Genomic DNA, 67202 nt, shown 5'->3' with positions numbered 1-67202 from the left:
TTGGGCCAAGGTTAAGGTGAGGGTTAGGTTTATGGGGAGGGTTAGGGTTAAAGTCAGGGTGAGTTTTAGGTTAGGGATAGGGTGAAGTTTAAGATAGGGTGAGGGTTAGGGTTATGGCTAAGGTTTGGGCTTGTTTTCAGGTTAGTGTTAAAGTTATGTTCAGGGTTAGGGTTACGTTCAGGGGTTGTGTTCAGTTTTAGGGTTAGGGTTAGATTTAAGGTTAGGGTTAATTTAGTGTTACGTTTAGGGTTAGGGTCACGGTTGTGTTAGGCTTTGTGGTTGGGGTGAGGGTTAGTTTTAGGGTTAGGGTTGGTTAGGGTTAGGATTATCGTTATGATAAGGCGTTAGGGGTTAGAGGTGTAGTTTAGGGTTAGGGTTTGGGTGAGGGTTCCGGTTAGGCCTTGCGGTTCTGGTCATGGTTAGGTTTGGTTTAGGCTTAGGGTTAGGTTCATGATTCGGTTTCGGGTTAGTGTTAGAGTTAGGGTGAGAGTTAGTGTTAAGGTTTTTGCTAGGCTTTGGTGTTAGGGTTAGGGTTTGTGTTAGGGTTAGGTTTATCATTAGGGCTCAGGGGTTTCAGGTTAATGTTAGGGTTAGGGTTAGGGATAGCATTAGGGTTAAGGTTGTGGGATACGGTTAGGATTTAGGGTGCGGGTTACGGTTAGTTTTACAGTTAAGGTGAGGGTTTAGGGTAATTGTTATGATTAGGGTTATAGTCAGAGTTAGGGTTTGGTTTAGGCTTAGGGTTAGGTTCATGATTCGGTTTCGGGTTAGTGTTAGAGTTAGGGTGAGAGTTAGGGTTAAGGTTTTTGCTAGGCTTTGGTGTTAGGGTTAGGGTTTGTGTTAGGGTTAGGTTTATCATTAGGGCTCAGGGGTTTCAGGTTAATGTTAGGGTTAGGGTTAGGGATAGCATTAGGGTTAGGGTTGTGGGATACGGTTAGGATTTAGGGTGCGGGTTACGGTTAGTTTTACAGTTAAGGTGAGGGTTTAGGGTAATTGTTATGATTAGGGTTATAGTCAGAGTTAGGGTTTGGTTTAGGATTAGGGTTAGGTGTAGGGTAAGAATTAGGTTTAGGTCCATGTTGTGGGTTAGACTTAGTGTTCTATTTAGGGTAAAGTTTAGGGGTAGGGTTAGGATTAGGTCTAGGGTTAGGATTAGGATTATTTTAGGGTTAGGTTCAGGGCTATTGTAAGTGTTCGGTTTAGGGTTACAGATGGACTAGTGTTATTCTTAGAGTTAGGTTTAAGGTTAGGGTTTGGGTTAGGTCTAGGTTTAGGGTTAAGGTTATGTTTAGTGTTTGGATGAAGTTCAGGATAGGGTGAGGGTTATTTTTATGGTGAGGGCTAGGGTTTGGGTTTGTGTTCAGGTTAGTGTTAAGGATAGGTTTAGGGTTCGGTTAGGGTTAGGCGTTATGTCTAGGGTCAGCGTTAGGTTAGGTTTAGGGTTAGTGTGAAGTTTAGGTTAAGGGTGAGGGTTATGGTAAGGGTTAGGATTATAGACGGTGTTAGACGTTAGGTTTAGGGTGTTAGGGTTAGGTTTATGGTTAGGGTAGATTTAAGTTTAGGTTTAATATTAGGGTTAGGGTTAGATTTGGGTTACTGTTCGTATTAGGGTTAGGGTTAGGGATAAGTTTGGGGATAGCGTTAGGTTTAGGGTTGGGGATACGGTTAAGGATTAGGGTGAGGGTTAGGGTTAGGTTTACAGTTAAGGCGAGGGTTTAGGGTAATTGTTATGGTTAGGGTTAGAGTTAGAGTTAGGCTTAGGGTTAGGGTGAAGTTTCAGTTAATAGTCAGGGTTAGGCTTAAGGTTAGAGTAGGGATAAGGTTAGTGTTTGGCTTAGGTATAGCGTTAGCGTATGGGTAGGGGTAAGGTTAGGGTTAAGGCTAGGTTTACGGTAAAGGGTAGGGCTAGCTTAGGGTTAGATTTAGAGTTAGAGTTAGTGCTAGGGTTTAGGATTATGGTTATGGTCAGGTTTAGAGTTATTGTTAGGGTTAGGGTAGAGTTAAGGTTAGGGTTAATTTAGGGTTAGAGAAAGGGTTAGGTTTAGGTCTGGGTTAGGTGTAGGATGCGGGGTAGGGTTAGGGTTAGGGGTTCATGGGAGGGTTAGTGTTAAGTTTACATTAAGCTGATGTTTTAGGGTGTTACTGTTAGGGCTAGGGTTAGCATTAGGTTTAGGGTCAGGGCTAGAGTTAGGGGATAGTTAAGGGTTAGCTTTACTTTCAGGGTTAGGGTTAGCCTTAGGTTTAGGGTGAAGTTTAGGTTAAGGATGAGGGTTAGGGTTAGGGTTAGGCATTTGGGTTAAGGTTAGGGTTAGGTTTAGGATTAGGTTTAGGGTTAGGGTTAGGTGTTTGGGTTAATGTTAGGGTCAGGTTTAGGGTTCGGCTTAGGGTTAGGGCTACAGCTGGGGTAAAGTTTAATTGAAGGGTGAGGGTTGAGCTTAGGGTTAGCGTTAGGGGTTAGGGTTAGAGCTTAGGTTAGGATTAAGTTTAGGGTTAAGGTTAGGTTTAGATTTAGGGTTAGGGTTAGTGTTAGGGTTAAGTCATGTTTAGGTTTAGGGCTAGGTGAAGGTTATAGATAGGGTTAGCTTAAGGGTTGAGGTTAGGTTTAGATGGTAAGATGAGGGTTAGTGCTAGGTTTCCATTTAAGCTGAGTGTGTAGGGTAAGTTTTAGGGTTAGGATTAGGGTTAGAGTTAGAGTTAGGGTCAGGGTTAGTTTTGAGTTTAGAGTTAGAGTTACGTTTATGGTACGGTCAGGGTTAGGGGAGATTTAGTGTGACGTTTAGTTTTAGGGTTAGGGTTACAGAGAAGTTTATGTTAAGCGAGAGGGTTGGGGTTAGGGGTTTGGGTTCAGGTCAGAGTCAGGGTTAGGGTTAGGCTTAGGGTTAGGGTTACATGTAGTGTTAGTGTTAGTTTTGCTTAGGGTTCGGGTTTGAATGAAGTTAGGGTACGCTTAGCGTTATGCTTAGGGTGAAATTCTGGTTAAGGGTGAGGGTTCGGCTCAGGGTTAGGGTTAGAGTTAGGGTCAGTGGTTAGGGTTAGGTTTAGGGTTAAGGTTAGTTTTAGGCTAAGGATTAGAGTTAGGGTTAAGGGTTACTGTTTCAGTTAGGTTTAGGTTAAGGTTATAATTAGGGTTAAGTTTAGGGTTAGGGTAAGAGTTAGAGTTACATTTAGAGTTAAGGTGAGGGTTTTGGGTAAGTGTCACCGTTAAGGTTAGGGTTAGGGCTAGGGTTAGGGTTAGAGTTAAGGTTAAGGGTTAGGGTTAGGTTTAAGTTTATGGTAGGCTTAAAGATAGGGTTAAGGTTAGGTTAGGGTTAGGGTCAGGGTTAGAATTAGAATTAGGTTTAGGGCGAGGATTAGGGTCAGAGTTATTGTAAGGGTTAGGTTTCGGGTTACAGTTGGGCCAAGGTTAAGGTGAGGGTTAGGTTTATGGGGAGGGTTAGGGTTAAAGTCAGGGTGAGTTTTAGGTTAGGGATAGGGTGAAGTTTAAGATAGGGTGAGGGTTAGGGTTATGGCTAAGGTTTGGGCTTGTTTTCAGGTTAGTGTTAAAGTTATGTTCAGGGTTAGGGTTACGTTCAGGGGTTGTGTTCAGTTTTAGGGTTAGGGTTAGATTTAAGGTTAGGGTTAATTTAGTGTTACGTTTAGGGTTAGGGTCACGGTTGTGTTAGGCTTTGTGGTTGGGGTGAGGGTTAGTTTTAGGGTTAGGGTTGGTTAGGGTTAGGATTATCGTTATGATAAGGCGTTAGGGGTTAGAGGTGTAGTTTAGGGTTAGGGTTTGGGTGAGGGTTCCGGTTAGGCCTTGCGGTTCTGGTCATGGTTAGGTTTGGTTTAGGCTTAGGGTTAGGTTCATGATTCGGTTTCGGGTTAGTGTTAGAGTTAGGGTGAGAGTTAGGGTTAAGGTTTTTGCTAGGCTTTGGTGTTAGGTTTAGGGTTTGTGTTAGGGTTAGGTTTATCATTAGGGCTCAGGGGTTTCAGGTTAATGTTAGGGTTAGGGTTAGGGATAGCATTAGGGTTAGGGTTGTGGGATACGGTTAGGATTTAGGGTGAGGGTTACGGTTAGTTTTACAGTTATGGTGAGGGTTTAGATTAATTGTTATGATTAGGGTTATAGTCAGAGTTAGGGTTTGGTTTAGGATTAGGGTTAGGTGTAGGGTAAGAATTAGGTTTAGGTCCATGTTGAGGGTTAGACTTAGTGTTCTATTTAGGGTAAAGTTTAGGGGTAGGGTTAGGATTAGGTCTAGGGTTAGGATTAGGATTATTTTAGGGTTAGGTTCAGGGCTATTGTAAGTGTTCAGTTTAGGGTTAAAGATGGACTAGCGTTATTCTTAGAGTTAGGTTTAAGGTTAGGGTTTGGGTTAGGTCTAGGTTTAGGGTTAAGGTTATGGTTAGTGTTTGGATGAAGTTCAGGATAGGGTGAGGGTTATTTTTATGGTGAGGGCTAGGGTTTGGGTTTGTGTTCAGGTTAGTGTTAAGGATAGGTTTAGGGTTCGGTTAGGGTTAGGCGTTATGTCTAGGGTCAGCGTTAGGTTAGGTTTAGGGTTAGTGTGAAGTTTAGGTTAAGGGTGAGGGTTATGATAAGGGTTAGGATTATAGACGGTGTTAGACGTTAGGTTTAGGGTGTTAGGGTTAGGTTTATGGTTAGGGTAGATTTAAGTTTAGGTTTAATATTAGGGTTAGGGTTAGATTTGGGTTACTGTTCGTATTAGGGTTAGGGTTAGGGATAAGTTTGGGGATAGCGTTAGGTTTAGGGTTGGGGATACGGTTAAGGATTAGGGTGAGGGTTAGGGTTAGGTTTACAGTTAAGGCGAGGGTTTAGGGTAATTGTTATGGTTAGGGTTAGAGTTAGAGTTAGGCTTAGGGTTAGGGTGAAGTTTCAGTTAATAGTCAGGGTTAGGCTTAAGGTTAGAGTAGGGATAAGGTTAGTGTTTGGCTTAGGTATAGCGTTAGGGTATGGGTAGGGGTAAGGTTAGGGTTAAGGCTAGGTTTACGGTAAAGGGTAGGGCTAGCTTAGGGTTAGATTTAGAGTTAGAGTTAGTCCTAGGGTTTAGGATTATGGTTATGGTCAGGTTTAGAGTTATTGTTAGGGTTAGGGTAGAGTTAAGGTTAGGGTTAATTTAGGGTTAGAGAAAGGGTTAGGTTTAGGTCTGGGTTAGGTGTAGGATGCGGGGTAGGGTTAGGGTTAGGGGTTCATGGGAGGGTTAGTGTTAAGTTTACATTAAGCTGATGTTTTAGGGTGTTACTGTTAGGGCTAGGGTTAGCATTAGGTTTAGGGTCAGGGCTAGAGTTAGGGCATAGTTAAGGGTTAGCTTTACTTTCAGGGTTAGGGTTAGCCTTAGGTTTAGGGTGAAGTTTAGGTTAAGGATGAGGGTTAGGGTTAGGGTTAGGCATTTGGGTTAAGGTTAGGGTTAGGTTTAGGATTAGGCTTAGGGTTAGGGTTAGGTGTTTGGGTTAATGTTAGGGTCAGGTTTAGGGTTCGGCTTAGGGTTAGGGCTACAGCTGGGGTAAAGTTTAATTGAAGGGTGAGGGTTGAGCTTAGGGTTAGCGTTAGGGGTTAGGGTTAGAGCTTAGGTTAGGATTAAGTTTAGGGTTAAGGTTAGGTTTAGATTTAGGGTTAGGGTTAGTGTTAGGGTTAAGTCATGTTTAGGTTTAGGGCTAGGTGAAGGTTATAGATAGGGTTAGGTTAAGGGTTGAGGTTAGGTTTAGATGGTAAGATGAGGGTTAGTGCTAGGTTTCCATTTAAGCTGAGTGTGTAGGGTAAGTTTTAGGGTTAGGATTAGGGTTAGAGTTAGAGTTAGGGTCAGGGTTAGTTTTGAGTTTAGAGTTAGGGTTACGTTTATGGTACGGTCAGGGTTAGGGGAGATTTAGTGTGACGTTTAGTTTTAGGGTTAGGGTTACAGAGAAGTTTATGTTAAGCGAGAGGGTTGGGGTTAGGGGTTTGGGTTCAGGTCAGAGTCAGGGTTAGGGTTAGGCTTAGGGTTAGGGTTACGTGTAGTGTTAGTGTTAGTTTTGCTTAGGGTTCGGGTTTGAATGAAGTTAGGGTACGCTTAGCGTTATGCTTAGGGTGAAATTCTGGTTAAGGGTGAGGGTTCGGCTCAGGGTTAGGGTTAGAGTTAGGGTCAGTGGTTAGGGTTAGGTTTAGGGTTAAGGTTAGTTTTAGGCTAAGGATTAGAGTTAGGGTTAAGGGTTACTGTTTCAGTTAGGTTTAGGTTAAGGTTATAATTAGGGTTAAGTTTAGGGTTAGGGTAAGAGTTAGAGTTACATTTAGAGTTAAGGTGAGGGTTTTGGGTAAGTGTCACCGTTAAGGTTAGGGTTAGGGCTAGGGTTAGGGTTAGAGTTAAGGTTAAGGGTTAGGGTTAGGTTTAAGTTTATGGTAGGCTTAAAGATAGGGTTAAGGTTAGGTTAGGGTTAGGGTCAGGGTTAGAATTAGAATTAGGTTTAGGGCGAGGATTAGGGTCAGAGTTATTGTAAGGGTTAGGTTTCGGGTTACAGTTGGGCCAAGGTTAAGGTGAGGGTTAGGTTTATGGGGAGGGTTAGGGTTAAAGTCAGGGTGAGTTTTAGGTTAGGGATAGGGTGAAGTTTAAGATAGGGTGAGGGTTAGGGTTATGGCTAAGGTTTGGGCTTGTTTTCAGGTTAGTGTTAAAGTTATGTTCAGGGTTAGGGTTACGTTCAGGGGTTGTGTTCAGTTTTAGGGTTAGGGTTAGATTTAAGGTTAGGGTTAATTTAGTGTTACGTTTAGGGTTAGGGTCACGGTTGTGTTAGGCTTTGTGGTTGGGGTGAGGGTTAGTTTTAGGGTTAGGGTTGGTTAGGGTTAGGATTATCGTTATGATAAGGCGTTAGGGGTTAGAGGTGTAGTTTAGGGTTAGGGTTTGGGTGAGGGTTCCGGTTAGGCCTTGCGGTTCTGGTCATGGTTAGGTTTGGTTTAGGCTTAGGGTTAGGTTCATGATTCGGTTTCGGGTTAGTGTTAGAGTTAGGGTGAGAGTTAGTGTTAAGGTTTTTGCTAGGCTTTGGTGTTAGGGTTAGGGTTTGTGTTAGGGTTAGGTTTATCATTAGGGCTCAGGGGTTTCAGGTTAATGTTAGGGTTAGGGTTAGGGATAGCATTAGGGTTAAGGTTGTGGGATACGGTTAGGATTTAGGGTGCGGGTTACGGTTAGTTTTACAGTTAAGGTGAGGGTTTAGGGTAATTGTTATGATTAGGGTTATAGTCAGAGTTAGGGTTTGGTTTAGGCTTAGGGTTAGGTTCATGATTCGGTTTCGGGTTAGTGTTAGAGTTAGGGTGAGAGTTAGGGTTAAGGTTTTTGCTAGGCTTTGGTGTTAGGGTTAGGGTTTGTGTTAGGGTTAGGTTTATCATTAGGGCTCAGGGGTTTCAGGTTAATGTTAGGGTTAGGGTTAGGGATAGCATTAGGGTTAGGGTTGTGGGATACGGTTAGGATTTAGGGTGCGGGTTACGGTTAGTTTTACAGTTAAGGTGAGGGTTTAGGGTAATTGTTATGATTAGGGTTATAGTCAGAGTTAGGGTTTGGTTTAGGATTAGGGTTAGGTGTAGGGTAAGAATTAGGTTTAGGTCCATGTTGTGGGTTAGACTTAGTGTTCTATTTAGGGTAAAGTTTAGGGGTAGGGTTAGGATTAGGTCTAGGGTTAGGATTAGGATTATTTTAGGGTTAGGTTCAGGGCTATTGTAAGTGTTCGGTTTAGGTTTACAGATGGACTAGTGTTATTCTTAGAGTTAGGTTTAAGGTTAGGGTTTGGGTTAGGTCTAGGTTTAGGGTTAAGGTTATGTTTAGTGTTTGGATGAAGTTCAGGATAGGGTGAGGGTTATTTTTATGGTGAGGGCTAGGGTTTGGGTTTGTGTTCAGGTTAGTGTTAAGGATAGGTTTAGGGTTCGGTTAGGGTTAGGCGTTATGTCTAGGGTCAGCGTTAGGTTAGGTTTAGGGTTAGTGTGAAGTTTAGGTTAAGGGTGAGGGTTATGGTAAGGGTTAGGATTATAGACGGTGTTAGACGTTAGGTTTAGGGTGTTAGGGTTAGGTTTATGGTTAGGGTAGATTTAAGTTTAGGTTTAATATTAGGGTTAGGGTTAGATTTGGGTTACTGTTCGTATTAGGGTTAGGGTTAGGGATAAGTTTGGGGATAGCGTTAGGTTTAGGGTTGGGGATACGGTTAAGGATTAGGGTGAGGGTTAGGGTTAGGTTTACAGTTAAGGCGAGGGTTTAGGGTAATTGTTATGGTTAGGGTTAGAGTTAGAGTTAGGCTTAGGGTTAGGGTGAAGTTTCAGTTAATAGTCAGGGTTAGGCTTAAGGTTAGAGTAGGGTTAAGGTTAGTGTTTGGCTTAGGTATAGCGTTAGCGTATGGGTAGGGGTAAGGTTAGGGTTAAGGCTAGGTTTACGGTAAAGGGTAGGGCTAGCTTAGGGTTAGATTTAGAGTTAGAGTTAGTGCTAGGGTTTAGGATTATGGTTATGGTCAGGTTTAGAGTTATTGTTAGGGTTAGGGTAGAGTTAAGGTTAGGGTTAATTTAGGGTTAGAGAAAGGGTTAGGTTTAGGTCTGGGTTAGGTGTAGGATGCGGGGTAGGGTTAGGGTTAGGGGTTCATGGGAGGGTTAGTGTTAAGTTTACATTAAGCTGATGTTTTAGGGTGTTACTGTTAGGGCTAGGGTTAGCATTAGGTTTAGGGTCAGGGCTAGAGTTAGGGGATAGTTAAGGGTTAGCTTTACTTTCAGGGTTAGGGTTAGCCTTAGGTTTAGGGTGAAGTTTAGGTTAAGGATGAGGGTTAGGGTTAGGGTTAGGCATTTGGGTTAAGGTTAGGGTTAGGTTTAGGATTAGGTTTAGGGTTAGGGTTAGGTGTTTGGGTTAATGTTAGGGTCAGGTTTAGGGTTCGGCTTAGGGTTAGGGCTACAGCTGGGGTAAAGTTTAATTGAAGGGTGAGGGTTGAGCTTAGGGTTAGCGTTAGGGGTTAGGGTTAGAGCTTAGGTTAGGATTAAGTTTAGGGTTAAGGTTAGGTTTAGATTTAGGGTTAGGGTTAGTGTTAGGGTTAAGTCATGTTTAGGTTTAGGGCTAGGTGAAGGTTATAGATAGGGTTAGCTTAAGGGTTGAGGTTAGGTTTAGATGGTAAGATGAGGGTTAGTGCTAGGTTTCCATTTAAGCTGAGTGTGTAGGGTAAGTTTTAGGGTTAGGATTAGGGTTAGAGTTAGAGTTAGGGTCAGGGTTAGTTTTGAGTTTAGAGTTAGAGTTACGTTTATGGTACGGTCAGGGTTAGGGGAGATTTAGTGTGACGTTTAGTTTTAGGGTTAGGGTTACAGAGAAGTTTATGTTAAGCGAGAGGGTTGGGGTTAGGGGTTTGGGTTCAGGTCAGAGTCAGGGTTAGGGTTAGGCTTAGGGTTAGGGTTACATGTAGTGTTAGTGTTAGTTTTGCTTAGGGTTCGGGTTTGAATGAAGTTAGGGTACGCTTAGCGTTATGCTTAGGGTGAAATTCTGGTTAAGGGTGAGGGTTCGGCTCAGGGTTAGGGTTAGAGTTAGGGTCAGTGGTTAGGGTTAGGTTTAGGGTTAAGGTTAGTTTTAGGCTAAGGATTAGAGTTAGGGTTAAGGGTTACTGTTTCAGTTAGGTTTAGGTTAAGGTTATAATTAGGGTTAAGTTTAGGGTTAGGGTAAGAGTTAGAGTTACATTTAGAGTTAAGGTGAGGGTTTTGGGTAAGTGTCACCGTTAAGGTTAGGGTTAGGGCTAGGGTTAGGGTTAGAGTTAAGGTTAAGGGTTAGGGTTAGGTTTAAGTTTATGGTAGGCTTAAAGATAGGGTTAAGGTTAGGTTAGGGTTAGGGTCAGGGTTAGAATTAGAATTAGGTTTAGGGCGAGGATTAGGGTCAGAGTTATTGTAAGGGTTAGGTTTCGGGTTACAGTTGGGCCAAGGTTAAGGTGAGGGTTAGGTTTATGGGGAGGGTTAGGGTTAAAGTCAGGGTGAGTTTTAGGTTAGGGATAGGGTGAAGTTTAAGATAGGGTGAGGGTTAGGGTTATGGCTAAGGTTTGGGCTTGTTTTCAGGTTAGTGTTAAAGTTATGTTCAGGGTTAGGGTTACGTTCAGGGGTTGTGTTCAGTTTTAGGGTTAGGGTTAGATTTAAGGTTAGGGTTAATTTAGTGTTACGTTTAGGGTTAGGGTCACGGTTGTGTTAGGCTTTGTGGTTGGGGTGAGGGTTAGTTTTAGGGTTAGGGTTGGTTAGGGTTAGGATTATCGTTATGATAAGGCGTTAGGGGTTAGAGGTGTAGTTTAGGGTTAGGGTTTGGGTGAGGGTTCCGGTTAGGCCTTGCGGTTCTGGTCATGGTTAGGTTTGGTTTAGGCTTAGGGTTAGGTTCATGATTCGGTTTCGGGTTAGTGTTAGAGTTAGGGTGAGAGTTAGGGTTAAGGTTTTTGCTAGGCTTTGGTGTTAGGTTTAGGGTTTGTGTTAGGGTTAGGTTTATCATTAGGGCTCAGGGGTTTCAGGTTAATGTTAGGGTTAGGGTTAGGGATAGCATTAGGGTTAGGGTTGTGGGATACGGTTAGGATTTAGGGTGAGGGTTACGGTTAGTTTTACAGTTATGGTGAGGGTTTAGATTAATTGTTATGATTAGGGTTATAGTCAGAGTTAGGGTTTGGTTTAGGATTAGGGTTAGGTGTAGGGTAAGAATTAGGTTTAGGTCCATGTTGAGGGTTAGACTTAGTGTTCTATTTAGGGTAAAGGTTAGGGGTAGGGTTAGGATTAGGTCTAGGGTTAGGATTAGGATTATTTTAGGGTTAGGTTCAGGGCTATTGTAAGTGTTCAGTTTAGGGTTAAAGATGGACTAGCGTTATTCTTAGAGTTAGGTTTAAGGTTAGGGTTTGGGTTAGGTCTAGGTTTAGGGTTAAGGTTATGGTTAGTGTTTGGATGAAGTTCAGGATAGGGTGAGGGTTATTTTTATGGTGAGGGCTAGGGTTTGGGTTTGTGTTCAGGTTAGTGTTAAGGATAGGTTTAGGGTTCGGTTAGGGTTAGGCGTTATGTCTAGGGTCAGCGTTAGGTTAGGTTTAGGGTTAGTGTGAAGTTTAGGTTAAGGGTGAGGGTTATGATAAGGGTTAGGATTATAGACGGTGTTAGACGTTAGGTTTAGGGTGTTAGGGTTAGGTTTATGGTTAGGGTAGATTTAAGTTTAGGTTTAATATTAGGGTTAGGGTTAGATTTGGGTTACTGTTCGTATTAGGGTTAGGGTTAGGGATAAGTTTGGGGATAGCGTTAGGTTTAGGGTTGGGGATACGGTTAAGGATTAGGGTGAGGGTTAGGGTTAGGTTTACAGTTAAGGCGAGGGTTTAGGGTAATTGTTATGGTTAGGGTTAGAGTTAGAGTTAGGCTTAGGGTTAGGGTGAAGTTTCAGTTAATAGTCAGGGTTAGGCTTAAGGTTAGAGTAGGGATAAGGTTAGTGTTTGGCTTAGGTATAGCGTTAGGGTATGGGTAGGGGTAAGGTTAGGGTTAAGGCTAGGTTTACGGTAAAGGGTAGGGCTAGCTTAGGGTTAGATTTAGAGTTAGAGTTAGTCCTAGGGTTTAGGATTATGGTTATGGTCAGGTTTAGAGTTATTGTTAGGGTTAGGGTAGAGTTAAGGTTAGGGTTAATTTAGGGTTAGAGAAAGGGTTAGGTTTAGGTCTGGGTTAGGTGTAGGATGCGGGGTAGGGTTAGGGTTAGGGGTTCATGGGAGGGTTAGTGTTAAGTTTACATTAAGCTGATGTTTTAGGGTGTTACTGTTAGGGCTAGGGTTAGCATTAGGTTTAGGGTCAGGGCTAGAGTTAGGGGATAGTTAAGGGTTAGCTTTACTTTCAGGGTTAGGGTTAGCCTTAGGTTTAGGGTGAAGTTTAGGTTAAGGATGAGGGTTAGGGTTAGGGTTAGGCATTTGGGTTAAGGTTAGGGTTAGGTTTAGGATTAGGCTTAGGGTTAGGGTTAGGTGTTTGGGTTAATGTTAGGGTCAGGTTTAGGGTTCGGCTTAGGGTTAGGGCTACAGCTGGGGTAAAGTTTAATTGAAGGGTGAGGGTTGAGCTTAGGGTTAGCGTTAGGGGTTAGGGTTAGAGCTTAGGTTAGGATTAAGTTTAGGGTTAAGGTTAGGTTTAGATTTAGGGTTAGGGTTAGTGTTAGGGTTAAGTCATGTTTAGGTTTAGGGCTAGGTGAAGGTTATAGATAGGGTTAGGTTAAGGGTTGAGGTTAGGTTTAGATGGTAAGATGAGGGTTAGTGCTAGGTTTCCATTTAAGCTGAGTGTGTAGGGTAAGTTTTAGGGTTAGGATTAGGGTTAGAGTTAGAGTTAGGGTCAGGGTTAGTTTTGAGTTTAGAGTTAGGGTTACGTTTATGGTACGGTCAGGGTTAGGGGAGATTTAGTGTGACGTTTAGTTTTAGGGTTAGGGTTACAGAGAAGTTTATGTTAAGCGAGAGGGTTGGGGTTAGGGGTTTGGGTTCAGGTCAGAGTCAGGGTTAGGGTTAGGCTTAGGGTTAGGGTTACGTGTAGTGTTAGTGTTAGTTTTGCTTAGGGTTCGGGTTTGAATGAAGTTAGGGTACGCTTAGCGTTATGCTTAGGGTGAAATTCTGGTTAAGGGTGAGGGTTCGGCTCAGGGTTAGGGTTAGAGTTAGGGTCAGTGGTTAGGGTTAGGTTTAGGGTTAAGGTTAGTTTTAGGCTAAGGATTAGAGTTAGGGTTAAGGGTTACTGTTTCAGTTAGGTTTAGGTTAAGGTTATAATTAGGGTTAAGTTTAGGGTTAGGGTAAGAGTTAGAGTTACATTTACAGTTAAGGTGAGGGTTTTGGGTAAGTGTCACCGTTAAGGTTAGGGTTAGGGCTAGGGTTAGGGTTAGAGTTAAGGTTAAGGGTTAGGGTTAGGTTTAAGTTTATGGTAGGCTTAAAGATAGGGTTAAGGTTAGGTTAGGGTTAGGGTCAGGGTTAGAATTAGAATTAGGTTTAGGGCGAGGATTAGGGTCAGAGTTATTGTAAGGGTTAGGTTTCGGGTTACAGTTGGGCCAAGGTTAAGGTGAGGGTTAGGTTTATGGGGAGGGTTAGGGTTAAAGTCAGGGTGAGTTTTAGGTTAGGGATAGGGTGAAGTTTAAGATAGGGTGAGGGTTAGGGTTATGGCTAAGGTTTGGGCTTGTTTTCAGGTTAGTGTTAAAGTTATGTTCAGGGTTAGGGTTACGTTCAGGGGTTGTGTTCAGTTTTAGGGTTAGGGTTAGATTTAAGGTTAGGGTTAATTTAGTGTTACGTTTAGGGTTAGGGTCACGGTTGTGTTAGGCTTTGTGGTTGGGGTGAGGGTTAGTTTTAGGGTTAGGGTTGGTTAGGGTTAGGATTATCGTTATGATAAGGCGTTAGGGGTTAGAGGTGTAGTTTAGGGTTAGGGTTTGGGTGAGGGTTCCGGTTAGGCCTTGCGGTTCTGGTCATGGTTAGGTTTGGTTTAGGCTTAGGGTTAGGTTCATGATTCGGTTTCGGGTTAGTGTTAGAGTTAGGGTGAGAGTTAGGGTTAAGGTTTTTGCTAGGCTTTGGTGTTAGGGTTAGGGTTTGTGTTAGGGTTAGGTTTATCATTAGGGCTCAGGGGTTTCAGGTTAATGTTAGGGTTAGGGTTAGGGATAGCATTAGGGTTAGGGTTGTGGGATACGGTTAGGATTTAGGGTGAGGGTTACGGTTAGTTTTACAGTTATGGTGAGGGTTTAGATTAATTGTTATGATTAGGGTTATAGTCAGAGTTAGGGTTTGGTTTAGGATTAGGGTTAGGTGTAGGGTAAGAATTAGGTTTAGGTCCATGTTGAGGGTTAGACTTAGTGTTCTATTTAGGGTAAAGGTTAGGGGTAGGGTTAGGATTAGGTCTAGGGTTAGGATTAGGATTATTTTAGGGTTAGGTTCAGGGCTATTGTAAGTGTTCAGTTTAGGGTTAAAGATGGACTAGCGTTATTCTTAGAGTTAGGTTTAAGGTTAGGGTTTGGGTTAGGTCTAGGTTTAGGGTTAAGGTTATGGTTAGTGTTTGGATGAAGTTCAGGATAGGGTGAGGGTTATTTTTATGGTGAGGGCTAGGGTTTGGGTTTGTGTTCAGGTTAGTGTTAAGGATAGGTTTAGGGTTCGGTTAGGGTTAGGCGTTATGTCTAGGGTCAGCGTTAGGTTAGGTTTAGGGTTAGTGTGAAGTTTAGGTTAAGGGTGAGGGTTATGATAAGGGTTAGGATTATAGACGGTGTTAGACGTTAGGTTTAGGGTGTTAGGGTTAGGTTTATGGTTAGGGTAGATTTAAGTTTAGGTTTAATATTAGGGTTAGGGTTAGATTTGGGTTACTGTTCGTATTAGGGTTAGGGTTAGGGATAAGTTTGGGGATAGCGTTAGGTTTAGGGTTGGGGATACGGTTAAGGATTAGGGTGAGGGTTAGGGTTAGGTTTACAGTTAAGGCGAGGGTTTAGGGTAATTGTTATGGTTAGGGTTAGAGTTAGAGTTAGGCTTAGGGTTAGGGTGAAGTTTCAGTTAATAGTCAGGGTTAGGCTTAAGGTTAGAGTAGGGATAAGGTTAGTGTTTGGCTTAGGTATAGCGTTAGGGTATGGGTAGGGGTAAGGTTAGGGTTAAGGCTAGGTTTACGGTAAAGGGTAGGGCTAGCTTAGGGTTAGATTTAGAGTTAGAGTTAGTCCTAGGGTTTAGGATTATGGTTATGGTCAGGTTTAGAGTTATTGTTAGGGTTAGGGTAGAGTTAAGGTTAGGGTTAATTTAGGGTTAGAGAAAGGGTTAGGTTTAGGTCTGGGTTAGGTGTAGGATGCGGGGTAGGGTTAGGGTTAGGGGTTCATGGGAGGGTTAGTGTTAAGTTTACATTAAGCTGATGTTTTTGGGTGTTACTGTTAGGGCTAGGGTTAGCATTAGGTTTAGGGTCAGGGCTAGAGTTAGGGGATAGTTAAGGGTTAGCTTTACTTTCAGGGTTAGGGTTAGCCTTAGGTTTAGGGTGAAGTTTAGGTTAAGGATGAGGGTTAGGGTTAGGGTTAGGCATTTGGGTTAAGGTTAGGGTTAGGTTTAGGATTAGGCTTAGGGTTAGGGTTAGGTGTTTGGGTTAATGTTAGGGTCAGGTTTAGGGTTCGGCTTAGGGTTAGGGCTACAGCTGGGGTAAAGTTTAATTGAAGGGTGAGGGTTGAGCTTAGGGTTAGCGTTAGGGGTTAGGGTTAGAGCTTAGGTTAGGATTAAGTTTAGGGTTAAGGTTAGGTTTAGATTTAGGGTTAGGGTTAGTGTTAGGGTTAAGTCATGTTTAGGTTTAGGGCTAGGTGAAGGTTATAGATAGGGTTAGGTTAAGGGTTGAGGTTAGGTTTAGATGGTAAGATGAGGGTTAGTGCTAGGTTTCCATTTAAGCTGAGTGTGTAGGGTAAGTTTTAGGGTTAGGATTAGGGTTAGAGTTAGAGTTAGAGTTAGGGTCAGGGTTAGTTTTGAGTTTAGAGTTAGGGTTACGTTTATGGTACGGTCAGGGTTAGGGGAGATTTAGTGTGACGTTTAGTTTTAGGGTTAGGGTTACAGAGAAGTTTATGTTAAGCGAGAGGGTTGGGGTTAGGGGTTTGGGTTCAGGTCAGAGTCAGGGTTAGGGTTAGGTTTAGGGTTAGGGTTACGTGTAGTGTTAGTGTTAGTTTTGCTTAGGGTTCGGGTTTGAATGAAGTTAGGGTACGCTTAGCGTTATGCTTAGGGTGAAATTCTGGTTAAGGGTGAGGGTTCGGCTCAGGGTTAGGGTTAGAGTTAGGGTCAGTGGTTAGGGTTAGGTTTAGGGTTAAGGTTAGTTTTAGGCTAAGGATTAGGATTAGAGTTAGGGTTAAGGGTTACTGTTTCAGTTAGGTTTAGGTTAAGGTTATAATTAGGGTTAAGTTTAGGGTTAGGGTAAGAGTTAGAGTTACATTTACAGTTAAGGTGAGGGTTCTGGGTAAGTGTTACCGTTAAGGTTAGGGTTAGGGCTAGGGTTAGGGTTAGAGTTAAGGTTAAGGGTTAGGGTTAGGTTTAAGTTTATGGTAGGCTTAAAGATAGGGTTAAGGTTAGGTTAGGGTTAGGGTCAGGGTTAGAATTAGAATTAGGTTTAGGGCGAGGATTAGGGTCAGAGTTATTGTAAGGGTTAGGTTTCGGGTTACAGGTGGGCCAAGGTTAAGGTGAGGGTTAGGTTTATGGGGAGGGTTAGGGTTAAAGTCAGGGTGGTTTTAGGTTAGGGATAGGGTGAAGTTTAAGATAGGGTGAGGGTTAGGGTTATGGCTAAGGTTTGGGCTTGTTTTCAGGTTAGTGTTAAGGTTATGTTCAGGGTTAGGGTTACGTTCAGGGGTTGTGTTCAGTTTTAGGGTTAGGGTTAGATTTAACGTTAGGGTTAAGTTTAGTGTTACGTTTAGGGTTAGGGTCACGGTTCTGTTAGGCTTTGTGGTTGGGGTGAGGGTTAGTTTTAGGGTTAGGGTTGGTTAGGGTTAGGATTATCGTTATGATAAGGCGTTAGGGGTTAGAGGTGTAGTTTAGGGTTAGGGTTTGGGTGAGGGTTCCGGTTAGGCCTTGCGGTTCTGGTCATGGTTAGGTTTGGTTTAGGCTTAGGGTTAGGTTCATGATTCGGTTTCGGGTTAGTGTTAGAGTTAGGGTGAGAGTTAGTGTTAAGGTTTTTGCTAGGCTTTGGTGTTAGGGTTAGGGTTTGTGTTAGGGTTAGGTTTATCATTAGGGCTCAGGGGTTTCAGGTTAATGTTAGGGTTAGGGTTAGGGATAGCATTAGGGTTAAGGTTGTGGGATACGGTTAGGATTTAGGGTGCGGGTTACGGTTAGTTTTACAGTTAAGGTGAGGGTTTAGGGTAATTGTTATGATTAGGGTTATAGTCAGAGTTAGGGTTTGGTTTAGGCTTAGGGTTAGGTTCATGATTCGGTTTCGGGTTAGTGTTAGAGTTAGGGTGAGAGTTAGTGTTAAGGTTTTTGCTAGGCTTTGGTGTTAGGGTTAGGGTTTGTGTTAGGGTTAGGTTTATCATTAGGGCTCAGGGGTTTCAGGTTAATGTTAGGGTTAGGGTTAGGGATAGCATTAGGGTTAGGGTTGTGGGATACGGTTAGGATTTAGGGTGCGGGTTACGGTTAGTTTTACAGTTAAGGTGAGGGTTTAGGGTAATTGTTATGATTAGGGTTATAGTCAGAGTTAGGGTTTGGTTTAGGATTAGGGTTAGGTGTAGGGTAAGAATTAGGTTTAGGTCCATGTTGTGGGTTAGACTTAGTGTTCTATTTAGGGTAAAGTTTAGGGGTAGGGTTAGGATTAGGTCTAGGGTTAGGATTAGGATTATTTTAGGGTTAGGTTCAGGGCTATTGTAAGTGTTCGGTTTAGGGTTACAGATGGACTAGTGTTATTCTTAGAGTTAGGTTTAAGGTTAGGGTTTGGGTTAGGTCTAGGTTTAGGGTTAAGGTTATGTTTAGTGTTTGGATGAAGTTCAGGATAGGGTGAGGGTTATTTTTATGGTGAGGGCTAGGGTTTGGGTTTGTGTTCAGGTTAGTGTTAAGGATAGGTTTAGGGTTCGGTTAGGGTTAGGCGTTATGTCTAGGGTCAGCGTTAGGTTAGGTTTAGGGTTAGTGTGAAGTTTAGGTTAAGGGTGAGGGTTATGGTAAGGGTTAGGATTATAGACGGTGTTAGACGTTAGGTTTAGGGTGTTAGGGTTAGGTTTATGGTTAGGGTAGATTTAAGTTTAGGTTTAATATTAGGGTTAGGGTTAGATTTGGGTTACTGTTCGTATTAGGGTTAGGGTTAGGGATAAGTTTGGGGATAGCGTTAGGTTTAGGGTTGGGGATACGGTTAAGGATTAGGGTGAGGGTTAGGGTTAGGTTTACAGTTAAGGCGAGGGTTTAGGGTAATTGTTATGGTTAGGGTTAGAGTTAGAGTTAGGCTTAGGGTTAGGGTGAAGTTTCAGTTAATAGTCAGGGTTAGGCTTAAGGTTAGAGTAGGGTTAAGGTTAGTGTTTGGCTTAGGTATAGCGTTAGCGTATGGGTAGGGGTAAGGTTAGGGTTAAGGCTAGGTTTACGGTAAAGGGTAGGGCTAGCTTAGGGTTAGATTTAGAGTTAGAGTTAGTGCTAGGGTTTAGGATTATGGTTATGGTCAGGTTTAGAGTTATTGTTAGGGTTAGGGTAGAGTTAAGGTTAGGGTTAATTTAGGGTTAGAGAAAGGGTTAGGTTTAGGTCTGGGTTAGGTGTAGGATGCGGGGTAGGGTTAGGGTTAGGGGTTCATGGGAGGGTTAGTGTTAAGTTTACATTAAGCTGATGTTTTAGGGTGTTACTGTTAGGGCTAGGGTTAGCATTAGGTTTAGGGTCAGGGCTAGAGTTAGGGGATAGTTAAGGGTTAGCTTTACTTTCAGGGTTAGGGTTAGCCTTAGGTTTAGGGTGAAGTTTAGGTTAAGGATGAGGGTTAGGGTTAGGGTTAGGCATTTGGGTTAAGGTTAGGGTTAGGTTTAGGATTAGGTTTAGGGTTAGGGTTAGGTGTTTGGGTTAATGTTAGGGTCAGGTTTAGGGTTCGGCTTAGGGTTAGGGCTACAGCTGGGGTAAAGTTTAATTGAAGGGTGAGGGTTGAGCTTAGGGTTAGCGTTAGGGGTTAGGGTTAGAGCTTAGGTTAGGATTAAGTTTAGGGTTAAGGTTAGGTTTAGATTTAGGGTTAGGGTTAGTGTTAGGGTTAAGTCATGTTTAGGTTTAGGGCTAGGTGAAGGTTATAGATAGGGTTAGCTTAAGGGTTGAGGTTAGGTTTAGATGGTAAGATGAGGGTTAGTGCTAGGTTTCCATTTAAGCTGAGTGTGTAGGGTAAGATTTAGGGTTAGGATTAGGGTTAGAGTTAGAGTTAGGGTCAGGGTTAGTTTTGAGTTTAGAGTTAGAGTTACGTTTATGGTACGGTCAGGGTTAGGGGAGATTTAGTGTGACGTTTAGTTTTAGGGTTAGGGTTACAGAGAAGTTTATGTTAAGCGAGAGGGTTGGGGTTAGGGGTTTGGGTTCAGGTCAGAGTCAGGGTTAGGGTTAGGCTTAGGGTTAGGGTTACATGTAGTGTTAGTGTTAGTTTTGCTTAGGGTTCGGGTTTGAATGAAGTTAGGGTACGCTTAGCGTTATGCTTAGGGTGAAATTCTGGTTAAGGGTGAGGGTTCGGCTCAGGGTTAGGGTTAGAGTTAGGGTCAGTGGTTAGGGTTAGGTTTAGGGTTAAGGTTAGTTTTAGGCTAAGGATTAGAGTTAGGGTTAAGGGTTACTGTTTCAGTTAGGTTTAGGTTAAGGTTATAATTAGGGTTAAGTTTAGGGTTAGGGTAAGAGTTAGAGTTACATTTACAGTTAAGGTGAGGGTTTTGGGTAAGTGTCACCGTTAAGGTTAGGGTTAGGGCTAGGGTTAGGGTTAGAGTTAAGGTTAAGGGTTAGGGTTAGGTTTAAGTTTATGGTAGGCTTAAAGATAGGGTTAAGGTTAGGTTAGGGTTAGGGTCAGGGTTAGAATTAGAATTAGGTTTAGGGCGAGGATTAGGGTCAGAGTTATTGTAAGGGTTAGGTTTCGGGTTACAGTTGGGCCAAGGTTAAGGTGAGGGTTAGGTTTATGGGGAGGGTTAGGGTTAAAGTCAGGGTGAGTTTTAGGTTAGGGATAGGGTGAAGTTTAAGATAGGGTGAGGGTTAGGGTTATGGCTAAGGTTTGGGCTTGTTTTCAGGTTAGTGTTAAAGTTATGTTCAGGGTTAGGGTTACGTTCAGGGGTTGTGTTCAGTTTTAGGGTTAGGGTTAGATTTAAGGTTAGGGTTAATTTAGTGTTACGTTTAGGGTTAGGGTCACGGTTGTGTTAGGCTTTGTGGTTGGGGTGAGGGTTAGTTTTAGGGTTAGGGTTGGTTAGGGTTAGGATTATCGTTATGATAAGGCGTTAGGGGTTAGAGGTGTAGTTTAGGGTTAGGGTTTGGGTGAGGGTTCCGGTTAGGCCTTGCGGTTCTGGTCATGGTTAGGTTTGGTTTAGGCTTAGGGTTAGGTTCATGATTCGGTTTCGGGTTAGTGTTAGAGTTAGGGTGAGAGTTAGGGTTAAGGTTTTTGCTAGGCTTTGGTGTTAGGTTTAGGGTTTGTGTTAGGGTTAGGTTTATCATTAGGGCTCAGGGGTTTCAGGTTAATGTTAGGGTTAGGGTTAGGGATAGCATTAGGGTTAGGGTTGTGGGATACGGTTAGGATTTAGGGTGAGGGTTACGGTTAGTTTTACAGTTATGGTGAGGGTTTAGATTAATTGTTATGATTAGGGTTATAGTCAGAGTTAGGGTTTGGTTTAGGATTAGGGTTAGGTGTAGGGTAAGAATTAGGTTTAGGTCCATGTTGAGGGTTAGACTTAGTGTTCTATTTAGGGTAAAGGTTAGGGGTAGGGTTAGGATTAGGTCTAGGGTTAGGATTAGGATTATTTTAGGGTTAGGTTCAGGGCTATTGTAAGTGTTCAGTTTAGGGTTAAAGATGGACTAGCGTTATTCTTAGAGTTAGGTTTAAGGTTAGGGTTTGGGTTAGGTCTAGGTTTAGGGTTAAGGTTATGGTTAGTGTTTGGATGAAGTTCAGGATAGGGTGAGGGTTATTTTTATGGTGAGGGCTAGGGTTTGGGTTTGTGTTCAGGTTAGTGTTAAGGATAGGTTTAGGGTTCGGTTAGGGTTAGGCGTTATGTCTAGGGTCAGCGTTAGGTTAGGTTTAGGGTTAGTGTGAAGTTTAGGTTAAGGGTGAGGGTTATGGTAAGGGTTAGGATTATAGACGGTGTTAGACGTTAGGTTTAGGGTGTTAGGGTTAGGTTTATGGTTAGGGTAGATTTAAGTTTAGGTTTAATATTAGGGTTAGGGTTAGATTTGGGTTACTGTTCGTATTAGGGTTAGGGTTAGGGATAAGTTTGGGGATAGCGTTAGGTTTAGGGTTGGGGATACGGTTAAGGATTAGGGTGAGGGTTAGGGTTAGGTTTACAGTTAAGGCGAGGGTTTAGGGTAATTGTTATGGTTAGGGTTAGAGTTAGAGTTAGGCTTAGGGTTAGGGTGAAGTTTCAGTTAATAGTCAGGGTTAGGCTTAAGGTTAGAGTAGGGTTAAGGTTAGTGTTTGGCTTAGGTATAGCGTTAGCGTATGGGTAGGGGTAAGGTTAGGGTTAAGGCTAGGTTTACGGTAAAGGGTAGGGCTAGCTTAGGGTTAGATTTAGAGTTAGAGTTAGTCCTAGGGTTTAGGATTATGGTTATGGTCAGGTTTAGAGTTATTGTTAGGGTTAGGGTAGAGTTAAGGTTAGGGTTAATTTAGGGTTAGAGAAAGGGTTAGGTTTAGGTCTGGGTTAGGTGTAGGATGCGGGGTAGGGTTAGGGTTAGGGGTTCATGGGAGGGTTAGTGTTAAGTTTACATTAAGCTGATGTTTTAGGGTGTTACTGTTAGGGCTAGGGTTAGCATTAGGTTTAGGGTCAGGGCTAGAGTTAGGGGATAGTTAAGGGTTAGCTTTACTTTCAGGGTTAGGGTTAGCCTTAGGTTTAGGGTGAAGTTTAGGTTAAGGATGAGGGTTAGGGTTAGGGTTAGGCATTTGGGTTAAGGTTAGGGTTAGGTTTAGGATTAGGTTTAGGGTTAGGGTTAGGTGTTTGGGTTAATGTTAGGGTCAGGTTTAGGGTTCGGCTTAGGGTTAGGGCTACAGCTGGGGTAAAGTTTAATTGAAGGGTGAGGGTTGAGCTTAGGGTTAGCGTTAGGGGTTAGGGTTAGAGCTTAGGTTAGGATTAAGTTTAGGGTTAAGGTTAGGTTTAGATTTAGGGTTAGGGTTAGTGTTAGGGTTAAGTCATGTTTAGGTTTAGGGCTAGGTGAAGGTTATAGATAGGGTTAGCTTAAGGGTTGAGGTTAGGTTTAGATGGTAAGATGAGGGTTAGTGCTAGGTTTCCATTTAAGCTGAGTGTGTAGGGTAAGTTTTAGGGTTAGGATTAGGGTTAGAGTTAGAGTTAGGGTCAGGGTTAGTTTTGAGTTTAGAGTTAGAGTTACGTTTATGGTACGGTCAGGGTTAGGGGAGATTTAGTGTGACGTTTAGTTTTAGGGTTAGGGTTACAGAGAAGTTTATGTTAAGCGAGAGGGTTGGGGTTAGGGGTTTGGGTTCAGGTCAGAGTCAGGGTTAGGGTTAGGCTTAGGGTTAGGGTTACATGTAGTGTTAGTGTTAGTTTTGCTTAGGGTTCGGGTTTGAATGAAGTTAGGGTACGCTTAGCGTTATGCTTAGGGTGAAATTCTGGTTAAGGGTGAGGGTTCGGCTCAGGGTTAGGGTTAGAGTTAGGGTCAGTGGTTAGGGTTAGGTTTAGGGTTAAGGTTAGTTTTAGGCTAAGGATTAGAGTTAGGGTTAAGGGTTACTGTTTCAGTTAGGTTTAGGTTAAGGTTATAATTAGGGTTAAGTTTAGGGTTAGGGTAAGAGTTAGAGTTACATTTACAGTTAAGGTGAGGGTTTTGGGTAAGTGTCACCGTTAAGGTTAGGGTTAGGGCTAGGGTTAGGGTTAGAGTTAAGGTTAAGGGTTAGGGTTAGGTTTAAGTTTATGGTAGGCTTAAAGATAGGGTTAAGGTTAGGTTAGGGTTAGGGTCAGGGTTAGAATTAGAATTAGGTTTAGGGCGAGGATTAGGGTCAGAGTTATTGTAAGGGTTAGGTTTCGGGTTACAGGTGGGCCAAGGTTAAGGTGAGGGTTAGGTTTATGGGGAGGGTTAGGGTTAAAGTCAGGGTGAGTTTTAGGTTAGGGATAGGGTGAAGTTTAAGATAGGGTGAGGGTTAGGGTTATGGCTAAGGTTTGGGCTTGTTTTCAGGTTAGTGTTAAGGTTATGTTCAGGGTTAGGGTTACGTTCAGGGGTTGTGTTCAGTTTTAGGGTTAGGGTTAGATTTAACGTTAGGGTTAAGTTTAGTGTTACGTTTAGGGTTAGGGTCACGGTTGTGTTAGGCTTTGTGGTTGGGGTGAGGGTTAGTTTTAGGGTTAGGGTTGGTTAGGGTTAGGATTATCGTTATGATAAGGCGTTAGGGGTTAGAGGTGTAGTTTAGGGTTAGGGTTTGGGTGAGGGTTCTGGTTAGGCCTTGCGGTTCTGGTCATGGTTAGGTTTGGTTTAGGCTTAGGGTTAGGTTCATGATTCGGTTTCGGGTTAGTGTTAGAGTTAGGGTGAGAGTTAGGGTTAAGGTTTTTGCTAGGCTTTGGTGTTAGGTTTAGGGTTTGTGTTAGGGTTAGGTTTATCATTAGGGCTCAGGGGTTTCAGGTTAATGTTAGGGTTAGGGTTAGGGATAGCATTAGGGTTAGGGTTGTGGGATACGGTTAGGATTTAGGGTGAGGGTTACGGTTAGTTTTACAGTTATGGCGAGGGTTTAGATTAATTGTTATGATTAGGGTTATAGTCAGAGTTAGGGTTTGGTTTAGGATTAGGGTTAGGTGTAGGGTAAGAATTAGGTTTAGGTCCATGTTGAGGGTTAGACTTAGTGTTCTATTTAGGGTAAAGGTTAGGGGTAGGGTTAGGATTAGGTCTAGGGTTAGGATTAAGATTATTTTAGGGTTAGGTTCAGGGCTATTGTAAGTGTTCAGTTTAGGGTTAAAGATGGACTAGCGTTATTCTTAGAGTTAGGTTTAAGGTTAGGGTTTGGGTTAGGTCTAGGTTTAGGGTTAAGGTTATGGTTAGTGTTTGGATGAAGTTCAGGATAGGGTGAGGGTTATTTTTATGGTGAGGGCTAGGGTTTGGGTTTGTGTTCAGGTTAGTGTTAAGGATAGGTTTAGGGTTCGGTTAGGGTTAGGCGTTATGTCTAGGGTCAGCGTTAGGTTAGGTTTAGGGTTAGTGTGAAGTTTAGGTTAAGGGTGAGGGTTATGATAAGGGTTAGGATTATAGACGGTGTTAGACGTTAGGTTTAGGGTGTTAGGGTTAGGTTTATGGTTAGGGTAGATTTAAGTTTAGGTTTAATATTAGGGTTAGGGTTAGATTTGGGTTACTGTTCGTATTAGGGTTAGGGTTAGGGATAAGTTTGGGGATAGCGTTAGGTTTAGGGTTGGGGATACGGTTAAGGATTAGGGTGAGGGTTAGGGTTAGGTTTACAGTTAAGGCGAGGGTTTAGGGTAATTGTTATGGTTAGGGTTAGAGTTAGAGTTAGGCTTAGGGTTAGGGTGAAGTTTCAGTTAATAGTCAGGGTTAGGCTTAAGGTTAGAGTAGGGATAAGGTTAGTGTTTGGCTTAGGTATAGCGTTAGGGTATGGGTAGGGGTAAGGTTAGGGTTAAGGCTAGGTTTACGGTAAAGGGTAGGGCTAGCTTAGGGTTAGATTTAGAGTTAGAGTTAGTCCTAGGGTTTAGGATTATGGTTATGGTCAGGTTTAGAGTTATTGTTAGGGTTAGGGTAGAGTTAAGGTTAGGGTTAATTTAGGGTTAGAGAAAGGGTTAGGTTTAGGTCTGGGTTAGGTGTAGGATGCGGGGTAGGGTTAGGGTTAGGGGTTCATGGGAGGGTTAGTGTTAAGTTTACATTAAGCTGATGTTTTAGGGTGTTACTGTTAGGGCTAGGGTTAGCATTAGGTTTAGGGTCAGGGCTAGAGTTAGGGGATAGTTAAGGGTTAGCTTTACTTTCAGGGTTAGGGTTAGCCTTAGGTTTAGGGTGAAGTTTAGGTTAAGGATGAGGGTTAGGGTTAGGGTTAGGCATTTGGGTTAAGGTTAGGGTTAGGTTTAGGATTAGGTTTAGGGTTAGGGTTAGGTGTTTGGGTTAATGTTAGGGTCAGGTTTAGGGTTCGGCTTAGGGTTAGGGCTACAGCTGGGGTAAAGTTTAATTGAAGGGTGAGGGTTGAGCTTAGGGTTAGCGTTAGGGGTTAGGGTTAGAGCTTAGGTTAGGATTAAGTTTAGGGTTAAGGTTAGGTTTAGATTTAGGGTTAGGGTTAGTGTTAGGGTTAAGTCATGTTTAGGTTTAGGGCTAGGTGAAGGTTATAGATAGGGTTAGGTTAAGGGTTGAGGTTAGGTTTAGATGGTAAGATGAGGGTTAGTGCTAGGTTTCCATTTAAGCTGAGTGTGTAGGGTAAGTTTTAGGGTTAGGATTAGTGTTAGAGTTAGAGTTAGAGTTAGGGTCAGGGTTAGTTTTGAGTTTAGAGTTAGGGTTAGGTTTATGGTACGGTCAGGGTTAGGGGAGATTAAGTGTGACGTTTAGTTTTAGGGTTAGGGTTACAGAGAAGTTTATGTTAAGCGAGAGGGTTGGGGTTAGGGGTTTGGGTTCAGGTCAGAGTCAGGGTTAGGGTTAGGCTTAGGGTTAGGGTTACGTGTAGTGTTAGTGTTAGTTTTGCTTAGGGTTCGGGTTTGAATGAAGTTAGGGTACGCTTAGCGTTATGCTTAGGGTGAAATTCTGGTTAAGGGTGAGGGTTCGGCTCAGGGTTAGGGTTAGAGTTAGGGTCAGTGGTTAGGGTTAGGTTTAGGGTTAAGGTTAGTTTTAGGCTAAGGATTAGAGTTAGGGTTAAGGGTTACTGTTTCAGTTAGGTTTAGGTTAAGGTTATAATTAGGGTTAAGTTTAGGGTTAGGGTAAGAGTTAGAGTTACATTTACAGTTAAGGTGAGGGTTTTGGGTAAGTGTCACCGTTAAGGTTAGGGTTAGGGCTAGGGTTAGGGTTAGAGTTAAGGTTAAGGGTTAGGGTTAGGTTTAAGTTTATGGTAGGCTTAAAGATAGGGTTAAGGTTAGGTTAGGGTTAGGGTCAGGGTTAGAATTAGAATTAGGTTTAGGGCGAGGATTAGGGTCAGAGTTATTGTAAGGGTTAGGTTTCGGGTTACAGGTGGGCCAAGGTTAAGGTGAGGGTTAGGTTTATGGGGAGGGTTAGGGTTAAAGTCAGGGTGAGTTTTAGGTTAGGGATAGGGTGAAGTTTAAGATAGGGTGAGGGTTAGGGTTATGGCTAAGGTTTGGGCTTGTTTTCAGGTTAGTGTTAAGGTTATGTTCAGGGTTAGGGTTACGTTCAGGGGTTGTGTTCAGTTTTAGGGTTAGGGTTAGATTTAACGTTAGGGTTAAGTTTAGTGTTACGTTTAGGGTTAGGGTCACGGTTGTGTTAGGCTTTGTGGTTGGGGTGAGGGTTAGTTTTAGGGTTAGGGTTGGTTAGGGTTAGGATTATCGTTATGATAAGGCGTTAGGGGTTAGAGGTGTAGTTTAGGGTTAGGGTTTGGGTGAGGGTTCTGGTTAGGCCTTGCGGTTCTGGTCATGGTTAGGTTTGGTTTAGGCTTAGGGTTAGGTTCATGATTCGGTTTCGGGTTAGTGTTAGAGTTAGGGTGAGAGTTAGGGTTAAGGTTTTTGCTAGGCTTTGGTGTTAGGTTTAGGGTTTGTGTTAGGGTTAGGTTTATCATTAGGGCTCAGGGGTTTCAGGTTAATGTTAGGGTTAGGGTTAGGGATAGCATTAGGGTTAGGGTTGTGGGATACGGTTAGGATTTAGGGTGAGGGTTACGGTTAGTTTTACAGTTATGGCGAGGGTTTAGATTAATTGTTATGATTAGGGTTATAGTCAGAGTTAGGGTTTGGTTTAGGATTAGGGTTAGGTGTAGGGTAAGAATTAGGTTTAGGTCCATGTTGAGGGTTAGACTTAGTGTTCTATTTAGGGTAAAGGTTAGGGGTAGGGTTAGGATTAGGTCTAGGGTTAGGATTAAGATTATTTTAGGGTTAGGTTCAGGGCTATTGTAAGTGTTCAGTTTAGGGTTAAAGATGGACTAGCGTTATTCTTAGAGTTAGGTTTAAGGTTAGGGTTTGGGTTAGGTCTAGGTTTAGGGTTAAGGTTATGGTTAGTGTTTGGATGAAGTTCAGGATAGGGTGAGGGTTATTTTTATGGTGAGGGCTAGGGTTTGGGTTTGTGTTCAGGTTAGTGTTAAGGATAGGTTTAGGGTTCGGTTAGGGTTAGGCGTTATGTCTAGGGTCAGCGTTAGGTTAGGTTTAGGGTTAGTGTGAAGTTTAGGTTAAGGGTGAGGGTTATGATAAGGGTTAGGATTATAGACGGTGTTAGACGTTAGGTTTAGGGTGTTAGGGTTAGGTTTATGGTTAGGGTAGATTTAAGTTTAGGTTTAATATTAGGGTTAGGGTTAGATTTGGGTTACTGTTCGTATTAGGGTTAGGGTTAGGGATAAGTTTGGGGATAGCGTTAGGTTTAGGGTTGGGGATACGGTTAAGGATTAGGGTGAGGGTTAGGGTTAGGTTTACAGTTAAGGCGAGGGTTTAGGGTAATTGTTATGGTTAGGGTTAGAGTTAGAGTTAGGCTTAGGGTTAGGGTGAAGTTTCAGTTAATAGTCAGGGTTAGGCTTAAGGTTAGAGTAGGGATAAGGTTAGTGTTTGGCTTAGGTATAGCGTTAGGGTATGGGTAGGGGTAAGGTTAGGGTTAAGGCTAGGTTTACGGTAAAGGGTAGGGCTAGCTTAGGGTTAGATTTAGAGTTAGAGTTAGTCCTAGGGTTTAGGATTATGGTTATGGTCAGGTTTAGAGTTATTGTTAGGGTTAGGGTAGAGTTAAGGTTAGGGTTAATTTAGGGTTAGAGAAAGGGTTAGGTTTAGGTCTGGGTTAGGTGTAGGATGCGGGGTAGGGTTAGGGTTAGGGGTTCATGGGAGGGTTAGTGTTAAGTTTACATTAAGCTGATGTTTTAGGGTGTTACTGTTAGGGCTAGGGTTAGCATTAGGTTTAGGGTCAGGGCTAGAGTTAGGGGATAGTTAAGGGTTAGCTTTACTTTCAGGGTTAGGGTTAGCCTTAGGTTTAGGGTGAAGTTTAGGTTAAGGATGAGGGTTAGGGTTAGGGTTAGGCATTTGGGTTAAGGTTAGGGTTAGGTTTAGGATTAGGTTTAGGGTTAGGGTTAGGTGTTTGGGTTAATGTTAGGGTCAGGTTTAGGGTTCGGCTTAGGGTTAGGGCTACAGCTGGGGTAAAGTTTAATTGAAGGGTGAGGGTTGAGCTTAGGGTTAGCGTTAGGGGTTAGGGTTAGAGCTTAGGTTAGGATTAAGTTTAGGGTTAAGGTTAGGTTTAGATTTAGGGTTAGGGTTAGTGTTAGGGTTAAGTCATGTTTAGGTTTAGGGCTAGGTGAAGGTTATAGATAGGGTTAGGTTAAGGGTTGAGGTTAGGTTTAGATGGTAAGATGAGGGTTAGTGCTAGGTTTCCATTTAAGCTGAGTGTGTAGGGTAAGTTTTAGGGTTAGGATTAGTGTTAGAGTTAGAGTTAGAGTTAGGGTCAGGGTTAGTTTTGAGTTTAGAGTTAGGGTTAGGTTTATGGTACGGTCAGGGTTAGGGGAGATTAAGTGTGACGTTTAGTTTTAGGGTTAGGGTTACAGAGAAGTTTATGTTAAGCGAGAGGGTTGGGGTTAGGGGTTTGGGTTCAGGTCAGAGTCAGGGTTAGGGTTAGGCTTAGGGTTAGGGTTACGTGTAGTGTTAGTGTTAGTTTTGCTTAGGGTTCGGGTTTGAATGAAGTTAGGGTACGCTTAGCGTTATGCTTAGGGTGAAATTCTGGTTAAGGGTGAGGGTTCGGCTCAGGGTTAGGGTTAGAGTTAGGGTCAGTGGTTAGGGTTAGGTTTAGGGTTAAGGTTAGTTTTAGGCTAAGGATTAGAGTTAGGGTTAAGGGTTAAGGGTTACTGTTTCAGTTAGGTTTAGGTTAAGGTTATAATTAGGGTTAAGTTTAGGGTTAGGGTAAGAGTTAGAGTTACATTTACAGTTAAGGTGAGGGTTCTGGGTAAGTGTTACCGTTAAGGTTAGGGTTAGGGCTAGGGTTAGGGTTAGAGTTAAGGTTAAGGGTTAGGGTTAGGTTTAAGTTTATGGTAGGCTTAAAGATAGGGTTAAGGTTAGGTTAGGGTTAGGGTCAGGGTTAGAATTAGAATTAGGTTTAGGGCGAGGATTAGGGTCAGAGTTATTGTAAGGGTTAGGTTTCGGGTTACAGGTGGGCCAAGGTTAAGGTGAGGGTTAGGTTTATGGGGAGGGTTAGGGTTAAAGTCAGGGTGAGTTTTAGGTTAGGGATAGGGTGAAGTTTAAGATAGGGTGAGGGTTAGGGTTATGGCTAAGGTTTGGGCTTGTTTTCAGGTTAGTGTTAAGGTTATGTTCAGGGTTAGGGTTACGTTCAGGGGTTGTGTTCAGTTTTAGGGTTAGGGTTAGATTTAACGTTAGGGTTAAGTTTAGTGTTACGTTTAGGGTTAGGGTCACGGTTGTGTTAGGCTTTGTGGTTGGGGTGAGGGTTAGTTTTAGGGTTAGGGTTGGTTAGGGTTAGGATTATCGTTATGATAAGGCGTTAGGGGTTAGAGGTGTAGTTTAGGGTTAGGGTTTGGGTGAGGGTTCCGGTTAGGCCTTGCGGTTCTGGTCATGGTTAGGTTTGGTTTAGGCTTAGGGTTAGGTTCATGATTCGGTTTCGGGTTAGTGTTAGAGTTAGGGTGAGAGTTAGTGTTAAGGTTTTTGCTAGGCTTTGGTGTTAGGGTTAGGGTTTGTGTTAGGGTTAGGTTTATCATTAGGGCTCAGGGGTTTCAGGTTAATGTTAGGGTTAGGGTTAGGGATAGCATTAGGGTTAAGGTTGTGGGATACGGTTAGGATTTAGGGTGCGGGTTACGGTTAGTTTTACAGTTAAGGTGAGGGTTTAGGGTAATTGTTATGATTAGGGTTATAGTCAGAGTTAGGGTTTGGTTTAGGCTTAGGGTTAGGTTCATGATTCGGTTTCGGGTTAGTGTTAGAGTTAGGGTGAGAGTTAGTGTTAAGGTTTTTGCTAGGCTTTGGTGTTAGGGTTAGGGTTTGTGTTAGGGTTAGGTTTATCATTAGGGCTCAGGGGTTTCAGGTTAATGTTAGGGTTAGGGTTAGGGATAGCATTAGGGTTAGGGTTGTGGGATACGGTTAGGATTTAGGGTGCGGGTTACGGTTAGTTTTACAGTTAAGGTGAGGGTTTAGGGTAATTGTTATGATTAGAGTTATAGTCAGAGTTAGGGTTTGGTTTAGGATTAGGGTTAGGTGTAGGGTAAGAATTAGGTTTAGGTCCATGTTGTGGGTTAGACTTAGTGTTCTATTTAGGGTAAAGTTTAGGGGTAGGGTTAGGATTAGGTCTAGGGTTAGGATTAGGATTATTTTAGGGTTAGGTTCAGGGCTATTGTAAGTGTTCGGTTTAGGGTTACAGATGGACTAGTGTTATTCTTAGAGTTAGGTTTAAGGTTAGGGTTTGGGTTAGGTCTAGGTTTAGGGTTAAGGTTATGTTTAGTGTTTGGATGAAGTTCAGGATAGGGTGAGGGTTATTTTTATGGTGAGGGCTAGGGTTTGGGTTTGTGTTCAGGTTAGTGTTAAGGATAGGTTTAGGGTTCGGTTAGGGTTAGGCGTTATGTCTAGGGTCAGCGTTAGGTTAGGTTTAGGGTTAGTGTGAAGTTTAGGTTAAGGGTGAGGGTTATGGTAAGGGTTAGGATTATAGACGGTGTTAGACGTTAGGTTTAGGGTGTTAGGGTTAGGTTTATGGTTAGGGTAGATTTAAGTTTAGGTTTAATATTAGGGTTAGGGTTAGATTTGGGTTACTGTTCGTATTAGGGTTAGGGTTAGGGATAAGTTTGGGGATAGCGTTAGGTTTAGGGTTGGGGATACGGTTAAGGATTAGGGTGAGGGTTAGGGTTAGGTTTACAGTTAAGGCGAGGGTTTAGGGTAATTGTTATGGTTAGGGTTAGAGTTAGAGTTAGGCTTAGGGTTAGGGTGAAGTTTCAGTTAATAGTCAGGGTTAGGCTTAAGGTTAGAGTAGGGTTAAGGTTAGTGTTTGGCTTAGGTATAGCGTTAGCGTATGGGTAGGGGTAAGGTTAGGGTTAAGGCTAGGTTTACGGTAAAGGGTAGGGCTAGCTTAGGGTTAGATTTAGAGTTAGAGTTAGTGCTAGGGTTTAGGATTATGGTTATGGTCAGGTTTAGAGTTATTGTTAGGGTTAGGGTAGAGTTAAGGTTAGGGTTAATTTAGGGTTAGAGAAAGGGTTAGGTTTAGGTCTGGGTTAGGTGTAGGATGCGGGGTAGGGTTAGGGTTAGGGGTTCATGGGAGGGTTAGTGTTAAGTTTACATTAAGCTGATGTTTTAGGGTGTTACTGTTAGGGCTAGGGTTAGCATTAGGTTTAGGGTCAGGGCTAGAGTTAGGGGATAGTTAAGGGTTAGCTTTACTTTCAGGGTTAGGGTTAGCCTTAGGTTTAGGGTGAAGTTTAGGTTAAGGATGAGGGTTAGGGTTAGGGTTAGGCATTTGGGTTAAGGTTAGGGTTAGGTTTAGGATTAGGTTTAGGGTTAGGGTTAGGTGTTTGGGTTAATGTTAGGGTCAGGTTTAGGGTTCGGCTTAGGGTTAGGGCTACAGCTGGGGTAAAGTTTAATTGAAGGGTGAGGGTTGAGCTTAGGGTTAGCGTTAGGGGTTAGGGTTAGAGCTTAGGTTAGGATTAAGTTTAGGGTTAAGGTTAGGTTTAGATTTAGGGTTAGGGTTAGTGTTAGGGTTAAGTCATGTTTAGGTTTAGGGCTAGGTGAAGGTTATAGATAGGGTTAGCTTAAGGGTTGAGGTTAGGTTTAGATGGTAAGATGAGGGTTAGTGCTAGGTTTCCATTTAAGCTGAGTGTGTAGGGTAAGATTTAGGGTTAGGATTAGGGTTAGAGTTAGAGTTAGGGTCAGGGTTAGTTTTGAGTTTAGAGTTAGAGTTACGTTTATGGTACGGTCAGGGTTAGGGGAGATTTAGTGTGACGTTTAGTTTTAGGGTTAGGGTTACAGAGAAGTTTATGTTAAGCGAGAGGGTTGGGGTTAGGGGTTTGGGTTCAGGTCAGAGTCAGGGTTAGGGTTAGGCTTAGGGTTAGGGTTACATGTAGTGTTAGTGTTAGTTTTGCTTAGGGTTCGGGTTTGAATGAAGTTAGGGTACGCTTAGCGTTATGCTTAGGGTGAAATTCTGGTTAAGGGTGAGGGTTCGGCTCAGGGTTAGGGTTAGAGTTAGGGTCAGTGGTTAGGGTTAGGTTTAGGGTTAAGGTTAGTTTTAGGCTAAGGATTAGAGTTAGGGTTAAGGGTTACTGTTTCAGTTAGGTTTAGGTTAAGGTTATAATTAGGGTTAAGTTTAGGGTTAGGGTAAGAGTTAGAGTTACATTTACAGTTAAGGTGAGGGTTTTGGGTAAGTGTCACCGTTAAGGTTAGGGTTAGGGCTAGGGTTAGGGTTAGAGTTAAGGTTAAGGGTTAGGGTTAGGTTTAAGTTTATGGTAGGCTTAAAGATAGGGTTAAGGTTAGGTTAGGGTTAGGGTCAGGGTTAGAATTAGAATTAGGTTTAGGGCGAGGATTAGGGTCAGAGTTATTGTAAGGGTTAGGTTTCGGGTTACAGTTGGGCCAAGGTTAAGGTGAGGGTTAGGTTTATGGGGAGGGTTAGGGTTAAAGTCAGGGTGAGTTTTAGGTTAGGGATAGGGTGAAGTTTAAGATAGGGTGAGGGTTAGGGTTATGGCTAAGGTTTGGGCTTGTTTTCAGGTTAGTGTTAAAGTTATGTTCAGGGTTAGGGTTACGTTCAGGGGTTGTGTTCAGTTTTAGGGTTAGGGTTAGATTTAAGGTTAGGGTTAATTTAGTGTTACGTTTAGGGTTAGGGTCACGGTTGTGTTAGGCTTTGTGGTTGGGGTGAGGGTTAGTTTTAGGGTTAGGGTTGGTTAGGGTTAGGATTATCGTTATGATAAGGCGTTAGGGGTTAGAGGTGTAGTTTAGGGTTAGGGTTTGGGTGAGGGTTCCGGTTAGGCCTTGCGGTTCTGGTCATGGTTAGGTTTGGTTTAGGCTTAGGGTTAGGTTCATGATTCGGTTTCGGGTTAGTGTTAGAGTTAGGGTGAGAGTTAGGGTTAAGGTTTTTGCTAGGCTTTGGTGTTAGGTTTAGGGTTTGTGTTAGGGTTAGGTTTATCATTAGGGCTCAGGGGTTTCAGGTTAATGTTAGGGTTAGGGTTAGGGATAGCATTAGGGTTAGGGTTGTGGGATACGGTTAGGATTTAGGGTGAGGGTTACGGTTAGTTTTACAGTTATGGTGAGGGTTTAGATTAATTGTTATGATTAGGGTTATAGTCAGAGTTAGGGTTTGGTTTAGGATTAGGGTTAGGTGTAGGGTAAGAATTAGGTTTAGGTCCATGTTGAGGGTTAGACTTAGTGTTCTATTTAGGGTAAAGTTTAGGGGTAGGGTTAGGATTAGGTCTAGGGTTAGGATTAGGATTATTTTAGGGTTAGGTTCAGGGCTATTGTAAGTGTTCAGTTTAGGGTTAAAGATGGACTAGCGTTATTCTTAGAGTTAGGTTTAAGGTTAGGGTTTGGGTTAGGTCTAGGTTTAGGGTTAAGGTTATGGTTAGTGTTTGGATGAAGTTCAGGATAGGGTGAGGGTTATTTTTATGGTGAGGGCTAGGGTTTGGGTTTGTGTTCAGGTTAGTGTTAAGGATAGGTTTAGGGTTCGGTTAGGGTTAGGCGTTATGTCTAGGGTCAGCGTTAGGTTAGGTTTAGGGTTAGTGTGAAGTTTAGGTTAAGGGTGAGGGTTATGATAAGGGTTAGGATTATAGACGGTGTTAGACGTTAGGTTTAGGGTGTTAGGGTTAGGTTTATGGTTAGGGTAGATTTAAGTTTAGGTTTAATATTAGGGTTAGGGTTAGATTTGGGTTACTGTTCGTATTAGGGTTAGGGTTAGGGATAAGTTTGGGGATAGCGTTAGGTTTAGGGTTGGGGATACGGTTAAGGATTAGGGTGAGGGTTAGGGTTAGGTTTACAGTTAAGGCGAGGGTTTAGGGTAATTGTTATGGTTAGGGTTAGAGTTAGAGTTAGGCTTAGGGTTAGGGTGAAGTTTCAGTTAATAGTCAGGGTTAGGCTTAAGGTTAGAGTAGGGATAAGGTTAGTGTTTGGCTTAGGTATAGCGTTAGGGTATGGGTAGGGTTAAGGTTAGGGTTAAGGCTAGGTTTACGGTAAAGGGTAGGGCTAGCTTAGGGTTAGATTTAGAGTTAGAGTTAGTCCTAGGGTTTAGGATTATGGTTATGGTCAGGTTTAGAGTTATTGTTAGGGTTAGGGTAGAGTTAAGGTTAGGGTTAATTTAGGGTTAGAGAAAGGGTTAGGTTTAGGTCTGGGTTAGGTGTAGGATGCGGGGTAGGGTTAGGGTTAGGGGTTCATGGGAGGGTTAGTGTTAAGTTTACATTAAGCTGATGTTTTAGGGTGTTACTGTTAGGGCTAGGGTTAGCATTAGGTTTAGGGTCAGGGCTAGAGTTAGGGCATAGTTAAGGGTTAGCTTTACTTTCAGGGTTAGGGTTAGCCTTAGGTTTAGGGTGAAGTTTAGGTTAAGGATGAGGGTTAGGGTTAGGGTTAGGCATTTGGGTTAAGGTTAGGGTTAGGTTTAGGATTAGGCTTAGGGTTAGGGTTAGGTGTTTGGGTTAATGTTAGGGTCAGGTTTAGGGTTCGGCTTAGGGTTAGGGCTACAGCTGGGGTAAAGTTTAATTGAAGGGTGAGGGTTGAGCTTAGGGTTAGCGTTAGGGGTTAGGGTTAGAGCTTAGGTTAGGATTAAGTTTAGGGTTAAGGTTAGGTTTAGATTTAGGGTTAGGGTTAGTGTTAGGGTTAAGTCATGTTTAGGTTTAGGGCTAGGTGAAGGTTATAGATAGGGTTAGGTTAAGGGTTGAGGTTAGGTTTAGATGGTAAGATGAGGGTTAGTGCTAGGTTTCCATTTAAGCTGAGTGTGTAGGGTAAGTTTTAGGGTTAGGATTAGGGTTAGAGTTAGAGTTAGGGTCAGGGTTAGTTTTGAGTTTAGAGTTAGGGTTACGTTTATGGTACGGTCAGGGTTAGGGGAGATTTAGTGTGACGTTTAGTTTTAGGGTTAGGGTTACAGAGAAGTTTATGTTAAGCGAGAGGGTTGGGGTTAGGGGTTTGGGTTCAGGTCAGAGTCAGGGTTAGGGTTAGGCTTAGGGTTAGGGTTACGTGTAGTGTTAGTGTTAGTTTTGCTTAGGGTTCGGGTTTGAATGAAGTTAGGGTACGCTTAGCGTTATGCTTAGGGTGAAATTCTGGTTAAGGGTGAGGGTTCGGCTCAGGGTTAGGGTTAGAGTTAGGGTCAGTGGTTAGGGTTAGGTTTAGGGTTAAGGTTAGTTTTAGGCTAAGGATTAGAGTTAGGGTTAAGGGTTACTGTTTCAGTTAGGTTTAGGTTAAGGTTATAATTAGGGTTAAGTTTAGGGTTAGGGTAAGAGTTAGAGTTACATTTACAGTTAAGGTGAGGGTTTTGGGTAAGTGTCACCGTTAAGGTTAGGGTTAGGGCTAGGGTTAGGGTTAGAGTTAAGGTTAAGGGTTAGGGTTAGGTTTAAGTTTATGGTAGGCTTAAAGATAGGGTTAAGGTTAGGTTAGGGTTAGGGTCAGGGTTAGAATTAGAATTAGGTTTAGGGCGAGGATTAGGGTCAGAGTTATTGTAAGGGTTAGGTTTCGGGTTACAGTTGGGCCAAGGTTAAGGTGAGGGTTAGGTTTATGGGGAGGGTTAGGGTTAAAGTCAGGGTGAGTTTTAGGTTAGGGATAGGGTGAAGTTTAAGATAGGGTGAGGGTTAGGGTTATGGCTAAGGTTTGGGCTTGTTTTCAGGTTAGTGTTAAAGTTATGTTCAGGGTTAGGGTTACGTTCAGGGGTTGTGTTCAGTTTTAGGGTTAGGGTTAGATTTAAGGTTAGGGTTAATTTAGTGTTACGTTTAGGGTTAGGGTCACGGTTGTGTTAGGCTTTGTGGTTGGGGTGAGGGTTAGTTTTAGGGTTAGGGTTGGTTAGGGTTAGGATTATCGTTATGATAAGGCGTTAGGGGTTAGAGGTGTAGTTTAGGGTTAGGGTTTGGGTGAGGGTTCCGGTTAGGCCTTGCGGTTCTGGTCATGGTTAGGTTTGGTTTAGGCTTAGGGTTAGGTTCATGATTCGGTTTCGGGTTAGTGTTAGAGTTAGGGTGAGAGTTAGGGTTAAGGTTTTTGCTAGGCTTTGGTGTTAGGTTTAGGGTTTGTGTTAGGGTTAGGTTTATCATTAGGGCTCAGGGGTTTCAGGTTAATGTTAGGGTTAGGGTTAGGGATAGCATTAGGGTTAGGGTTGTGGGATACGGTTAGGATTTAGGGTGAGGGTTACGGTTAGTTTTACAGTTATGGTGAGGGTTTAGATTAATTGTTATGATTAGGGTTATAGTCAGAGTTAGGGTTTGGTTTAGGATTAGGGTTAGGTGTAGGGTAAGAATTAGGTTTAGGTCCATGTTGAGGGTTAGACTTAGTGTTCTATTTAGGGTAAAGGTTAGGGGTAGGGTTAGGATTAGGTCTAGGGTTAGGATTAGGATTATTTTAGGGTTAGGTTCAGGGCTATTGTAAGTGTTCAGTTTAGGGTTAAAGATGGACTAGCGTTATTCTTAGAGTTAGGTTTAAGGTTAGGGTTTGGGTTAGGTCTAGGTTTAGGGTTAAGGTTATGGTTAGTGTTTGGATGAAGTTCAGGATAGGGTGAGGGTTATTTTTATGGTGAGGGCTAGGGTTTGGGTTTGTGTTCAGGTTAGTGTTAAGGATAGGTTTAGGGTTCGGTTAGGGTTAGGCGTTATGTCTAGGGTCAGCGTTAGGTTAGGTTTAGGGTTAGTGTGAAGTTTAGGTTAAGGGTGAGGGTTATGATAAGGGTTAGGATTATAGACGGTGTTAGACGTTAGGTTTAGGGTGTTAGGGTTAGGTTTATGGTTAGGGTAGATTTAAGTTTAGGTTTAATATTAGGGTTAGGGTTAGATTTGGGTTACTGTTCGTATTAGGGTTAGGGTTAGGGATAAGTTTGGGGATAGCGTTAGGTTTAGGGTTGGGGATACGGTTAAGGATTAGGGTGAGGGTTAGGGTTAGGTTTACAGTTAAGGCGAGGGTTTAGGGTAATTGTTATGGTTAGGGTTAGAGTTAGAGTTAGGCTTAGGGTTAGGGTGAAGTTTCAGTTAATAGTCAGGGTTAGGCTTAAGGTTAGAGTAGGGATAAGGTTAGTGTTTGGCTTAGGTATAGCGTTAGGGTATGGGTAGGGGTAAGGTTAGGGTTAAGGCTAGGTTTACGGTAAAGGGTAGGGCTAGCTTAGGGTTAGATTTAGAGTTAGAGTTAGTCCTAGGGTTTAGGATTATGGTTATGGTCAGGTTTAGAGTTATTGTTAGGGTTAGGGTAGAGTTAAGGTTAGGGTTAATTTAGGGTTAGAGAAAGGGTTAGGTTTAGGTCTGGGTTAGGTGTAGGATGCGGGTTAGGGTTAGGGTTAGGGGTTCATGGGAGGGTTAGTGTTAAGTTTACATTAAGCTGATGTTTTTGGGTGTTACTGTTAGGGCTAGGGTTAGCATTAGGTTTAGGGTCAGGGCTAGAGTTAGGGGATAGTTAAGGGTTAGCTTTACTTTCAGGGTTAGGGTTAGCCTTAGGTTTAGGGTGAAGTTTAGGTTAAGGATGAGGGTTAGGGTTAGGGTTAGGCATTTGGGTTAAGGTTAGGGTTAGGTTTAGGATTAGGCTTAGGGTTAGGGTTAGGTGTTTGGGTTAATGTTAGGGTCAGGTTTAGGGTTCGGCTTAGGGTTAGGGCTACAGCTGGGGTAAAGTTTAATTGAAGGGTGAGGGTTGAGCTTAGGGTTAGCGTTAGGGGTTAGGGTTAGAGCTTAGGTTAGGATTAAGTTTAGGGTTAAGGTTAGGTTTAGATTTAGGGTTAGGGTTAGTGTTAGGGTTAAGTCATGTTTAGGTTTAGGGCTAGGTGAAGGTTATAGATAGGGTTAGGTTAAGGGTTGAGGTTAGGTTTAGATGGTAAGATGAGGGTTAGTGCTAGGTTTCCATTTAAGCTGAGTGTGTAGGGTAAGTTTTAGGGTTAGGATTAGGGTTAGAGTTAGAGTTAGAGTTAGGGTCAGGGTTAGTTTTGAGTTTAGAGTTAGGGTTACGTTTATGGTACGGTCAGGGTTAGGGGAGATTAAGTGTGACGTTTAGTTTTAGGGTTAGGGTTACAGAGAAGTTTATGTTAAGCGAGAGGGTTGGGGTTAGGGGTTTGGGTTCAGGTCAGAGTCAGGGTTAGGGTTAGGCTTAGGGTTAGGGTTACGTGTAGTGTTAGTGTTAGTTTTGCTTAGGGTTCGGGTTTGAATGAAGTTAGGGTACGCTTAGCGTTATGCTTAGGGTGAAATTCTGGTTAAGGGTGAGGGTTCGGCTCAGGGTTAGGGTTAGAGTTAGGGTCAGTGGTTAGGGTTAGGTTTAGGGTTAAGGTTAGTTTTAGGCTAAGGATTAGGATTAGAGTTAGGGTTAAGGGTTACTGTTTCAGTTAGGTTTAGGTTAAGGTTATAATTAGGGTTAAGTTTAGGGTTAGGGTAAGAGTTAGAGTTACATTTACAGTTAAGGTGAGGGTTCTGGGTAAGTGTTACCGTTAAGGTTAGGGTTAGGGCTAGGGTTAGGGTTAGAGTTAAGGTTAAGGGTTAGGGTTAGGTTTAAGTTTATGGTAGGCTTAAAGATAGGGTTAAGGTTAGGTTAGGGTTAGGGTCAGGGTTAGAATTAGAATTAGGTTTAGGGCGAGGATTAGGGTCAGAGTTATTGTAAGGGTTAGGTTTCGGGTTACAGGTGGGCCAAGGTTAAGGTGAGGGTTAGGTTTATGGGGAGGGTTAGGGTTAAAGTCAGGGTGAGTTTTAGGTTAGGGATAGGGTGAAGTTTAAGATAGGGTGAGGGTTAGGGTTATGGCTAAGGTTTGGGCTTGTTTTCAGGTTAGTGTTAAGGTTATGTTCAGGGTTAGGGTTACGTTCAGGGGTTGTGTTCAGTTTTAGGGTTAGGGTTAGATTTAACGTTAGGGTTAAGTTTAGTGTTACGTTTAGGGTTAGGGTCACGGTTGTGTTAGGCTTTGTGGTTGGGGTGAGGGTTAGTTTTAGGGTTAGGGTTGGTTAGGGTTAGGATTATCGTTATGATAAGGCGTTAGGGGTTAGAGGTGTAGTTTAGGGTTAGGGTTTGGGTGAGGGTTCCGGTTAGGCCTTGCGGTTCTGGTCATGGTTAGGTTTGGTTTAGGCTTAGGGTTAGGTTCATGATTCGGTTTCGGGTTAGTGTTAGAGTTAGGGTGAGAGTTAGTGTTAAGGTTTTTGCTAGGCTTTGGTGTTAGGGTTAGGGTTTGTGTTAGGGTTAGGTTTATCATTAGGGCTCAGGGGTTTCAGGTTAATGTTAGGGTTAGGGTTAGGGATAGCATTAGGGTTAAGGTTGTGGGATACGGTTAGGATTTAGGGTGCGGGTTACGGTTAGTTTTACAGTTAAGGTGAGGGTTTAGGGTAATTGTTATGATTAGGGTTATAGTCAGAGTTAGGGTTTGGTTTAGGCTTAGGGTTAGGTTCATGATTCGGTTTCGGGTTAGTGTTAGAGTTAGGGTGAGAGTTAGTGTTAAGGTTTTTGCTAGGCTTTGGTGTTAGGGTTAGGGTTTGTGTTAGGGTTAGGTTTATCATTAGGGCTCAGGGGTTTCAGGTTAATGTTAGGGTTAGGGTTAGGGATAGCATTAGGGTTAGGGTTGTGGGATACGGTTAGGATTTAGGGTGCGGGTTACGGTTAGTTTTACAGTTAAGGTGAGGGTTTAGGGTAATTGTTATGATTAGAGTTATAGTCAGAGTTAGGGTTTGGTTTAGGATTAGGGTTAGGTGTAGGGTAAGAATTAGGTTTAGGTCCATGTTGTGGGTTAGACTTAGTGTTCTATTTAGGGTAAAGTTTAGGGGTAGGGTTAGGATTAGGTCTAGGGTTAGGATTAGGATTATTTTAGGGTTAGGTTCAGGGCTATTGTAAGTGTTCGGTTTAGGGTTACAGATGGACTAGTGTTATTCTTAGAGTTAGGTTTAAGGTTAGGGTTTGGGTTAGGTCTAGGTTTAGGGTTAAGGTTATGTTTAGTGTTTGGATGAAGTTCAGGATAGGGTGAGGGTTATTTTTATGGTGAGGGCTAGGGTTTGGGTTTGTGTTCAGGTTAGTGTTAAGGATAGGTTTAGGGTTCGGTTAGGGTTAGGCGTTATGTCTAGGGTCAGCGTTAGGTTAGGTTTAGGGTTAGTGTGAAGTTTAGGTTAAGGGTGAGGGTTATGGTAAGGGTTAGGATTATAGACGGTGTTAGACGTTAGGTTTAGGGTGTTAGGGTTAGGTTTATGGTTAGGGTAGATTTAAGTTTAGGTTTAATATTAGGGTTAGGGTTAGATTTGGGTTACTGTTCGTATTAGGGTTAGGGTTAGGGATAAGTTTGGGGATAGCGTTAGGTTTAGGGTTGGGGATACGGTTAAGGATTAGGGTGAGGGTTAGGGTTAGGTTTACAGTTAAGGCGAGGGTTTAGGGTAATTGTTATGGTTAGGGTTAGAGTTAGAGTTAGGCTTAGGGTTAGGGTGAAGTTTCAGTTAATAGTCAGGGTTAGGCTTAAGGTTAGAGTAGGGTTAAGGTTAGTGTTTGGCTTAGGTATAGCGTTAGCGTATGGGTAGGGGTAAGGTTAGGGTTAAGGCTAGGTTTACGGTAAAGGGTAGGGCTAGCTTAGGGTTAGATTTAGAGTTAGAGTTAGTGCTAGGGTTTAGGATTATGGTTATGGTCAGGTTTAGAGTTATTGTTAGGGTTAGGGTAGAGTTAAGGTTAGGGTTAATTTAGGGTTAGAGAAAGGGTTAGGTTTAGGTCTGGGTTAGGTGTAGGATGCGGGGTAGGGTTAGGGTTAGGGGTTCATGGGAGGGTTAGTGTTAAGTTTACATTAAGCTGATGTTTTAGGGTGTTACTGTTAGGGCTAGGGTTAGCATTAGGTTTAGGGTCAGGGCTAGAGTTAGGGGATAGTTAAGGGTTAGCTTTACTTTCAGGGTTAGGGTTAGCCTTAGGTTTAGGGTGAAGTTTAGGTTAAGGATGAGGGTTAGGGTTAGGGTTAGGCATTTGGGTTAAGGTTAGGGTTAGGTTTAGGATTAGGTTTAGGGTTAGGGTTAGGTGTTTGGGTTAATGTTAGGGTCAGGTTTAGGGTTCGGCTTAGGGTTAGGGCTACAGCTGGGGTAAAGTTTAATTGAAGGGTGAGGGTTGAGCTTAGGGTTAGCGTTAGGGGTTAGGGTTAGAGCTTAGGTTAGGATTAAGTTTAGGGTTAAGGTTAGGTTTAGATTTAGGGTTAGGGTTAGTGTTAGGGTTAAGTCATGTTTAGGTTTAGGGCTAGGTGAAGGTTATAGATAGGGTTAGCTTAAGGGTTGAGGTTAGGTTTAGATGGTAAGATGAGGGTTAGTGCTAGGTTTCCATTTAAGCTGAGTGTGTAGGGTAAGTTTTAGGGTTAGGATTAGGGTTAGAGTTAGAGTTAGGGTCAGGGTTAGTTTTGAGTTTAGAGTTAGAGTTACGTTTATGGTACGGTCAGGGTTAGGGGAGATTTAGTGTGACGTTTAGTTTTAGGGTTAGGGTTACAGAGAAGTTTATGTTAAGCGAGAGGGTTGGGGTTAGGGGTTTGGGTTCAGGTCAGAGTCAGGGTTAGGGTTAGGCTTAGGGTTAGGGTTACATGTAGTGTTAGTGTTAGTTTTGCTTAGGGTTCGGGTTTGAATGAAGTTAGGGTACGCTTAGCGTTATGCTTAGGGTGAAATTCTGGTTAAGGGTGAGGGTTCGGCTCAGGGTTAGGGTTAGAGTTAGGGTCAGTGGTTAGGGTTAGGTTTAGGGTTAAGGTTAGTTTTAGGCTAAGGATTAGAGTTAGGGTTAAGGGTTACTGTTTCAGTTAGGTTTAGGTTAAGGTTATAATTAGGGTTAAGTTTAGGGTTAGGGTAAGAGTTAGAGTTACATTTACAGTTAAGGTGAGGGTTTTGGGTAAGTGTCACCGTTAAGGTTAGGGTTAGGGCTAGGGTTAGGGTTAGAGTTAAGGTTAAGGGTTAGGGTTAGGTTTAAGTTTATGGTAGGCTTAAAGATAGGGTTAAGGTTAGGTTAGGGTTAGGGTCAGGGTTAGAATTAGAATTAGGTTTAGGGCGAGGATTAGGGTCAGAGTTATTGTAAGGGTTAGGTTTCGGGTTACAGTTGGGCCAAGGTTAAGGTGAGGGTTAGGTTTATGGGGAGGGTTAGGGTTAAAGTCAGGGTGAGTTTTAGGTTAGGGATAGGGTGAAGTTTAAGATAGGGTGAGGGTTAGGGTTATGGCTAAGGTTTGGGCTTGTTTTCAGGTTAGTGTTAAAGTTATGTTCAGGGTTAGGGTTACGTTCAGGGGTTGTGTTCAGTTTTAGGGTTAGGGTTAGATTTAAGGTTAGGGTTAATTTAGTGTTACGTTTAGGGTTAGGGTCACGGTTGTGTTAGGCTTTGTGGTTGGGGTGAGGGTTAGTTTTAGGGTTAGGGTTGGTTAGGGTTAGGATTATCGTTATGATAAGGCGTTAGGGGTTAGAGGTGTAGTTTAGGGTTAGGGTTTGGGTGAGGGTTCCGGTTAGGCCTTGCGGTTCTGGTCATGGTTAGGTTTGGTTTAGGCTTAGGGTTAGGTTCATGATTCGGTTTCGGGTTAGTGTTAGAGTTAGGGTGAGAGTTAGGGTTAAGGTTTTTGCTAGGCTTTGGTGTTAGGTTTAGGGTTTGTGTTAGGGTTAGGTTTATCATTAGGGCTCAGGGGTTTCAGGTTAATGTTAGGGTTAGGGTTAGGGATAGCATTAGGGTTAGGGTTGTGGGATACGGTTAGGATTTAGGGTGAGGGTTACGGTTAGTTTTACAGTTATGGTGAGGGTTTAGATTAATTGTTATGATTAGGGTTATAGTCAGAGTTAGGGTTTGGTTTAGGATTAGGGTTAGGTGTAGGGTAAGAATTAGGTTTAGGTCCATGTTGAGGGTTAGACTTAGTGTTCTATTTAGGGTAAAGGTTAGGGGTAGGGTTAGGATTAGGTCTAGGGTTAGGATTAGGATTATTTTAGGGTTAGGTTCAGGGCTATTGTAAGTGTTCAGTTTAGGGTTAAAGATGGACTAGCGTTATTCTTAGAGTTAGGTTTAAGGTTAGGGTTTGGGTTAGGTCTAGGTTTAGGGTTAAGGTTATGGTTAGTGTTTGGATGAAGTTCAGGATAGGGTGAGGGTTATTTTTATGGTGAGGGCTAGGGTTTGGGTTTGTGTTCAGGTTAGTGTTAAGGATAGGTTTAGGGTTCGGTTAGGGTTAGGCGTTATGTCTAGGGTCAGCGTTAGGTTAGGTTTAGGGTTAGTGTGAAGTTTAGGTTAAGGGTGAGGGTTATGATAAGGGTTAGGATTATAGACGGTGTTAGACGTTAGGTTTAGGGTGTTAGGGTTAGGTTTATGGTTAGGGTAGATTTAAGTTTAGGTTTAATATTAGGGTTAGGGTTAGATTTGGGTTACTGTTCGTATTAGGGTTAGGGTTAGGGATAAGTTTGGGGATAGCGTTAGGTTTAGGGTTGGGGATACGGTTAAGGATTAGGGTGAGGGTTAGGGTTAGGTTTACAGTTAAGGCGAGGGTTTAGGGTAATTGTTATGGTTAGGGTTAGAGTTAGAGTTAGGCTTAGGGTTAGGGTGAAGTTTCAGTTAATAGTCAGGGTTAGGCTTAAGGTTAGAGTAGGGATAAGGTTAGTGTTTGGCTTAGGTATAGCGTTAGGGTATGGGTAGGGGTAAGGTTAGGGTTAAGGCTAGGTTTACGGTAAAGGGTAGGGCTAGCTTAGGGTTAGATTTAGAGTTAGAGTTAGTCCTAGGGTTTAGGATTATGGTTATGGTCAGGTTTAGAGTTATTGTTAGGGTTAGGGTAGAGTTAAGGTTAGGGTTAATTTAGGGTTAGAGAAAGGGTTAGGTTTAGGTCTGGGTTAGGTGTAGGATGCGGGGTAGGGTTAGGGTTAGGGGTTCATGGGAGGGTTAGTGTTAAGTTTACATTAAGCTGATGTTTTAGGGTGTTACTGTTAGGGCTAGGGTTAGCATTAGGTTTAGGGTCAGGGCTAGAGTTAGGGCATAGTTAAGGGTTAGCTTTACTTTCAGGGTTAGGGTTAGCCTTAGGTTTAGGGTGAAGTTTAGGTTAAGGATGAGGGTTAGGGTTAGGGTTAGGCATTTGGGTTAAGGTTAGGGTTAGGTTTAGGATTAGGCTTAGGGTTAGGGTTAGGTGTTTGGGTTAATGTTAGGGTCAGGTTTAGGGTTCGGCTTAGGGTTAGGGCTACAGCTGGGGTAAAGTTTAATTGAAGGGTGAGGGTTGAGCTTAGGGTTAGCGTTAGGGGTTAGGGTTAGAGCTTAGGTTAGGATTAAGTTTAGGGTTAAGGTTAGGTTTAGATTTAGGGTTAGGGTTAGTGTTAGGGTTAAGTCATGTTTAGGTTTAGGGCTAGGTGAAGGTTATAGATAGGGTTAGGTTAAGGGTTGAGGTTAGGTTTAGATGGTAAGATGAGGGTTAGTGCTAGGTTTCCATTTAAGCTGAGTGTGTAGGGTAAGTTTTAGGGTTAGGATTAGGGTTAGAGTTAGAGTTAGGGTCAGGGTTAGTTTTGAGTTTAGAGTTAGGGTTACGTTTATGGTACGGTCAGGGTTAGGGGAGATTTAGTGTGACGTTTAGTTTTAGGGTTAGGGTTACAGAGAAGTTTATGTTAAGCGAGAGGGTTGGGGTTAGGGGTTTGGGTTCAGGTCAGAGTCAGGGTTAGGGTTAGGCTTAGGGTTAGGGTTACGTGTAGTGTTAGTGTTAGTTTTGCTTAGGGTTCGGGTTTGAATGAAGTTAGGGTACGCTTAGCGTTATGCTTAGGGTGAAATTCTGGTTAAGGGTGAGGGTTCGGCTCAGGGTTAGGGTTAGAGTTAGGGTCAGTGGTTAGGGTTAGGTTTAGGGTTAAGGTTAGTTTTAGGCTAAGTATTAGAGTTAGGGTTAAGGGTTACTGTTTCAGTTAGGTTTAGGTTAAGGTTATAATTAGGGTTAAGTTTAGGGTTAGGGTAAGAGTTAGAGTTACATTTACAGTTAAGGTGAGGGTTCTGGGTAAGTGTCACCGTTAAGGTTAGGGTTAGGGCTAGGGTTAGGGTTAGAGTTAAGGTTAAGGGTTAGGGTTAGGTTTAAGTTTATGGTAGGCTTAAAGATAGGGTTAAGGTTAGGTTAGGGTTAGGGTCAGGGTTAGAATTAGAATTAGGTTTAGGGCGAGGATTAGGGTCAGAGTTATTGTAAGGGTTAGGTTTCGGGTTACAGTTGGGCCAAGGTTAAGGTGAGGGTTAGGTTTATGGGGAGGGTTAGGGTTAAAGTCAGGGTGAGTTTTAGGTTAGGGATAGGGTGAAGTTTAAGATAGGGTGAGGGTTAGGGTTATGGCTAAGGTTTGGGCTTGTTTTCAGGTTAGTGTTAAAGTTATGTTCAGGGTTAGGGTTACGTTCAGGGGTTGTGTTCAGTTTTAGGGTTAGGGTTAGATTTAAGGTTAGGGTTAATTTAGTGTTACGTTTAGGGTTAGGGTCACGGTTGTGTTAGGCTTTGTGGTTGGGGTGAGGGTTAGTTTTAGGGTTAGGGTTGGTTAGGGTTAGGATTATCGTTATGATAAGGCGTTAGGGGTTAGAGGTGTAGTTTAGGGTTAGGGTTTGGGTGAGGGTTCCGGTTAGGCCTTGCGGTTCTGGTCATGGTTAGGTTTGGTTTAGGCTTAGGGTTAGGTTCATGATTCGGTTTCGGGTTAGTGTTAGAGTTAGGGTGAGAGTTAGGGTTAAGGTTTTTGCTAGGCTTTGGTGTTAGGTTTAGGGTTTGTGTTAGGGTTAGGTTTATCATTAGGGCTCAGGGGTTTCAGGTTAATGTTAGGGTTAGGGTTAGGGATAGCATTAGGGTTAGGGTTGTGGGATACGGTTAGGATTTAGGGTGAGGGTTACGGTTAGTTTTACAGTTATGGTGAGGGTTTAGATTAATTGTTATGATTAGGGTTATAGTCAGAGTTAGGGTTTGGTTTAGGATTAGGGTTAGGTGTAGGGTAAGAATTAGGTTTAGGTCCATGTTGAGGGTTAGACTTAGTGTTCTATTTAGGGTAAAGGTTAGGGGTAGGGTTAGGATTAGGTCTAGGGTTAGGATTAGGATTATTTTAGGGTTAGGTTCAGGGCTATTGTAAGTGTTCAGTTTAGGGTTAAAGATGGACTAGCGTTATTCTTAGAGTTAGGTTTAAGGTTAGGGTTTGGGTTAGGTCTAGGTTTAGGGTTAAGGTTATGGTTAGTGTTTGGATGAAGTTCAGGATAGGGTGAGGGTTATTTTTATGGTGAGGGCTAGGGTTTGGGTTTGTGTTCAGGTTAGTGTTAAGGATAGGTTTAGGGTTCGGTTAGGGTTAGGCGTTATGTCTAGGGTCAGCGTTAGGTTAGGTTTAGGGTTAGTGTGAAGTTTAGGTTAAGGGTGAGGGTTATGATAAGGGTTAGGATTATAGACGGTGTTAGACGTTAGGTTTAGGGTGTTAGGGTTAGGTTTATGGTTAGGGTAGATTTAAGTTTAGGTTTAATATTAGGGTTAGGGTTAGATTTGGGTTACTGTTCGTATTAGGGTTAGGGTTAGGGATAAGTTTGGGGATAGCGTTAGGTTTAGGGTTGGGGATACGGTTAAGGATTAGGGTGAGGGTTAGGGTTAGGTTTACAGTTAAGGCGAGGGTTTAGGGTAATTGTTATGGTTAGGGTTAGAGTTAGAGTTAGGCTTAGGGTTAGGGTGAAGTTTCAGTTAATAGTCAGGGTTAGGCTTAAGGTTAGAGTAGGGATAAGGTTAGTGTTTGGCTTAGGTATAGCGTTAGGGTATGGGTAGGGGTAAGGTTAGGGTTAAGGCTAGGTTTACGGTAAAGGGTAGGGCTAGCTTAGGGTTAGATTTAGAGTTAGAGTTAGTCCTAGGGTTTAGGATTATGGTTATGGTCAGGTTTAGAGTTATTGTTAGGGTTAGGGTAGAGTTAAGGTTAGGGTTAATTTAGGGTTAGAGAAAGGGTTAGGTTTAGGTCTGGGTTAGGTGTAGGATGCGGGGTAGGGTTAGGGTTAGGGGTTCATGGGAGGGTTAGTGTTAAGTTTACATTAAGCTGATGTTTTAGGGTGTTACTGTTAGGGCTAGGGTTAGCATTAGGTTTAGGGTCAGGGCTAGAGTTAGGGCATAGTTAAGGGTTAGCTTTACTTTCAGGGTTAGGGTTAGCCTTAGGTTTAGGGTGAAGTTTAGGTTAAGGATGAGGGTTAGGGTTAGGGTTAGGCATTTGGGTTAAGGTTAGGGTTAGGTTTAGGATTAGGCTTAGGGTTAGGGTTAGGTGTTTGGGTTAATGTTAGGGTCAGGTTTAGGGTTCGGCTTAGGGTTAGGGCTACAGCTGGGGTAAAGTTTAATTGAAGGGTGAGGGTTGAGCTTAGGGTTAGCGTTAGGGGTTAGGGTTAGAGCTTAGGTTAGGATTAAGTTTAGGGTAAAGGTTAGGTTTAGATTTAGGGTTAGGGTTAGTGTTAGGGTTAAGTCATGTTTAGGTTTAGGGCTAGGTGAAGGTTATAGATAGGGTTAGGTTAAGGGTTGAGGTTAGGTTTAGATGGTAAGATGAGGGTTAGTGCTAGGTTTCCATTTAAGCTGAGTGTGTAGGGTAAGTTTTAGGGTTAGGATTAGGGTTAGAGTTAGAGTTAGGGTCAGGGTTAGTTTTGAGTTTAGAGTTAGGGTTACGTTTATGGTACGGTCAGGGTTAGGGGAGATTTAGTGTGACGTTTAGTTTTAGGGTTAGGGTTACAGAGAAGTTTATGTTAAGCGAGAGGGTTGGGGTTAGGGGTTTGGGTTCAGGTCAGAGTCAGGGTTAGGGTTAGGCTTAGGGTTAGGGTTACGTGTAGTGTTAGTGTTAGTTTTGCTTAGGGTTCGGGTTTGAATGAAGTTAGGGTACGCTTAGCGTTATGCTTAGGGTGAAATTCTGGTTAAGGGTGAGGGTTCGGCTCAGGGTTAGGGTTAGAGTTAGGGTCAGTGGTTAGGGTTAGGTTTAGGGTTAAGGTTAGTTTTAGGCTAAGGATTAGAGTTAGGGTTAAGGGTTACTGTTTCAGTTAGGTTTAGGTTAAGGTTATAATTAGGGTTAAGTTTAGGGTTAGGGTAAGAGTTAGAGTTACATTTACAGTTAAGGTGAGGGTTCTGGGTAAGTGTCACCGTTAAGGTTAGGGTTAGGGCTAGGGTTAGGGTTAGAGTTAAGGTTAAGGGTTAGGGTTAGGTTTAAGTTTATGGTAGGCTTAAAGATAGGGTTAAGGTTAGGTTAGGGTTAGGGTCAGGGTTAGAATTAGAATTAGGTTTAGGGCGAGGATTAGGGTCAGAGTTATTGTAAGGGTTAGGTTTCGGGTTACAGTTGGGCCAAGGTTAAGGTGAGGGTTAGGTTTATGGGGAGGGTTAGGGTTAAAGTCAGGGTGAGTTTTAGGTTAGGGATAGGGTGAAGTTTAAGATAGGGTGAGGGTTAGGGTTATGGCTAAGGTTTGGGCTTGTTTTCAGGTTAGTGTTAAAGTTATGTTCAGGGTTAGGGTTACGTTCAGGGGTTGTGTTCAGTTTTAGGGTTAGGGTTAGATTTAAGGTTAGGGTTAATTTAGTGTTACGTTTAGGGTTAGGGTCACGGTTGTGTTAGGCTTTGTGGTTGGGGTGAGGGTTAGTTTTAGGGTTAGGGTTGGTTAGGGTTAGGATTATCGTTATGATAAGGCGTTAGGGGTTAGAGGTGTAGTTTAGGGTTAGGGTTTGGGTGAGGGTTCCGGTTAGGCCTTGCGGTTCTGGTCATGGTTAGGTTTGGTTTAGGCTTAGGGTTAGGTTCATGATTCGGTTTCGGGTTAGTGTTAGAGTTAGGGTGAGAGTTAGGGTTAAGGTTTTTGCTAGGCTTTGGTGTTAGGTTTAGGGTTTGTGTTAGGGTTAGGTTTATCATTAGGGCTCAGGGGTTTCAGGTTAATGTTAGGGTTAGGGTTAGGGATAGCATTAGGGTTAGGGTTGTGGGATACGGTTAGGATTTAGGGTGAGGGTTACGGTTAGTTTTACAGTTATGGTGAGGGTTTAGATTAATTGTTATGATTAGGGTTATAGTCAGAGTTAGGGTTTGGTTTAGGATTAGGGTTAGGTGTAGGGTAAGAATTAGGTTTAGGTCCATGTTGAGGGTTAGACTTAGTGTTCTATTTAGGGTAAAGGTTAGGGGTAGGGTTAGGATTAGGTCTAGGGTTAGGATTAGGATTATTTTAGGGTTAGGTTCAGGGCTATTGTAAGTGTTCAGTTTAGGGTTAAAGATGGACTAGCGTTATTCTTAGAGTTAGGTTTAAGGTTAGGGTTTGGGTTAGGTCTAGGTTTAGGGTTAAGGTTATGGTTAGTGTTTGGATGAAGTTCAGGATAGGGTGAGGGTTATTTTTATGGTGAGGGCTAGGGTTTGGGTTTGTGTTCAGGTTAGTGTTAAGGATAGGTTTAGGGTTCGGTTAGGGTTAGGCGTTATGTCTAGGGTCAGCGTTAGGTTAGGTTTAGGGTTAGTGTGAAGTTTAGGTTAAGGGTGAGGGTTATGATAAGGGTTAGGATTATAGACGGTGTTAGACGTTAGGTTTAGGGTGTTAGGGTTAGGTTTATGGTTAGGGTAGATTTAAGTTTAGGTTTAATATTAGGGTTAGGGTTAGATTTGGGTTACTGTTCGTATTAGGGTTAGGGTTAGGGATAAGTTTGGGGATAGCGTTAGGTTTAGGGTTGGGGATACGGTTAAGGATTAGGGTGAGGGTTAGGGTTAGGTTTACAGTTAAGGCGAGGGTTTAGGGTAATTGTTATGGTTAGGGTTAGAGTTAGAGTTAGGCTTAGGGTTAGGGTGAAGTTTCAGTTAATAGTCAGGGTTAGGCTTAAGGTTAGAGTAGGGATAAGGTTAGTGTTTGGCTTAGGTATAGCGTTAGGGTATGGGTAGGGGTAAGGTTAGGGTTAAGGCTAGGTTTACGGTAAAGGGTAGGGCTAGCTTAGGGTTAGATTTAGAGTTAGAGTTAGTCCTAGGGTTTAGGATTATGGTTATGGTCAGGTTTAGAGTTATTGTTAGGGTTAGGGTAGAGTTAAGGTTAGGGTTAATTTAGGGTTAGAGAAAGGGTTAGGTTTAGGTCTGGGTTAGGTGTAGGATGCGGGGTAGGGTTAGGGTTAGGGGTTCATGGGAGGGTTAGTGTTAAGTTTACATTAAGCTGATGTTTTTGGGTGTTACTGTTAGGGCTAGGGTTAGCATTAGGTTTAGGGTCAGGGCTAGAGTTAGGGGATAGTTAAGGGTTAGCTTTACTTTCAGGGTTAGGGTTAGCCTTAGGTTTAGGGTGAAGTTTAGGTTAAGGATGAGGGTTAGGGTTAGGGTTAGGCATTTGGGTTAAGGTTAGGGTTAGGTTTAGGATTAGGCTTAGGGTTAGGGTTAGGTGTTTGGGTTAATGTTAGGGTCAGGTTTAGGGTTCGGCTTAGGGTTAGGGCTACAGCTGGGGTAAAGTTTAATTGAAGGGTGAGGGTTGAGCTTAGGGTTAGCGTTAGGGGTTAGGGTTAGAGCTTAGGTTAGGATTAAGTTTAGGGTTAAGGTTAGGTTTAGATTTAGGGTTAGGGTTAGTGTTAGGGTTAAGTCATGTTTAGGTTTAGGGCTAGGTGAAGGTTATAGATAGGGTTAGGTTAAGGGTTGAGGTTAGGTTTAGATGGTAAGATGAGGGTTAGTGCTAGGTTTCCATTTAAGCTGAGTGTGTAGGGTAAGTTTTAGGGTTAGGATTAGGGTTAGAGTTAGAGTTAGAGTTAGGGTCAGGGTTAGTTTTGAGTTTAGAGTTAGGGTTACGTTTATGGTACGGTCAGGGTTAGGGGAGATTAAGTGTGACGTTTAGTTTTAGGGTTAGGGTTACAGAGAAGTTTATGTTAAGCGAGAGGGTTGGGGTTAGGGGTTTGGGTTCAGGTCAGAGTCAGGGTTAGGGTTAGGCTTAGGGTTAGGGTTACGTGTAGTGTTAGTGTTAGTTTTGCTTAGGGTTCGGGTTTGAATGAAGTTAGGGTACGCTTAGCGTTATGCTTAGGGTGAAATTCTGGTTAAGGGTGAGGGTTCGGCTCAGGGTTAGGGTTAGAGTTAGGGTCAGTGGTTAGGGTTAGGTTTAGGGTTAAGGTTAGTTTTAGGCTAAGGATTAGGATTAGAGTTAGGGTTAAGGGTTACTGTTTCAGTTAGGTTTAGGTTAAGGTTATAATTAGGGTTAAGTTTAGGGTTAGGGTAAGAGTTAGAGTTACATTTACAGTTAAGGTGAGGGTTCTGGGTAAGTGTTACCGTTAAGGTTAGGGTTAGGGCTAGGGTTAGGGTTAGAGTTAAGGTTAAGGGTTAGGGTTAGGTTTAAGTTTATGGTAGGCTTAAAGATAGGGTTAAGGTTAGGTTAGGGTTAGGGTCAGGGTTAGAATTAGAATTAGGTTTAGGGCGAGGATTAGGGTCAGAGTTATTGTAAGGGTTAGGTTTCGGGTTACAGGTGGGCCAAGGTTAAGGTGAGGGTTAGGTTTATGGGGAGGGTTAGGGTTAAAGTCAGGGTGAGTTTTAGGTTAGGGATAGGGTGAAGTTTAAGATAGGGTGAGGGTTAGGGTTATGGCTAAGGTTTGGGCTTGTTTTCAGGTTAGTGTTAAGGTTATGTTCAGGGTTAGGGTTACGTTCAGGGGTTGTGTTCAGTTTTAGGGTTAGGGTTAGATTTAACGTTAGGGTTAAGTTTAGTGTTACGTTTAGGGTTAGGGTCACGGTTGTGTTAGGCTTTGTGGTTGGGGTGAGGGTTAGTTTTAGGGTTAGGGTTGGTTAGGGTTAGGATTATCGTTATGATAAGGCGTTAGGGGTTAGAGGTGTAGTTTAGGGTTAGGGTTTGGGTGAGGGTTCCGGTTAGGCCTTGCGGTTCTGGTCATGGTTAGGTTTGGTTTAGGCTTAGGGTTAGGTTCATGATTCGGTTTCGGGTTAGTGTTAGAGTTAGGGTGAGAGTTAGTGTTAAGGTTTTTGCTAGGCTTTGGTGTTAGGGTTAGGGTTTGTGTTAGGGTTAGGTTTATCATTAGGGCTCAGGGGTTTCAGGTTAATGTTAGGGTTAGGGTTAGGGATAGCATTAGGGTTAAGGTTGTGGGATACGGTTAGGATTTAGGGTGCGGGTTACGGTTAGTTTTACAGTTAAGGTGAGGGTTTAGGGTAATTGTTATGATTAGGGTTATAGTCAGAGTTAGGGTTTGGTTTAGGCTTAGGGTTAGGTTCATGATTCGGTTTCGGGTTAGTGTTAGAGTTAGGGTGAGAGTTAGTGTTAAGGTTTTTGCTAGGCTTTGGTGTTAGGGTTAGGGTTTGTGTTAGGGTTAGGTTTATCATTAGGGCTCAGGGGTTTCAGGTTAATGTTAGGGTTAGGGTTAGGGATAGCATTAGGGTTAGGGTTGTGGGATACGGTTAGGATTTAGGGTGCGGGTTACGGTTAGTTTTACAGTTAAGGTGAGGGTTTAGGGTAATTGTTATGATTAGAGTTATAGTCAGAGTTAGGGTTTGGTTTAGGATTAGGGTTAGGTGTAGGGTAAGAATTAGGTTTAGGTCCATGTTGTGGGTTAGACTTAGTGTTCTATTTAGGGTAAAGTTTAGGGGTAGGGTTAGGATTAGGTCTAGGGTTAGGATTAGGATTATTTTAGGGTTAGGTTCAGGGCTATTGTAAGTGTTCGGTTTAGGGTTACAGATGGACTAGTGTTATTCTTAGAGTTAGGTTTAAGGTTAGGGTTTGGGTTAGGTCTAGGTTTAGGGTTAAGGTTATGTTTAGTGTTTGGATGAAGTTCAGGATAGGGTGAGGGTTATTTTTATGGTGAGGGCTAGGGTTTGGGTTTGTGTTCAGGTTAGTGTTAAGGATAGGTTTAGGGTTCGGTTAGGGTTAGGCGTTATGTCTAGGGTCAGCGTTAGGTTAGGTTTAGGGTTAGTGTGAAGTTTAGGTTAAGGGTGAGGGTTATGGTAAGGGTTAGGATTATAGACGGTGTTAGACGTTAGGTTTAGGGTGTTAGGGTTAGGTTTATGGTTAGGGTAGATTTAAGTTTAGGTTTAATATTAGGGTTAGGGTTAGATTTGGGTTACTGTTCGTATTAGGGTTAGGGTTAGGGATAAGTTTGGGGATAGCGTTAGGTTTAGGGTTGGGGATACGGTTAAGGATTAGGGTGAGGGTTAGGGTTAGGTTTACAGTTAAGGCGAGGGTTTAGGGTAATTGTTATGGTTAGGGTTAGAGTTAGAGTTAGGCTTAGGGTTAGGGTGAAGTTTCAGTTAATAGTCAGGGTTAGGCTTAAGGTTAGAGTAGGGTTAAGGTTAGTGTTTGGCTTAGGTATAGCGTTAGCGTATGGGTAGGGGTAAGGTTAGGGTTAAGGCTAGGTTTACGGTAAAGGGTAGGGCTAGCTTAGGGTTAGATTTAGAGTTAGAGTTAGTGCTAGGGTTTAGGATTATGGTTATGGTCAGGTTTAGAGTTATTGTTAGGGTTAGGGTAGAGTTAAGGTTAGGGTTAATTTAGGGTTAGAGAAAGGGTTAGGTTTAGGTCTGGGTTAGGTGTAGGATGCGGGGTAGGGTTAGGGTTAGGGGTTCATGGGAGGGTTAGTGTTAAGTTTACATTAAGCTGATGTTTTAGGGTGTTACTGTTAGGGCTAGGGTTAGCATTAGGTTTAGGGTCAGGGCTAGAGTTAGGGGATAGTTAAGGGTTAGCTTTACTTTCAGGGTTAGGGTTAGCCTTAGGTTTAGGGTGAAGTTTAGGTTAAGGATGAGGGTTAGGGTTAGGGTTAGGCATTTGGGTTAAGGTTAGGGTTAGGTTTAGGATTAGGTTTAGGGTTAGGGTTAGGTGTTTGGGTTAATGTTAGGGTCAGGTTTAGGGTTCGGCTTAGGGTTAGGGCTACAGCTGGGGTAAAGTTTAATTGAAGGGTGAGGGTTGAGCTTAGGGTTAGCGTTAGGGGTTAGGGTTAGAGCTTAGGTTAGGATTAAGTTTAGGGTTAAGGTTAGGTTTAGATTTAGGGTTAGGGTTAGTGTTAGGGTTAAGTCATGTTTAGGTTTAGGGCTAGGTGAAGGTTATAGATAGGGTTAGCTTAAGGGTTGAGGTTAGGTTTAGATGGTAAGATGAGGGTTAGTGCTAGGTTTCCATTTAAGCTGAGTGTGTAGGGTAAGTTTTAGGGTTAGGATTAGGGTTAGAGTTAGAGTTAGGGTCAGGGTTAGTTTTGAGTTTAGAGTTAGAGTTACGTTTATGGTACGGTCAGGGTTAGGGGAGATTTAGTGTGACGTTTAGTTTTAGGGTTAGGGTTACAGAGAAGTTTATGTTAAGCGAGAGGGTTGGGGTTAGGGGTTTGGGTTCAGGTCAGAGTCAGGGTTAGGGTTAGGCTTAGGGTTAGGGTTACATGTAGTGTTAGTGTTAGTTTTGCTTAGGGTTCGGGTTTGAATGAAGTTAGGGTACGCTTAGCGTTATGCTTAGGGTGAAATTCTGGTTAAGGGTGAGGGTTCGGCTCAGGGTTAGGGTTAGAGTTAGGGTCAGTGGTTAGGGTTAGGTTTAGGGTTAAGGTTAGTTTTAGGCTAAGGATTAGAGTTAGGGTTAAGGGTTACTGTTTCAGTTAGGTTTAGGTTAAGGTTATAATTAGGGTTAAGTTTAGGGTTAGGGTAAGAGTTAGAGTTACATTTACAGTTAAGGTGAGGGTTTTGGGTAAGTGTCACCGTTAAGGTTAGGGTTAGGGCTAGGGTTAGGGTTAGAGTTAAGGTTAAGGGTTAGGGTTAGGTTTAAGTTTATGGTAGGCTTAAAGATAGGGTTAAGGTTAGGTTAGGGTTAGGGTCAGGGTTAGAATTAGAATTAGGTTTAGGGCGAGGATTAGGGTCAGAGTTATTGTAAGGGTTAGGTTTCGGGTTACAGTTGGGCCAAGGTTAAGGTGAGGGTTAGGTTTATGGGGAGGGTTAGGGTTAAAGTCAGGGTGAGTTTTAGGTTAGGGATAGGGTGAAGTTTAAGATAGGGTGAGGGTTAGGGTTATGGCTAAGGTTTGGGCTTGTTTTCAGGTTAGTGTTAAAGTTATGTTCAGGGTTAGGGTTACGTTCAGGGGTTGTGTTCAGTTTTAGGGTTAGGGTTAGATTTAAGGTTAGGGTTAATTTAGTGTTACGTTTAGGGTTAGGGTCACGGTTGTGTTAGGCTTTGTGGTTGGGGTGAGGGTTAGTTTTAGGGTTAGGGTTGGTTAGGGTTAGGATTATCGTTATGATAAGGCGTTAGGGGTTAGAGGTGTAGTTTAGGGTTAGGGTTTGGGTGAGGGTTCCGGTTAGGCCTTGCGGTTCTGGTCATGGTTAGGTTTGGTTTAGGCTTAGGGTTAGGTTCATGATTCGGTTTCGGGTTAGTGTTAGAGTTAGGGTGAGAGTTAGGGTTAAGGTTTTTGCTAGGCTTTGGTGTTAGGTTTAGGGTTTGTGTTAGGGTTAGGTTTATCATTAGGGCTCAGGGGTTTCAGGTTAATGTTAGGGTTAGGGTTAGGGATAGCATTAGGGTTAGGGTTGTGGGATACGGTTAGGATTTAGGGTGAGGGTTACGGTTAGTTTTACAGTTATGGTGAGGGTTTAGATTAATTGTTATGATTAGGGTTATAGTCAGAGTTAGGGTTTGGTTTAGGATTAGGGTTAGGTGTAGGGTAAGAATTAGGTTTAGGTCCATGTTGAGGGTTAGACTTAGTGTTCTATTTAGGGTAAAGGTTAGGGGTAGGGTTAGGATTAGGTCTAGGGTTAGGATTAGGATTATTTTAGGGTTAGGTTCAGGGCTATTGTAAGTGTTCAGTTTAGGGTTAAAGATGGACTAGCGTTATTCTTAGAGTTAGGTTTAAGGTTAGGGTTTGGGTTAGGTCTAGGTTTAGGGTTAAGGTTATGGTTAGTGTTTGGATGAAGTTCAGGATAGGGTGAGGGTTATTTTTATGGTGAGGGCTAGGGTTTGGGTTTGTGTTCAGGTTAGTGTTAAGGATAGGTTTAGGGTTCGGTTAGGGTTAGGCGTTATGTCTAGGGTCAGCGTTAGGTTAGGTTTAGGGTTAGTGTGAAGTTTAGGTTAAGGGTGAGGGTTATGATAAGGGTTAGGATTATAGACGGTGTTAGACGTTAGGTTTAGGGTGTTAGGGTTAGGTTTATGGTTAGGGTAGATTTAAGTTTAGGTTTAATATTAGGGTTAGGGTTAGATTTGGGTTACTGTTCGTATTAGGGTTAGGGTTAGGGATAAGTTTGGGGATAGCGTTAGGTTTAGGGTTGGGGATACGGTTAAGGATTAGGGTGAGGGTTAGGGTTAGGTTTACAGTTAAGGCGAGGGTTTAGGGTAATTGTTATGGTTAGGGTTAGAGTTAGAGTTAGGCTTAGGGTTAGGGTGAAGTTTCAGTTAATAGTCAGGGTTAGGCTTAAGGTTAGAGTAGGGATAAGGTTAGTGTTTGGCTTAGGTATAGCGTTAGGGTATGGGTAGGGGTAAGGTTAGGGTTAAGGCTAGGTTTACGGTAAAGGGTAGGGCTAGCTTAGGGTTAGATTTAGAGTTAGAGTTAGTGCTAGGGTTTAGGATTATGGTTATGGTCAGGTTTAGAGTTATTGTTAGGGTTAGGGTAGAGTTAAGGTTAGGGTTAATTTAGGGTTAGAGAAAGGGTTAGGTTTAGGTCTGGGTTAGGTGTAGGATGCGGGGTAGGGTTAGGGTTAGGGGTTCATGGGAGGGTTAGTGTTAAGTTTACATTAAGCTGATGTTTTAGGGTGTTACTGTTAGGGCTAGGGTTAGCATTAGGTTTAGGGTCAGGGCTAGAGTTAGGGCATAGTTAAGGGTTAGCTTTACTTTCAGGGTTAGGGTTAGCCTTAGGTTTAGGGTGAAGTTTAGGTTAAGGATGAGGGTTAGGGTTAGGGTTAGGCATTTGGGTTAAGGTTAGGGTTAGGTTTAGGATTAGGCTTAGGGTTAGGGTTAGGTGTTTGGGTTAATGTTAGGGTCAGGTTTAGGGTTCGGCTTAGGGTTAGGGCTACAGCTGGGGTAAAGTTTAATTGAAGGGTGAGGGTTGAGCTTAGGGTTAGCGTTAGGGGTTAGGGTTAGAGCTTAGGTTAGGATTAAGTTTAGGGTTAAGGTTAGGTTTAGATTTAGGGTTAGGGTTAGTGTTAGGGTTAAGTCATGTTTAGGTTTAGGGCTAGGTGAAGGTTATAGATAGGGTTAGGTTAAGGGTTGAGGTTAGGTTTAGATGGTAAGATGAGGGTTAGTGCTAGGTTTCCATTTAAGCTGAGTGTGTAGGGTAAGTTTTAGGGTTAGGATTAGGGTTAGAGTTAGAGTTAGGGTCAGGGTTAGTTTTGAGTTTAGAGTTAGGGTTACGTTTATGGTACGGTCAGGGTTAGGGGAGATTTAGTGTGACGTTTAGTTTTAGGGTTAGGGTTACAGAGAAGTTTATGTTAAGCGAGAGGGTTGGGGTTAGGGGTTTGGGTTCAGGTCAGAGTCAGGGTTAGGGTTAGGCTTAGGGTTAGGGTTACGTGTAGTGTTAGTGTTAGTTTTGCTTAGGGTTCGGGTTTGAATGAAGTTAGGGTACGCTTAGCGTTATGCTTAGGGTGAAATTCTGGTTAAGGGTGAGGGTTCGGCTCAGGGTTAGGGTTAGAGTTAGGGTCAGTGGTTAGGGTTAGGTTTAGGGTTAAGGTTAGTTTTAGGCTAAGGATTAGAGTTAGGGTTAAGGGTTACTGTTTCAGTTAGGTTTAGGTTAAGGTTATAATTAGGGTTAAGTTTAGGGTTAGGGTAAGAGTTAGAGTTACATTTACAGTTAAGGTGAGGGTTCTGGGTAAGTGTCACCGTTAAGGTTAGGGTTAGGGCTAGGGTTAGGGTTAGAGTTAAGGTTAAGGGTTAGGGTTAGGTTTAAGTTTATGGTAGGCTTAAAGATAGGGTTAAGGTTAGGTTAGGGTTAGGGTCAGGGTTAGAATTAGAATTAGGTTTAGGGCGAGGATTAGGGTCAGAGTTATTGTAAGGGTTAGGTTTCGGGTTACAGTTGGGCCAAGGTTAAGGTGAGGGTTAGGTTTATGGGGAGGGTTAGGGTTAAAGTCAGGGTGAGTTTTAGGTTAGGGATAGGGTGAAGTTTAAGATAGGGTGAGGGTTAGGGTTATGGCTAAGGTTTGGGCTTGTTTTCAGGTTAGTGTTAAAGTTATGTTCAGGGTTAGGGTTACGTTCAGGGGTTGTGTTCAGTTTTAGGGTTAGGGTTAGATTTAAGGTTAGGGTTAATTTAGTGTTACGTTTAGGGTTAGGGTCACGGTTGTGTTAGGCTTTGTGGTTGGGGTGAGGGTTAGTTTTAGGGTTAGGGTTGGTTAGGGTTAGGATTATCGTTATGATAAGGCGTTAGGGGTTAGAGGTGTAGTTTAGGGTTAGGGTTTGGGTGAGGGTTCCGGTTAGGCCTTGCGGTTCTGGTCATGGTTAGGTTTGGTTTAGGCTTAGGGTTAGGTTCATGATTCGGTTTCGGGTTAGTGTTAGAGTTAGGGTGAGAGTTAGGGTTAAGGTTTTTGCTAGGCTTTGGTGTTAGGTTTAGGGTTTGTGTTAGGGTTAGGTTTATCATTAGGGCTCAGGGGTTTCAGGTTAATGTTAGGGTTAGGGTTAGGGATAGCATTAGGGTTAGGGTTGTGGGATACGGTTAGGATTTAGGGTGAGGGTTACGGTTAGTTTTACAGTTATGGTGAGGGTTTAGATTAATTGTTATGATTAGGGTTATAGTCAGAGTTAGGGTTTGGTTTAGGATTAGGGTTAGGTGTAGGGTAAGAATTAGGTTTAGGTCCATGTTGAGGGTTAGACTTAGTGTTCTATTTAGGGTAAAGGTTAGGGGTAGGGTTAGGATTAGGTCTAGGGTTAGGATTAGGATTATTTTAGGGTTAGGTTCAGGGCTATTGTAAGTGTTCAGTTTAGGGTTAAAGATGGACTAGCGTTATTCTTAGAGTTAGGTTTAAGGTTAGGGTTTGGGTTAGGTCTAGGTTTAGGGTTAAGGTTATGGTTAGTGTTTGGATGAAGTTCAGGATAGGGTGAGGGTTATTTTTATGGTGAGGGCTAGGGTTTGGGTTTGTGTTCAGGTTAGTGTTAAGGATAGGTTTAGGGTTCGGTTAGGGTTAGGCGTTATGTCTAGGGTCAGCGTTAGGTTAGGTTTAGGGTTAGTGTGAAGTTTAGGTTAAGGGTGAGGGTTATGATAAGGGTTAGGATTATAGACGGTGTTAGACGTTAGGTTTAGGGTGTTAGGGTTAGGTTTATGGTTAGGGTAGATTTAAGTTTAGGTTTAATATTAGGGTTAGGGTTAGATTTGGGTTACTGTTCGTATTAGGGTTAGGGTTAGGGATAAGTTTGGGGATAGCGTTAGGTTTAGGGTTGGGGATACGGTTAAGGATTAGGGTGAGGGTTAGGGTTAGGTTTACAGTTAAGGCGAGGGTTTAGGGTAATTGTTATGGTTAGGGTTAGAGTTAGAGTTAGGCTTAGGGTTAGGGTGAAGTTTCAGTTAATAGTCAGGGTTAGGCTTAAGGTTAGAGTAGGGATAAGGTTAGTGTTTGGCTTAGGTATAGCGTTAGGGTATGGGTAGGGGTAAGGTTAGGGTTAAGGCTAGGTTTACGGTAAAGGGTAGGGCTAGCTTAGGGTTAGATTTAGAGTTAGAGTTAGTCCTAGGGTTTAGGATTATGGTTATGGTCAGGTTTAGAGTTATTGTTAGGGTTAGGGTAGAGTTAAGGTTAGGGTTAATTTAGGGTTAGAGAAAGGGTTAGGTTTAGGTCTGGGTTAGGTGTAGGATGCGGGGTAGGGTTAGGGTTAGGGGTTCATGGGAGGGTTAGTGTTAAGTTTACATTAAGCTGATGTTTTAGGGTGTTACTGTTAGGGCTAGGGTTAGCATTAGGTTTAGGGTCAGGGCTAGAGTTAGGGCATAGTTAAGGGTTAGCTTTACTTTCAGGGTTAGGGTTAGCCTTAGGTTTAGGGTGAAGTTTAGGTTAAGGATGAGGGTTAGGGTTAGGGTTAGGCATTTGGGTTAAGGTTAGGGTTAGGTTTAGGATTAGGCTTAGGGTTAGGGTTAGGTGTTTGGGTTAATGTTAGGGTCAGGTTTAGGGTTCGGCTTAGGGTTAGGGCTACAGCTGGGGTAAAGTTTAATTGAAGGGTGAGGGTTGAGCTTAGGGTTAGCGTTAGGGGTTAGGGTTAGAGCTTAGGTTAGGATTAAGTTTAGGGTTAAGGTTAGGTTTAGATTTAGGGTTAGGGTTAGTGTTAGGGTTAAGTCATGTTTAGGTTTAGGGCTAGGTGAAGGTTATAGATAGGGTTAGGTTAAGGGTTGAGGTTAGGTTTAGATGGTAAGATGAGGGTTAGTGCTAGGTTTCCATTTAAGCTGAGTGTGTAGGGTAAGTTTTAGGGTTAGGATTAGGGTTAGAGTTAGAGTTAGGGTCAGGGTTAGTTTTGAGTTTAGAGTTAGGGTTACGTTTATGGTACGGTCAGGGTTAGGGGAGATTTAGTGTGACGTTTAGTTTTAGGGTTAGGGTTACAGAGAAGTTTATGTTAAGCGAGAGGGTTGGGGTTAGGGGTTTGGGTTCAGGTCAGAGTCAGGGTTAGGGTTAGGCTTAGGGTTAGGGTTACGTGTAGTGTTAGTGTTAGTTTTGCTTAGGGTTCGGGTTTGAATGAAGTTAGGGTACGCTTAGCGTTATGCTTAGGGTGAAATTCTGGTTAAGGGTGAGGGTTCGGCTCAGGGTTAGGGTTAGAGTTAGGGTCAGTGGTTAGGGTTAGGTTTAGGGTTAAGGTTAGTTTTAGGCTAAGGATTAGAGTTAGGGTTAAGGGTTACTGTTTCAGTTAGGTTTAGGTTAAGGTTATAATTAGGGTTAAGTTTAGGGTTAGGGTAAGAGTTAGAGTTACATTTACAGTTAAGGTGAGGGTTCTGGGTAAGTGTCACCGTTAAGGTTAGGGTTAGGGCTAGGGTTAGGGTTAGAGTTAAGGTTAAGGGTTAGGGTTAGGTTTAAGTTTATGGTAGGCTTAAAGATAGGGTTAAGGTTAGGTTAGGGTTAGGGTCAGGGTTAGAATTAGAATTAGGTTTAGGGCGAGGATTAGGGTCAGAGTTATTGTAAGGGTTAGGTTTCGGGTTACAGTTGGGCCAAGGTTAAGGTGAGGGTTAGGTTTATGGGGAGGGTTAGGGTTAAAGTCAGGGTGAGTTTTAGGTTAGGGATAGGGTGAAGTTTAAGATAGGGTGAGGGTTAGGGTTATGGCTAAGGTTTGGGCTTGTTTTCAGGTTAGTGTTAAAGTTATGTTCAGGGTTAGGGTTACGTTCAGGGGTTGTGTTCAGTTTTAGGGTTAGGGTTAGATTTAAGGTTAGGGTTAATTTAGTGTTACGTTTAGGGTTAGGGTCACGGTTGTGTTAGGCTTTGTGGTTGGGGTGAGGGTTAGTTTTAGGGTTAGGGTTGGTTAGGGTTAGGATTATCGTTATGATAAGGCGTTAGGGGTTAGAGGTGTAGTTTAGGGTTAGGGTTTGGGTGAGGGTTCCGGTTAGGCCTTGCGGTTCTGGTCATGGTTAGGTTTGGTTTAGGCTTAGGGTTAGGTTCATGATTCGGTTTCGGGTTAGTGTTAGAGTTAGGGTGAGAGTTAGGGTTAAGGTTTTTGCTAGGCTTTGGTGTTAGGTTTAGGGTTTGTGTTAGGGTTAGGTTTATCATTAGGGCTCAGGGGTTTCAGGTTAATGTTAGGGTTAGGGTTAGGGATAGCATTAGGGTTAGGGTTGTGGGATACGGTTAGGATTTAGGGTGAGGGTTACGGTTAGTTTTACAGTTATGGTGAGGGTTTAGATTAATTGTTATGATTAGGGTTATAGTCAGAGTTAGGGTTTGGTTTAGGATTAGGGTTAGGTGTAGGGTAAGAATTAGGTTTAGGTCCATGTTGAGGGTTAGACTTAGTGTTCTATTTAGGGTAAAGGTTAGGGGTAGGGTTAGGATTAGGTCTAGGGTTAGGATTAGGATTATTTTAGGGTTAGGTTCAGGGCTATTGTAAGTGTTCAGTTTAGGGTTAAAGATGGACTAGCGTTATTCTTAGAGTTAGGTTTAAGGTTAGGGTTTGGGTTAGGTCTAGGTTTAGGGTTAAGGTTATGGTTAGTGTTTGGATGAAGTTCAGGATAGGGTGAGGGTTATTTTTATGGTGAGGGCTAGGGTTTGGGTTTGTGTTCAGGTTAGTGTTAAGGATAGGTTTAGGGTTCGGTTAGGGTTAGGCGTTATGTCTAGGGTCAGCGTTAGGTTAGGTTTAGGGTTAGTGTGAAGTTTAGGTTAAGGGTGAGGGTTATGATAAGGGTTAGGATTATAGACGGTGTTAGACGTTAGGTTTAGGGTGTTAGGGTTAGGTTTATGGTTAGGGTAGATTTAAGTTTAGGTTTAATATTAGGGTTAGGGTTAGATTTGGGTTACTGTTCGTATTAGGGTTAGGGTTAGGGATAAGTTTGGGGATAGCGTTAGGTTTAGGGTTGGGGATACGGTTAAGGATTAGGGTGAGGGTTAGGGTTAGGTTTACAGTTAAGGCGAGGGTTTAGGGTAATTGTTATGGTTAGGGTTAGAGTTAGAGTTAGGCTTAGGGTTAGGGTGAAGTTTCAGTTAATAGTCAGGGTTAGGCTTAAGGTTAGAGTAGGGATAAGGTTAGTGTTTGGCTTAGGTATAGCGTTAGGGTATGGGTAGGGGTAAGGTTAGGGTTAAGGCTAGGTTTACGGTAAAGGGTAGGGCTAGCTTAGGGTTAGATTTAGAGTTAGAGTTAGTCCTAGGGTTTAGGATTATGGTTATGGTCAGGTTTAGAGTTATTGTTAGGGTTAGGGTAGAGTTAAGGTTAGGGTTAATTTAGGGTTAGAGAAAGGGTTAGGTTTAGGTCTGGGTTAGGTGTAGGATGCGGGGTAGGGTTAGGGTTAGGGGTTCATGGGAGGGTTAGTGTTAAGTTTACATTAAGCTGATGTTTTAGGGTGTTACTGTTAGGGCTAGGGTTAGCATTAGGTTTAGGGTCAGGGCTAGAGTTAGGGCATAGTTAAGGGTTAGCTTTACTTTCAGGGTTAGGGTTAGCCTTAGGTTTAGGGTGAAGTTTAGGTTAAGGATGAGGGTTAGGGTTAGGGTTAGGCATTTGGGTTAAGGTTAGGGTTAGGTTTAGGATTAGGCTTAGGGTTAGGGTTAGGTGTTTGGGTTAATGTTAGGGTCAGGTTTAGGGTTCGGCTTAGGGTTAGGGCTACAGCTGGGGTAAAGTTTAATTGAAGGGTGAGGGTTGAGCTTAGGGTTAGCGTTAGGGGTTAGGGTTAGAGCTTAGGTTAGGATTAAGTTTAGGGTTAAGGTTAGGTTTAGATTTAGGGTTAGGGTTAGTGTTAGGGTTAAGTCATGTTTAGGTTTAGGGCTAGGTGAAGGTTATAGATAGGGTTAGGTTAAGGGTTGAGGTTAGGTTTAGATGGTAAGATGAGGGTTAGTGCTAGGTTTCCATTTAAGCTGAGTGTGTAGGGTAAGTTTTAGGGTTAGGATTAGGGTTAGAGTTAGAGTTAGGGTCAGGGTTAGTTTTGAGTTTAGAGTTAGGGTTACGTTTATGGTACGGTCAGGGTTAGGGGAGATTTAGTGTGACGTTTAGTTTTAGGGTTAGGGTTACAGAGAAGTTTATGTTAAGCGAGAGGGTTGGGGTTAGGGGTTTGGGTTCAGGTCAGAGTCAGGGTTAGGGTTAGGCTTAGGGTTAGGGTTACGTGTAGTGTTAGTGTTAGTTTTGCTTAGGGTTCGGGTTTGAATGAAGTTAGGGTACGCTTAGCGTTATGCTTAGGGTGAAATTCTGGTTAAGGGTGAGGGTTCGGCTCAGGGTTAGGGTTAGAGTTAGGGTCAGTGGTTAGGGTTAGGTTTAGGGTTAAGGTTAGTTTTAGGCTAAGGATTAGAGTTAGGGTTAAGGGTTACTGTTTCAGTTAGGTTTAGGTTAAGGTTATAATTAGGGTTAAGTTTAGGGTTAGGGTAAGAGTTAGAGTTACATTTACAGTTAAGGTGAGGGTTCTGGGTAAGTGTCACCGTTAAGGTTAGGGTTAGGGCTAGGGTTAGGGTTAGAGTTAAGGTTAAGGGTTAGGGTTAGGTTTAAGTTTATGGTAGGCTTAAAGATAGGGTTAAGGTTAGGTTAGGGTTAGGGTCAGGGTTAGAATTAGAATTAGGTTTAGGGCGAGGATTAGGGTCAGAGTTATTGTAAGGGTTAGGTTTCGGGTTACAGTTGGGCCAAGGTTAAGGTGAGGGTTAGGTTTATGGGGAGGGTTAGGGTTAAAGTCAGGGTGAGTTTTAGGTTAGGGATAGGGTGAAGTTTAAGATAGGGTGAGGGTTAGGGTTATGGCTAAGGTTTGGGCTTGTTTTCAGGTTAGTGTTAAAGTTATGTTCAGGGTTAGGGTTACGTTCAGGGGTTGTGTTCAGTTTTAGGGTTAGGGTTAGATTTAAGGTTAGGGTTAATTTAGTGTTACGTTTAGGGTTAGGGTCACGGTTGTGTTAGGCTTTGTGGTTGGGGTGAGGGTTAGTTTTAGGGTTAGGGTTGGTTAGGGTTAGGATTATCGTTATGATAAGGCGTTAGGGGTTAGAGGTGTAGTTTAGGGTTAGGGTTTGGGTGAGGGTTCCGGTTAGGCCTTGCGGTTCTGGTCATGGTTAGGTTTGGTTTAGGCTTAGGGTTAGGTTCATGATTCGGTTTCGGGTTAGTGTTAGAGTTAGGGTGAGAGTTAGGGTTAAGGTTTTTGCTAGGCTTTGGTGTTAGGTTTAGGGTTTGTGTTAGGGTTAGGTTTATCATTAGGGCTCAGGGGTTTCAGGTTAATGTTAGGGTTAGGGTTAGGGATAGCATTAGGGTTAGGGTTGTGGGATACGGTTAGGATTTAGGGTGAGGGTTACGGTTAGTTTTACAGTTATGGTGAGGGTTTAGATTAATTGTTATGATTAGGGTTATAGTCAGAGTTAGGGTTTGGTTTAGGATTAGGGTTAGGTGTAGGGTAAGAATTAGGTTTAGGTCCATGTTGAGGGTTAGACTTAGTGTTCTATTTAGGGTAAAGGTTAGGGGTAGGGTTAGGATTAGGTCTAGGGTTAGGATTAGGATTATTTTAGGGTTAGGTTCAGGGCTATTGTAAGTGTTCAGTTTAGGGTTAAAGATGGACTAGCGTTATTCTTAGAGTTAGGTTTAAGGTTAGGGTTTGGGTTAGGTCTAGGTTTAGGGTTAAGGTTATGGTTAGTGTTTGGATGAAGTTCAGGATAGGGTGAGGGTTATTTTTATGGTGAGGGCTAGGGTTTGGGTTTGTGTTCAGGTTAGTGTTAAGGATAGGTTTAGGGTTCGGTTAGGGTTAGGCGTTATGTCTAGGGTCAGCGTTAGGTTAGGTTTAGGGTTAGTGTGAAGTTTAGGTTAAGGGTGAGGGTTATGATAAGGGTTAGGATTATAGACGGTGTTAGACGTTAGGTTTAGGGTGTTAGGGTTAGGTTTATGGTTAGGGTAGATTTAAGTTTAGGTTTAATATTAGGGTTAGGGTTAGATTTGGGTTACTGTTCGTATTAGGGTTAGGGTTAGGGATAAGTTTGGGGATAGCGTTAGGTTTAGGGTTGGGGATACGGTTAAGGATTAGGGTGAGGGTTAGGGTTAGGTTTACAGTTAAGGCGAGGGTTTAGGGTAATTGTTATGGTTAGGGTTAGAGTTAGAGTTAGGCTTAGGGTTAGGGTGAAGTTTCAGTTAATAGTCAGGGTTAGGCTTAAGGTTAGAGTAGGGATAAGGTTAGTGTTTGGCTTAGGTATAGCGTTAGGGTATGGGTAGGGGTAAGGTTAGGGTTAAGGCTAGGTTTACGGTAAAGGGTAGGGCTAGCTTAGGGTTAGATTTAGAGTTAGAGTTAGTCCTAGGGTTTAGGATTATGGTTATGGTCAGGTTTAGAGTTATTGTTAGGGTTAGGGTAGAGTTAAGGTTAGGGTTAATTTAGGGTTAGAGAAAGGGTTAGGTTTAGGTCTGGGTTAGGTGTAGGATGCGGGGTAGGGTTAGGGTTAGGGGTTCATGGGAGGGTTAGTGTTAAGTTTACATTAAGCTGATGTTTTAGGGTGTTACTGTTAGGGCTAGGGTTAGCATTAGGTTTAGGGTCAGGGCTAGAGTTAGGGCATAGTTAAGGGTTAGCTTTACTTTCAGGGTTAGGGTTAGCCTTAGGTTTAGGGTGAAGTTTAGGTTAAGGATGAGGGTTAGGGTTAGGGTTAGGCATTTGGGTTAAGGTTAGGGTTAGGTTTAGGATTAGGCTTAGGGTTAGGGTTAGGTGTTTGGGTTAATGTTAGGGTCAGGTTTAGGGTTCGGCTTAGGGTTAGGGCTACAGCTGGGGTAAAGTTTAATTGAAGGGTGAGGGTTGAGCTTAGGGTTAGCGTTAGGGGTTAGGGTTAGAGCTTAGGTTAGGATTAAGTTTAGGGTTAAGGTTAGGTTTAGATTTAGGGTTAGGGTTAGTGTTAGGGTTAAGTCATGTTTAGGTTTAGGGCTAGGTGAAGGTTATAGATAGGGTTAGGTTAAGGGTTGAGGTTAGGTTTAGATGGTAAGATGAGGGTTAGTGCTAGGTTTCCATTTAAGCTGAGTGTGTAGGGTAAGTTTTAGGGTTAGGATTAGGGTTAGAGTTAGAGTTAGGGTCAGGGTTAGTTTTGAGTTTAGAGTTAGGGTTACGTTTATGGTACGGTCAGGGTTAGGGGAGATTTAGTGTGACGTTTAGTTTTAGGGTTAGGGTTACAGAGAAGTTTATGTTAAGCGAGAGGGTTGGGGTTAGGGGTTTGGGTTCAGGTCAGAGTCAGGGTTAGGGTTAGGCTTAGGGTTAGGGTTACGTGTAGTGTTAGTGTTAGTTTTGCTTAGGGTTCGGGTTTGAATGAAGTTAGGGTACGCTTAGCGTTATGCTTAGGGTGAAATTCTGGTTAAGGGTGAGGGTTCGGCTCAGGGTTAGGGTTAGAGTTAGGGTCAGTGGTTAGGGTTAGGTTTAGGGTTAAGGTTAGTTTTAGGCTAAGGATTAGAGTTAGGGTTAAGGGTTACTGTTTCAGTTAGGTTTAGGTTAAGGTTATAATTAGGGTTAAGTTTAGGGTTAGGGTAAGAGTTAGAGTTACATTTACAGTTAAGGTGAGGGTTCTGGGTAAGTGTCACCGTTAAGGTTAGGGTTAGGGCTAGGGTTAGGGTTAGAGTTAAGGTTAAGGGTTAGGGTTAGGTTTAAGTTTATGGTAGGCTTAAAGATAGGGTTAAGGTTAGGTTAGGGTTAGGGTCAGGGTTAGAATTAGAATTAGGTTTAGGGCGAGGATTAGGGTCAGAGTTATTGTAAGGGTTAGGTTTCGGGTTACAGTTGGGCCAAGGTTAAGGTGAGGGTTAGGTTTATGGGGAGGGTTAGGGTTAAAGTCAGGGTGAGTTTTAGGTTAGGGATAGGGTGAAGTTTAAGATAGGGTGAGGGTTAGGGTTATGGCTAAGGTTTGGGCTTGTTTTCAGGTTAGTGTTAAAGTTATGTTCAGGGTTAGGGTTACGTTCAGGGGTTGTGTTCAGTTTTAGGGTTAGGGTTAGATTTAAGGTTAGGGTTAATTTAGTGTTACGTTTAGGGTTAGGGTCACGGTTGTGTTAGGCTTTGTGGTTGGGGTGAGGGTTAGTTTTAGGGTTAGGGTTGGTTAGGGTTAGGATTATCGTTATGATAAGGCGTTAGGGGTTAGAGGTGTAGTTTAGGGTTAGGGTTTGGGTGAGGGTTCCGGTTAGGCCTTGCGGTTCTGGTCATGGTTAGGT

Source organism: Elephas maximus, chromosome 11, assembly GCF_024166365.1.
Source record: "Elephas maximus indicus isolate mEleMax1 chromosome 11, mEleMax1 primary haplotype, whole genome shotgun sequence".
Lineage (NCBI taxonomy): Eukaryota > Metazoa > Chordata > Mammalia > Proboscidea > Elephantidae > Elephas > Elephas maximus.
The sequence above is the reverse complement of the archived record's forward strand: the minus strand, read 5'-3'. Positions refer to the sequence as shown.